This window comes from Gossypium hirsutum, chromosome A09 (assembly GCF_007990345.1).
Source record: "Gossypium hirsutum isolate 1008001.06 chromosome A09, Gossypium_hirsutum_v2.1, whole genome shotgun sequence".
NCBI lineage: Eukaryota > Viridiplantae > Streptophyta > Magnoliopsida > Malvales > Malvaceae > Gossypium > Gossypium hirsutum.
The window spans coordinates 35419861-35491949 of record NC_053432.1 but is presented as its reverse complement, the minus strand read 5'-3'; the positions used below and the strand labels follow the sequence as shown (position 1 = coordinate 35491949).

Below are 72089 nucleotides of genomic sequence, written 5' to 3'. Positions count from 1 at the left end.
TTTTTCTCTCAATTGTTTGACTTCTCGAGCCAAAATCTTAACCAGTTCCTCACTATAAGTCATATCCAGTCGAATTTCAACCTCTGTCAGTGGGATTACATGTGAAGGATCTAATCTATAATGGCGCAACATAGATATGAAACATATAGTGAATCTTTTCCAACCGTGATTGTAAAGCCAACTGATAAGCAACTGGCCCTATTCTCTCAGTGATCTCATACGGCTCTATAAAATGAGGACTCAACTTACCCTTCTTACCAAATCTCAAAACCATTTTCCATTGTGACACTTTCAAAAATACCTTATCACTGACTTGATACTCAATTTCTTTCCATTTCAAATCCGCATAGGGTTTTTATCTATCCGAAGCGGCTTTTAAACAATCACAAATCACCTTCACTTTCTCTTCAATTTCCTTAAGTAGATCAACTCCATGAATCTAATTTTCTCTTAGTTCGGTCTAGTATAAAGGTGTTCGGAACTTGTGTCCGTACAATACCTCATAAGGCACCATTTTTAAACTCGACTGATAACTGTTGTTATAGGCAAATTCTACTAGCGATAGGTACTTTTCCCAACTACCTTGGAATTCTAATACATAGCATCGGAGCATGTCCTCCAAGATCTGAATTACTCGTTTAGACTGACCATCAGTCTAATAATGAAAAGCAGTACTAATATTCAGCTTTGCACCTAAAACTTCTTGTAACTTTTTCCAAAATCGTGATGTGAACATCGGATTTGTATCCGATACAATCGACATAGGTACTCTATGAATTCTAACAATCTTGTTAATGTACAATTCAGCTAACTTATCAAGTGAATAATCGGTACGTACCAGGATAAAATGAGACGATTTAGTCAATCTGTCGACAATAACCCATATGGCATCTTTCTTTCTTGGAGTTAAAGGCAACCCTGTCACAAAATCCATAGAAATCTGGTCTCATTTCCACTCGGGAACCATGATGGGTTGAAGTAAACCTGAGGGTACTTGGTGTTTAGCCTTTACTTGCTGAGAAACTAGGCATTTCGATACAAACTTTGAGATGTCTCTTTTCATACCATTCCACCAATACATTTTCCTCAAGTCATTATACATTTTTGTGCTACCTAGATGAACTAACAAACAACCGTTGCATGCCTCATGTAAAATATTGTAAATCAACTCAGTGTCCTTCGGAACACAAATCTAACCACGAAATTTCAAACAACTATCGAAGTCACTCAGAAAATCTGATTCACTGTTGGACTCACACTAAATTCTCTTAGCTTGCAACTCTTTATCAACTTTCTGAACATCACAAATCTGTTGAAGAAAAGTATGTCTAGCTCTCAACTCAGCTAGAATTGAGCCATCATTGGACCAAGTCAGCCGTATATTCATAGCCCTTAAGGCAAACAATGACTTCCTACTCAATGCGTCTGCTACCACATTCGCTTTACCTGGATGGTAATCGATCACAATCTCATAATCTTTTAACAATTCCAACCATCTTTATTGCTGTAAATTCAAATCCTTTTGAGTCATCAAGTACTTAAGACTTTTGTGATCGATATAGACATGGAATTTCTCACCAAATAAATAATGTCGCCAAATCTTCAAAGCAAACACTATAGCAGCCAACTCTAAGTCATGTTCTTCTCATGAAGCTTCAATTGTCTCGAAATGTAAGCTACGACCTACCCTCTTGCATTAGTACACATCCTAAACCATTCAAGGAAGCATCACTATAAATCACAAATTCTTTACCTGACTCAGGTTGTACCAAAACCGGAGCCTCAGTCAACAGTGCCTTTAATTTCTCAAAAGTCTGTTGGCACTTTTCTATCCATTCGAACTTAACATCTTTTTGTAACAACTTCATCATTAGAGTAGCAATCATGGAGAATCCTTTAAAAAACCATTTGTAATAACCAGCTAAACCCAAAAAGCTTCTTACCTCAATTACATTCCTCGGTGGTTTCCATTCAACAATAGCCGAGATCTTACTCGAGTCTACTCTAATACCATCACCCGTAACAATGTGGCCCAAGAATCCAACTTCTCGAAGCCAAAACTCATTTTTACTAAACTTAGCATACAATTGTTTGTCTCTCAAAGTCTGTAAAATAGTCTTTAAGTGTTCAGCATGCTTTAATTTATCACGAGAATGAATTAATATGTCATCAATGAAATCAACAACAAATTTATCCAAATACGGTTAGAAAATACGATTCATCAAGTCCATAAATGCGGCAGGAGCATTTGTTAAACCAAAAGGCATGACAAGAAATTCATAATGACCATACCTCATCCGGAAAGCATTTTTTGGCACATCCGAGTCTTTCACTCTCAATTGGTAATAACCGGACCTCAAGTCTATCTTTGAAAACCATGTCGCTCCTTTCAGCTGGTCAAACAAGTCATTAAATCTTGGCAAATGATACTTATTCTTAATTATTACCTTATTGAGTTGTCGGTAATCTATGCATAACCTCATTGATCCATATTTCTTTTTCACAAACAATACCGGAGCACCACCTGACTCACAAAACCCTTGTCGGTCAATTCTTGCTACTGTGACTTCAGTTCTTTCAACTCCATCGAGGCCATTCTATATGGAGCAATCGAGATAGGTGTTGTAACAGGTACTAACTCAATACCAAACCTAACTTCTCTAATAGGAGGTAATCCAGGTAGTTCTTACGAAAAGACATCCAGATACTCACATACAACAGGCATTGATTCAATCTTTGATTTAGACTCTTTCGTATTCAACACATAAGCCAAATAAGCTTCACATCCCTTTTTCATACATTTTTGAGTAGACATAGAACAAATCACAATTGGCAACTTATTTGACTCATCTGATTCAACCTAGAGAATTTTACTGTTTTCACATTTCAATTCAATAACGTTTTGCCTACAATTCACTATGGCATCATGAAATGTCAACCAATCCATGTCCAATATAACATTAAATTCATCGAACGGAAATAACATCAAGTCAGCCGAAAAACAATGATCTCTAATCATCAAAGGACATTTCTTACATACCTTATCAACTAATACATGCTTGCCTAACGGGTTTGACACTTTAATCATAAGTTCCGTAGACTCAATAGGCATATTCATGCTAGATACCAATTTCATGCACACATATGAATGAGTAGAACCAGGGTCAATCAAGGCAATAATAGAAGTGTCATAGAGAGAAAAAGTACCCGTAATCATATTGGGAGAAGATGCATCTTCACGCGCGCGTATGGCATAAGCTCTCGTCGAAACTCTAGCTTCGGATCTCACTATCATATCTCTTGTTATATTTTTACTGCTATCCTCATTACTGGCGTTTCTTGAGGGTCTTCCCTTTGTAGTCATACTACCTGGCCTCGTACTCTGAAATTTTTCTTTCTCAACCATCTTAGGACAGTCCTTGATATAGTGGTCTTGAGAACCATATCAGAAACAAGATACATCACTCACCCTACACTTACCAAAATGACCTCTACCACATTGTTAGCACTTGGGTCTGGGAGCTCTATCATTACCCACACTAGCCATAGATGTAGCCGGAGATCTAAAACCCAAATTGATTTTTCAGCCTAAGACGATCCAAATAATGTTTATTAATTCATAATATAATTATTTTAATTTATATCAAATTTAATTCGGGTTAAACAAATTATTATTAATTAATTATAAAAAGTGGCCCAGTTGAGCTGTACCGAGAAAAACAAAACAGACTGAATATTGGGTAGCCCAAAACCGTCCCACATGCTAACCCAATTAGCTTACTTGGCTGATTAATTAGCTTGCAAAATTTCCCTTGAAGACTAGTTCAAATAACAAACAAACCCCTCCACTATTTGTGCCTTGCTATATTTGCCCCAGCCTTAATATAGCAAGTTTGAAAACTTCAAACTTGCCACATATGTGGTCAGCCATGGGAAGGCTCTTTGGCTACTGATTTTGGCTATTTTTATCAGCCTTCTCACCCTATAAAAACCCGCTTGGCTGCTCATTTCAACACACTTCAACCTTCTCATCTCATCTGTAACACCCCTAACCTGTATCCGTCGCCGGACTAGGGTTAAAGGCATTACCAAATGAATCGAAACATTTAACTTTCATTTCACAATCATCAAAGCATCAGAGATCAACATCAAAATAGAATCCCTTATATAGGTCATCGAGACCTTAAACATGCATCAGAAAAGAGTCAGGACTAAACCGAATACATACAAAATTTTTCCAAAGCATTTTTCAAATAAGTACAGGTCACACGCCCGTATAAATAGGCCTTGTGCCTTACACAGCATTAGACACGCCCATGTGTCTAGACCATGTCATAACAGGGCATACATACTGACTTCTCACACGGCCACAAGACACGCCCGTGTGCCTTAGCCGTGGTTGAGACTGACTTGGGCCACACGGCTAGCCACACGCCCGTGTGCCTTGGCCGTGCTCGAGCCTGACTTACAATTTTAGGGTACCCCAGGGGACACACGGTCGTACAACATAGCCGTGTGTTGCACACACACGCTCGTGTATCTACCCATGTCGACAAAAATAGGCCATTTGAATAGCCAACTTGCCACCCCAATTGGATCAAACCTACAAGCACCAAACCAAGCATATTTGTACAACATTTTATGACCAATTCACAATCAAAACATAAGCCATCCATGACTTATCATTGTTAACCAAATTTTTATCTCAATTTATCAAACAAATCATAACAAATCTAAAATAAAATCATACAAAACATATGTTTCAATTTCATGATCACAACTCATCAATTACCTTAGCTAACACATGTCAAAAGCTTACCAATCTTACCATTTCTTATAATCATACATAAACACACCAAATATATCCCTAAACACACCAAACACACCAACTTTCTCATTTCATCTGTAACACCCCTAACCTGTATCTGTCGCCGGACTAGGGTTAAAGGCATTACCAAGCGAATCGAAACATTTAACTTTCATTTCATAATCATCAAAGCATTAGAGATCAACATCAAAATAGAGTCCCTTATATAGGTCATCGAGACCTTAAACATGCATCAGAAGGAGTCAAGACTAAACTGAATACATATAAAATTTTTCAAAAACATTTTTCAAATAAGTACAGGTCACACACCCGTGTAAACAGGCCTTGTGCCTTACATAGAATTAGACACGCCCATGTGTCTAGGCTGTGTCAAAACAGGGTATACATACTGACTTGCTCACACGGCCACAAGACACGCCCATGTGCCTTGGCTATGGTTTAGACTGACTTGGGCCACACGGCTAGCCACACGCCCGTGTGCCTTGGCCGTGCTCGAGCCTGACTTACAATTGTAGGGTACCCAAAGGGACACACTATAACAGTCAGGTTTTGACCCTATTTGGAATAGTGGTTTTGGGACCACAAGTCTGAGTCTAAAAAATATTTTAATATTATTTTTTGTGTCTGTGATAAGTGACGTTACATCTATGAAATTTCTGTGATTTAATTTGTCTGTTTCTGTGCTTAATTACGAAAAGGGATTAAATCGCGTAAAGTGTAAAAATTAAGTGCTAAATGTTAAAGAACCTATTTGGCTTGGCCTTTAGAATAAAGGTCCTTGCATGTCAAATTAACCATTTATCTTAGTGGTGGACAAACATGGACATGAGTTGGTAAAAATTTAATGATAATTGCCATGGGAAAAATGGTAATCTTTGAAATAAATAGATTAAACTAAAGAATATGAAAAAGAAAGGCATGTAAAAACATTTGGTTCAGCCAAAAATTAAGAGAAAGGAGAAGCCCTTGAAGCTTCAAGGTATTCGGCCATTGCATGAGTGAATAGGTTAGTCCATTTTGATCGATTTTTGATAATTTCTACGTTTCTGTGATCTTTGCTTCGTGTTCTTCAAAACCCATGTCTAAAATTTTGTTTTTGTTGCAGATTATGAAATGTGCCATTGATGATTATATGAGTTTTGTGATGTTTTTATATAGATTATGAAAGATATGTATGAGATTATCAAGCTTTGTCTCATAATTTTGATGAAAAAGAACTAATTGAGCTAAATTGTGAAAATCAGGTTTTGAAGGACTAAATTGTAAATTAAACATGTTGTATGGACTTGTATGAGATTCATGAAAATTTGGCTAACCTTGTGTACAAGCAAATTTTATGTAATTGTGATTTTGTGGAAAATGGACTATATTGTCAAAGTGTGAAAATGTAAGGGCTAAAATGTAAAATGCCCTATATATGTGTATATGGATTAAATTGAATGGAATGAATGATTGAATGGTTGTATTTGTATTATATTAGATCAAGAACAAAGAAAATCAGACTTAGATCGGGGGAAGTCCATAATAGTTGAATAGTCAACTCGTTTTATCCGAAATCCGTCCGAGGTAAGTCAAATTACAATTACTTGTTAAACTGATTAAATTCTGCATATACAAACTTTAATTTGTATTGGATGGCCTTGAGAGCCTGATGAATACCTTTTGAATAAAATTCTGTTAAAATGTTGGTATCCGAAAAGGTCTGTATACTTCTAAAGGAACATTGACAACTATCTGAGATATTGTGTAAGACCGTGTCTGGGGCACCGACCTTGATTGAGATTTACATATAAGACCATGTCTGGGATATCGGTATCGTATCTGATTTCGTGTAAGACCCTGTCTGGGATAGAGCCATCGATATTGAATTACATGTAAGACCACGTCCGGGACGTTGGCATTGTACTTGTTTATGAGCATCTGTACCGTTTATGACCTGTCTGATGATACCATACAAAATCTGAGATTGAGTATATGAAATGTATAACCTATGCAGGTACGTTTGTATCCTCCTAAATTTCTGAATATGAAAAACTCTGTCTCTGTGAAATATATATATGGAATTGGAAATGAAGCATGACATTTATGCAAACAAAAGTGCATGGCTAAGTATGAATTATCCAATGAACTGGTTAAAAATCTTTATGGTTGAATTGTACTTATATGCTTTAGTAATTAAACAAATTGTATTTGGCTTACTAAGCTCTTTGTAGCTTACTCTGTGTGTTTACTGTGTGTTTTACAGTTGTCGCAGCTACCTAAGGCTCGGGGATAGTCGAGGATCGTCACCACACTATCAATCTCATTTTGGTACTTTTGAAAGTGTATATATATTAAAGTATAGCATGTATAGGCTAGAAGGTCTATGTATATAAGTTTTGATGTGTATATATTATGCCATGGGAGTTGGCTAGCAAATGAAATGTTGTTTATAGTTTTGGTATTTGGTTTATGGTTCCAAACGATGTATGGTTGTAGTGTTGTATGAGCTAATATGTTTTTGTTACAATGAAGCATGTTTTGAGCATGGAATTGGTTGGAAATTTTGTATGAATGTTGTATATTATTTCTTGTAGGATTGGACCCAAAAAGGGGTGGCAAATTTGGCTTAAACCAAGCCTGTTTGGTGCCACACGGTTAGGGGACATGGGCGTGCCTTGTGGCCGTGTAAGAAAAGAGTATTCTCCTAAGAACCACACAGTCTTGACACGCGGGTGGGTCATATGGCTGTGGGCTGAAGTCAGTAGCTAGCTAAGTATCACACGGCCATAGTACACGGGCGTGCCTATTGGTCGTGTGAAACAGACAGTATAGGACCTATTTTGGCACGGATGGTTCACATGGGCGTGTCTAGTACCCATGTATGACACATGGCCTAGTCGCAGAGGCGTGTGACTTTAATAGTTTGAAAGAATTGGTTAAGTTTTGAAAATTCTGAATAGGTTCGGTTTAGTTCCGACCTTTCGTTAAATATATGTTTTAGGTCTCGTAGACTATATTTAGAGATCATTGCTTATGAAATGATGTTAAATAATATCTGGGATTCTGAATTGGTCTGAAATGTTCTATCTGTCTAGTAATGCCTCGTAACCCTAATCCAATGTGGGTTACGAGTTAAGGGTGTTACATTTTATTGGTATCAGAACTATGGTTTAATCGGTTCTAGGACTACCATAGCATATGTGAGTCTAGCTATACATGCCATATATCTAAATCTGTGATAGTGTGATGACTCCTGACATTGAAATGTGCTTTTATATAGCAAATGGATCCAGATAGAGCTATAGCTGACGATGTTGAAAGTAATGTGCCTGCTCCCGCGCAAGAGACGGTGCAAGCTGATTCTAGACCGGCTACGAGTAGCCGTGATGGTGAGGCTAAGCAAACCTTCTATCAAATGATGAATGAATGGTTCACCCAATACATTAGAACCAATCCGACTGTACAACAACCTCCACCCCCGGTTAATCCTCCTCAAACTTCTGATATGCCACCAGTGAATCGGGTACAATTCAGTAGACCACCAGTTAATAAGATTAGAAAGTATAGAGCTGAAGAGTTCTGAGCTACGACAAATTATGATGCTGAAAGAGCTGAATTCTGGTTGGAAAATACAATAAGAGTGTTTAATGAGTTGTATTTAAGTCTTGAGGAATGTGTTAAATGTATCGTTTCACTTCTGAGAGATACGGCGTATCATTGGTAGAAAACTTTAATATCTGTTGTTCCGAGTGAACAAGTTACGTTGAATTTCTTTCAATTTGAATTCCAAAAGAAATATATCAGTCGGAGATTCATTGATCAGAAATGCAAAGAGTTTCTCGAGCTTAAACAAGGCTGTATGTCTGTCACTGAATACGAATGTGAATTTGTGAGATTGAGTCAGTATGCTCGAGAATGTGTATCGAATGAAACAATGATGTGCAAAAGGTTTGAAGACAGACTAAGCGAAGATATTCGTTTGTTAGTTGGGATTTTGGAGATTAAAGAAATGGTAGTGCTCGTTGAGCGAGCTTGTAAAGCTAAAGAATTAAGTAAAGAGAAAAGAAAAGCTGATTTTAAAGCTAGAGATGCTAGAAAGAGATTTTCGGGTAAAGCATTTCAATCTGAGTCAAAGAAATCCGAGATGATCAAAACTGTTCAAAGACTGATATAAGATACTCAAACCGAGATCGAGCTAGATTGTACTCGAATTCCAGAGCTCCTGTTACTTCTGCTGCAAGTGTTGGAAACGTCCAATCTGAAAAACCTGAATGTAAACACTATGGTGAAAGACATCTTGTAGATTGAATGACCGAGCCTATTTTCGATGTGGATCTCTGGATCATTTTGTAAGAGATTGCTCTAAACTTGTTGAGCAATAAAATGTACAGAATCCGAGATTGAGTAACACCTCAGCTAGAGGTAGACCTTCCAGAAATGCAAGAAATGAAAGTATTGGTCAAAGAGCTACTGGAGATACTATTGTTAGATCTGAGGCCACAGCACCTGCCAGAGCCTATGCTATCCGAGCTCGTGAGGAAGCCTCGTCTCCAGACATGATTACTGGTAATTTTACTCTCTATGATACTTCTGTGATTGCGTTGATAGATCCTGGATCAACGCATTATTTTATTTGTATGAATTTAGTGCACAGTAAGACTTTGCCTATAGAGTCGACTGAATTCGTAATTAGAGTATCAAACCCCTTAGGCAAAAGTGTCTTGGTTGATAAAGTTTGCAAGAATTTCCCGTTAATGATTCAAGATGTTTATTTTTCTGTTGATCTAATGCTTTTGCCTTTTGATGAATTTGATATAATTCTGGGAATGGATTGGTTAACCCTACACGATACTATTGTGAATTGCAAACGAAAAGTCATTAATTTAAGGTGTAAGAATGATGAAATAATCCGAATTGAGTCTAGTGATCTGAATGGACTATCAACTATGGTATCTGCAATGAAAATACGGAAATATGTGAAGAAAGGTTGTGAAGCCTACTTAGCTTAATTATTAGACTCGAAAATGGATGATAAGAAAGTTGAATCAATGCCTGTTGTCTATGAATACCCAGATGTGTTTCCTAAAGAACTACCTAGCTTGCCTTCAATTCGAGAAGTCGAGTTTGACATTGAATTAGTACCTGGTACTACTCCGATTTCAATAGCTCCGTATAGAATGGCTCCGACCGAGTTAAAAGAATTAAAATCTCAGTTGCAAGAATTGACTGATCGAGGGTTTGCTAGACTGAGTTTTTCACCATGGGGTGCTCCTGTTCTATTTGTGAAAAAGAAAGATGGCACAATGAGAATGTGTATTGATTACCGTCAACTTAATAAAGTGACTGTAAAGAATAAATACCCTCTGCCTAGAATTGATGACTTATTCGATTAGTTGAAAGGTGCTACTGTGTTTTCTAAGATAGATTTGAGATTAGGTTACTACCAGTTGCGAGTAAAGAATTCTGATATTCCAAAAACTACTTTCAGAATGAGGTACGAGCATTATGAATTTTAGTTATGCCTTTTGGTTTAACGAATACACTTGCTATATTTATGGATTTAATGAATAGAATTTTGAGACCGTATCTAGATCAATTTGTTGTCGTATTCATTGATAATATTTTGATTTATTCACGTGATGAATCTGAGCATGCTGAACATCTGAAAATAGTGCTACATACTTTGTGAGATAAACAGTTGTATGCAAATTTTAGTAAATGTTAACTCTGGTTGCGAGAAGTTGGTTTTCTTGGTCATATTGTATCAGCTTCCAGTATCCGAGTTGATCTGAGTAAGATTTCAGCTATTCTAGATTGGAAGCCTCCGAGGAATGTATCTGAAGTTCGCAGTTTTTTGGGACTTGCTGGTTACTACAGATGATTTGTAAAAGATTTCTCTGTGATAGCAACTCCGTTGAAAAAATTGCTTCAGAAAGATGTGAAGTTTGAATGGTCTAAGAAAAGTCAAAAAAGTTTTGAACAGTTAAAAGCTTTGTTAACTGAAGCTCCAGTACTGGTACAACCTGAGCCAGGTAAAGAATTCGTTGTTTATAGCGATGCTTTGTTGAATGGACTAGGCTGTGCTTTAATGCAAGAAGGAAAAGTTGTTGCTTATGCTTCGAGACAATTAAAGCCGCATGAGAAGAACTATCCGACACACGACCTTGAGTTAGCTGCCATTGTGTTTGTTCTAAAGATCTAGCGTCACTATCTATTTGGTGAGAAATGTCACCTGTTTTCTGATCATAAAAGTCTGAAATATTTAATGACGCAAAAAGATTTGAAGTTATGACAAAGAAGATGGTTAGAACTACTAAAAGACTATGAACTAGAAAAGCAAATGTGGTTACTGATGCTTTGAGTCGAAAATTGTTATTTGCAATGAATGCTCGTTTAGTTCTGTCTGATGATTGCTCAGTTTTAGCTGAATTAAAAGCAAGACCTTTTTTTCTACAACAGATTATTGAAGCTCAGAAGATTGATAGTGAGATTATGGCTAAACGAACTTAGTGTAATTCAGATTCTGATTCTAAATTTCAGATAGATGTTGATGACTATCTGAGGTTTAGAAATAGACTTTGTGTTCCAAGAAATCCAGATTTGATTCAAACGATTTTCAGTGAAGCCCACGGTAATAGATTTTTTGTACATCCGGGAAGTATGAAAATGAATAACGATTTGAAACAACTATATTGGTGGCTAGGAATGAAAAGAGATATTTCTGATTTTATTTGAAGATGTTTAATCTATCAGCAAGTTAAAGCTGAGCATCAGGTGCCATCTGGGTTATTACAACCAATTATGATTCCGAAGAGGAAATGGGATAGTGTGACCATGGATTTTGTTTCGGGTTTGCCTTTGTCTCCAAAAAAGAAAGACACAATTTGGGTTGTAGTTGATCGTTTGACGAAATCAGATCATTTTATTCCGATTCGGTTTGATTATTCACTTGATAAGCTAGCTGAGTTGTATATTTCTAATATTGTGAGATTTCTTGGTGTGCCATTATCAATAGTGTCTGATAGAGACCCGAGATTTATATTGCGATTCTGGAAGAAATTGCAAGATGCTATGGGTACTAAATTGCATTTTAGCACTGCTTTTCATCCGCAAACGGGTGGTCAATCTAAACGGATTATTTAGATACTTGAGGATATGTTGAGATGTTGCATTCTCGAGTTTGAAGCTGCGTGGGAACAGTATCTACCTTTGATTGAATCACTTATAATAATAGCTATCAATCGAGTATCAAAATGACATCGCACGAATCCTTATACTGTAGAAAGTGTAGAACTCCATTATACTGGTCTGAGCTCAGTGAGAATAAGATTCACGGGCTTGATTTTGTAATATCCTCATTTTGGGCCTAGTCGAAATAGTGGTTTTGTGACCATAAAATCCGAGATAAAAATAATTATTTTATGATTATTTTGAGGTCTATGATATGATTGCATGATTGTGTGAAAATTTCGTGAAGAAATTTTATGCATAAAGTGCTTAAATTGAAATTAGGGACTAAATTGAATAATTTGTAAAACTTGCATTCTAGAAGTTTCTAGTATGAAATTGTTTTGAAATATTAATTAGGAGGTCTTAAATAGCAATTTTACCAATTTCTAAGTCTATGGACAAAAATTGGACATGGATGGAATTTTTGAAAAGTTTAGTAGTAAGGGCATTTTGGTCATTTAGGGGTAAAATGAATTAAAATACAAAATTAAAAGCCAATTTTGCTCATCTTCAACCCCATGGCCGAATATAGCAAGGAGAAACCATGGCTAGGGTTTTTCAAGCTTCCAATCTCAATTGTAAGTCCGTTCTAGCCTCGTTTTTAATGATTTTACGTTTTTGGAGTCCCGGTAGCTCGATTAAGCTTATGCTAGCAATAATTCAACCTAGGGTTCATATTTGGAAAAATACCCATAGGTGAAATTTTTGTATTTTGGTGTTTTATGATAGAATATGAGGTTTTAAATTATGTTAGACAACTTGTGCTACTCGGTTTTAAGCGAAAACTAGCAAAAGGGCTTAATCGGTAAAAATACCTAATAGTCATAAGTACATGTTAGAGTGAGAATTTGATGTTGCCGTAGAAGGGAAAAATGATCAGCATGTCATAAAACATAAGAAAATAGGCTGAAGTTTAATTTATGAGCTTTGGGGAAAAAGTGTAAATATGCAAAAGTTTAGGGGCAAAACTGTAATTTTGCCAAAATATGATTTTGGGTCAATTTGAATAATGTGAGTCCTAATTAGACTATATTTTAAATGATAGATTAAGGAAAACTAAAATTCGGGCTAAAATGGGGAAAATACCAAGTTATGGACGAAATGGTAAAAGTAGCCATTTTCGCATACGAGGTAAGTTCATGTGTAAATGTAGTAACATAATTGTCATTTTAAGCAATTTAATGTTGTTTATATGATATGATGCTGATTATTATCATGAAATATTATGCTTTGTGGTTATTGTTGAATAATATGTAATTATGTGAATTACTTGATGAGTATGAACTATCACCGAAGTATCAATTTCGATATTCCGTGGAAGATGGCAAAGATGTGCGATCGAGGAAAACGCCCGTTTGAACCTTAGGAATAGATTAGGATACAAGTGACATGTCATTAGGATGTTTGGGGTGAGTCCGAGTTCACTTATGGATGCAAATATCTAAACTCATTGAGTTGAGTCCGAGTTCGAGAGATGTAAATAGGCATCCGAGCTCGTTGAGTTGAGTCCGAGTTCACTTATGGATGCGAACACCCGAGCTCGTTGAGTTGAGTCCGAGTTCACTTATGGGCGGGTTACATGGTAGCTTGGCTACATATGTAGCACTTATGTGCAAACTTTCCATGTATCCGAATTATATTCCGATGTGTTCAACGGGTAAAATTCTACTCAAATGGAGGAATACTCGAGATGAAAGGGACGTATTGGTAAGTGTTGTGAAATGAATACTTTGAACAGGTATGTACTTAACCCTCGGGTTGAAAACTCAATATAACAACAATATGGTAAGATGATAAATGAAAATGTGATATGAATGTCTCGGTGATGATTATGCAAATGATGTTTTATGTTTGCTTATATAGTTGTGTTACTTGCTATTTGCATGTGAACTTACTAAGCATTTATGCTTACTCCCTCCTTTTCATTCCTTGTAGTGTTTACAAGCCAGCTCAAAAATCGGAAACGGTCGGAGGCATGCTCACACTATCCGTATACCATCTTGGCATAATGGCTTTTATATTTTGAGTATGGCATGTATAGCATTATAATCATTTTGTGTATATGGTCTTATGATATGGTTATTGAGTGGTATGAAAATACTTGATAATGATTAGCCATTGGAATGGCTAATCATGATCATATTTGGTGTTATGTATGCTAAATTGCTAGCTAATCCATAGAAACCATGAAATAGGTAAAATTTACCATAAAATAGATTCAGACAGCAGCAGTGACGTGAGTTTGAAAAATCACTAAAAATATTAGAGATACAATTAGATGATGAATAATATATGGAATTGAAGAATTATGAGTCTATTTTCATATGGATGGAACAAAATAGGTATATGAGTTATATTTTATGAGATGTTTAAATTTTTGTTAAACAGGGCAGAACAATTTCTGGATCCCCTGTTCTGACTTTGTAAATTCACCATAAATTGTTCAAAGATAATTAGAAGTCATAATTTATATGTACAGATTCCTTATTGAGTCTAATTTTATTAGAAGCAAACGGTATAGTTATTGAAACTCTGTACAGGGAGATATTTGATTCGTAATACACAGAGGTCAGAGCAGTCAAACTCTGAAACAGGGGAGACTTTAACTAATAAACTGTACTAATTTGCTTGACCAAAAATTCTATAAAAAAATTATTAAATATATATATGAGTCTAGTTTCAGGGAAAATTTACGTAATTTGATTTCAAGTTCCGTAACTCGAGATATGAATTTTTAAGCGACTATGATGCAGATTGTTAGCTTGACTGAAAATTTTAAAAATAAATTGTTTGAGCTGTTTAAGTAATGAATTAAGTCTATTAACACCTCGTGTTCGACTCCGGCGATGGTGTCGGGTACGGGGCGTTACATTTGGTGGTGTCAGAGCAGGTTTAGTCAGTTCTCGGACTAACCTAGCGTGTGTAAAAGTTTAGCTATACATGCCACTGATCTGTGATAGTGTGATGTCTTCCGACGCGCATGAGTACCGTCTTATTTAGACAGGGTACTCTCCAACCGAGCTGCGCCAACCATGTTCAATGTTATGTGAAGGTATTTGAGTAAAATTATGATTATGATAAGTCTCGGTTCAGAAAAGTATGAATAAAAGTTTATGATACATATGTGATAAATATCCATATTTGCTTCATGCTCATATGATGTAGTGTATATGGCTTACTTGATAAGATGAACGGAATAAATAGAAAGTTGTAGAGGTGTGAATAAAAGTCATAATATTATGATACAAATTAAAATGTCCTTGTCTTGATTTGGACGTCGAATGTTGATGAATGCTAATGATATATATATAATTTTTATGAGATAAAGGATTATAACGAAATGAACTTATCTATGTTAAATTGTTGGACTGAATTATATGATTGTAATGATATGTACATGATGATGCACGAAATGAAAGTTGTGATTGTGATGCAAATATCTATGTTTGTTTGGTCTTATATGATGTCATGAGCATGACTTAATTTAATTAAATGAATGGATAAGTAAAGCTATCTAGAAAACATAGAATGTATGCATAAGTATATTCTCTAAATGGACAATAGGAAAATTTGTGTAAGCCAACATGAATGTTGCATTGCCTGAATGAATGACATGATTTTGATGATGTTGCTATGATGATGGGAGTTATGTCATATGTGTATGTATAAGAAAGTCGAGTCAGAGGTCCTACAACCCCTCCCCCTTACCGAAGTGGTACTTATAATGGAATTTCATGAGATTTGTATTGAATAAGTTTCCGGTTGAGAACCCATAGAGTTTAGTGATAGAATAATTATAAGTATGATCAGAGATTGAAAATGAGCTGATAAGTAAAGTCAGAGCCAGTAAAGTATCAGATTGACGTAAAGATTATTGGAGTTATGCACTATCCCAATTAGAGAAGGAATTCTCTTTGGTAAATCGAATTACTCAGGTGCAAGGTCGAGAAAAGTGTAAATCGAAATTTATTCAGAACTGGCCTTCTTTAGTGAATTGTTTAATATGAAATTTGTGACGGCAGAACTAGTTGGGGAAATGATATTTGAAATGTGAACTATCTGAGTGTGACAGTTATGACTGGACAGATTTAGCAGTCTTTTTTTGAGATGTTCTATGTGTTTACCCATTCTCAGAAATATTTCTATGGCTATTAATCTTCTGAAGAAATTCTTGTTATATGGGAATGTCTTCTAATTCTGGTGTTGGATGAAAGCATTGGTAGTCTGACTGGTTTATAATTTATATTGCTCTATTTCATCGGGTATTCTATTTCATTTCGTCTGATAAGAATTGATGAGAGAATACATATGATATTATGATTCTGTTTCTTCTACTTGATGCTTCATCTGATATATATGTATAGGAAGATATATTGTTCTTGTTATATTTGATTCCAGTGGGATTAAATGATGTTTTCTTTTGGACTTTCTTTCTTTTAAGAATTATCGGGGTATTCTGTATTTTCTCTATGAGTTTGGTTTTTGATTCTCTGGCATAGTATCATATCTTGGGTTTCTTTATCCTGGATCTCTTTATTCTGGATTTCTTTATGAGTTTTCTTGTTATCTTTGTTCCATAATTTGTCAATTATGACTCATGTTCGAAGTACGTTCTTCAGCTTGTGATAATCATGTCAAATATGACTATACTTCTAATTTGATCTTGGTAATGTGGTGATTTTAGTATTGGGATTTTTTTCTAATTTCTATATAAGGATTTGACATCAGTAAATGCATAGGTGATAAAAGCGCGAGTTTCAGTCGGTATGGTGAATTATTTATTTGAAAGATTTCATGTGACAATTATGTTAGGATTATTTTTTTCAAGTCTGATAATATAATTTCATTTTTGTACGAATAAAAGAGTAAATAGTCTGAACGAGAAGTGTATATTTATTAGAAAGAGTTGGATATTAGTTAAAATCACTACAAATGATAAGGTTTTCGTCTTGTGAAAGCTGAAAAGTTTATTACATGTTGACAAAGTTTGGATAGATGAGAATATTGGTAACCGAAGCGTCTGAACTAGACTAGTCTACATTGAGTAAAGACTTCCTGACTTTCAGTAATGTACTGTTGTATGAATTGTGATGTGTTTCAAGACAGTGAGGTAATGTGATAGTTTAGAGCATTCGATGTTACATAAAATCGGAGTTGTTAAAGGGGTTAAAGCCGAAGATTGGGATCTATCAAAATTATCCTTGTCAGTGTTAATATTGGGATGGAAATGAGAAGGATTATTCTTGAGGCCATATCAAAAATATTTCCATGGCGGAAAGAGGAAAATGTGATGTATCCTATCGTTAAATGTTTGGCGAGATCTATAAATCATATATGTATTGAATGAATTCCTACTCATCAGATTCATGGAATTTCAGGTCTATTTGATTGTTTGATTTCTTGGAATTCTGATCTCCATTAAATCAAGTTGAGATCTGGGTTTTATGTCATGATATCATGGGAAACTGAGAAGGGTTGAAAATTTAAGAACAGTTGAGAGTTGAGACTGTAAGCTTTTAGATCATATGAGAAATTAAAGAGATGTAAAGGAGGTACAACCTAAGTGAAAGTTCTTCGGCACCGAATATGAGATTAAAAGTGAAGACCACTTTTCTGGTAAGATTTTCGGGGACGAAAATCCTTAAAGAGGGGAGAGTTGTAATATCTTGATTTTGGGCCTAGTCGGAATAGTGGTTTTGTGACCACAAAATCCGAGATAGAAATAATTATTTTATGATTATTTTGAGGTCTATGATATGATTGCATGATTGTGTGAAAATTTCGTGAAGAAATTTTATGCATAAAGTGCTTAAATTGAAATTAGGGACTAAATCGAATAATTTGTAAAACTTGCATTCTATAAGTTTCTAGTATGAAATTGTTTTGAAATATTAATTAGGAGGTCTTAAATATAATTTTACCAATTTCTAAGTCTATGGACAAAAATTGGACATGGATGGAATTTTTGGAAAGTTTAGTAGTAAGGGCATTTTGGTCATTTAGGGGTAAAATGAATTAAAATACAAAATTAAAAGCCAATTTTGCTCATCTTCAACCCCATGGCCAAATATAGCAAGGAGAAACCATGGATAGGGTTTTCCAAGCTTCCAATCTCGATTGTAAGTCCATTCTAGCCTCGTTTTTAACGATTTTTACGTTTTTAGAGTCCGAGTAGCTCGATTAAGCTTATGCTAGCAATAATTCAACCTAGGGTTCATATTTGGAAAAATACCCATAGGTGAAATTTGTGTATTTTGGTGTTTTATGATAGAATATGAGGTTTTAAATTATGTTAGACAACTTGTGCTACTCGGTTTTAAGCGAAAACTAGCAAAAGGGCTTAATCGGTAAAAATACCTAATAGTCATAAGTACATGTTAGAGTGAGAATTTGATGTTTCCATAGAAGAGAAAAATGATCAGCATGTCATAAAACATAAGAAAATAGGCTAAAGTTTAATTTATGAGATTTGGGGCAAAAGTGTAAATATGCAAAAGTTTAGGGGCAAAACTGTAATTTTGCCAAAATATGATTTTTGGTCAATTTGAATAATGTGAGTCCTAATTAGACTATATTTTAAATGATAGAGCAAGGAAAACTAAAATTCAGGCTAAAATGGGGAAAGTACCAAGTTGTGGACGAAATGGTAAAAGTAGCCATTTTCGCATACGAGGTAAGTTCATGTGTAAATGTAGTAACATAATTGTCATTTTAAGCAATTTAATGTTGTTTATATGATATGATGCTGATTATTATCATGAAATATTATGCTTTGTGGTTATTGTTGAATAATATGTAATTATGTGAATTACTTGATGAGTATGAACTATCACCGAAGTATCAATTTCAATATTCCGTGGAAGATGGCAAAGATGTGCGATCGAGGAAAACGCCCGTTTGAACTTTAGGAATAGATTAGGATACAAGTGACATGTCATTAGGATGTTTGGGCATCCGAACTCGTTGAGTTGAGTCCGAGTTCTCTTATGGATGCAAATGTCTGAACTCGTTGAGTTGAGTCCGAGTTCGAGAGTTGTAACTAGGCATCCGAGCTCGTTGAGTTGAGTCCGAGTTCACTTATGGGCGGGTTACATGGTAGCTTGGCTACATATGTAGCACTTATGTGCAAACTTTCCATGTATCCGAATTATATTCCGATGTGTTCAACGGGTAAAATTCTACTCAAATGGAGGAATACTCGAGATGAAAGGGACGTATTAGTATGTGTTGTGAAATGAATACTTTGAACAGGTATGTACTTAACCCTCGAGTTGAAAACTCAATATAACAACAATATGGTAAGATGATAAATGAAAATGTGATATGAATGTCTCGGTGATGATTATGCAAATGATGTTTTATGTTTGCTTATATAGTTGTGTTACTTGCTATTTGCATGTGAACTTACTAAGCATTTATGCTTACTCCCTCCTTTTCATTCCTTGTAGTGTTGACAAGCCAGCTCAGAAATCGGAAACGGTCGGAGGCACGCTCACACTATCCGTAGACCATCTTGGCATAATGGTTTGTATATTTTGAGTCTAGCATGTATAGCATTATAATCATTTTGTGTATATGGTCTTATGATATGGTTATTGAGTGATATGGAAATGCTTGGTAATGATTAGCCATTGGAATGGCTAATCATGATCGTATTTGGTGTTATGTATGCTAAATTGCTAGCTAATCCATGGAAACCATGAAATAGGTAAAATTTACCATAAAATAGATTCAGACAGCAGCAGTGACGTGAGTTTGAAAAATCACTAAACATAGTAGAGATACAATTAGATGATGAATAATATATGGAATTTAAGAATTATGAGTCTATTTTCATATGTATGGAACAAAATAGGTATATTAGTTATATTTTATGAGATGTTTAAATTTTTGTGAAACAGGGCCAGAGCAATTTCTGGATCCCCTGTTCTGACTTTGGAAATTCACTATAAATTGTTCAAAGATAATTAGAAGTCATAATTTATATGGACAGATGCCTTATTGAGTCTAGTTTTATTAGAAGCAAACGGTATAGTCATTGAAACTCTGTACAGGGAGATATTTGATTCGTAATACACAGAGGTCAGAGCAGTCAAACTCTGAAACAGGGGAGATTTTAACTAATAAACTGTACTAATTTGCTCGACCAAAAATTCTATAAAAAAATTAGTAAATAGATATATGAGTCTAGTTTTAGGGAAAATTTATATAATTGGATTTCGAGTTTTGTAACTTGAGATATGAATTTTTAAGCGACTATGACGCAGATTGTTAGCTTGACTGAAAATTTTAAAAATAAATTATTTGAGCTGTTTAAGTAATGAATTAAGTCTATTAACACCTCGTGTTCGACTCCGGCGACGGTCTCGGGTACGGGGCGTTACAGATTTGATCAAAGAAACAAAACAGAAAGTGAACGTAATCCGAGAAAGTTTGAAAGCTGCCTCTGATCGTCAGAAATCTTATGCAGATTTAAAACGAAAAGATATTGAATTTGAGATCATTGATAAAGTGCTTCTGAAAGTATCTCCGTGGAAGAAACTGTTCCGATTTGGTAAAAAGGGGAAGTTGAGTCCGAGGTTCATTGGACAGTATAAAATCACCGAGCGAGTTGGGCCGGTTGCTTATAGATTGAGGCTACCATCTGAGTTAGAAAAGATACATAATGTATTTCACGTATCGATGCTTCGACGGTACAGATCTTACCCTTCGCATATAATTTCCCCGTCTGATATTGAAATCCATTCTGATATGACTTGTGAAGAAAAGCCGATTCGTATTCTGTCTCATGACATCAAAGAATTATGTAATAAGTGAATTCCATTAGTCAAAGTGCTGTGGCATAGACACGAAGTAGAAGAGGCTACATGGGAGCCTGAATATTCAATGAGACAACAATATCTGAATTTGTTCAACAGTAAAATTTTCGGGGATGAAAATCCCTAAGGGGGAGAATTGTAACAGTTCGATTTTGACCCTAGTCGGAATAGTGGTTTCAGGACCACAAGTCCGAGTCTGAAAAATATTTTAATATTATTTTCTGTGTTTGTGATAAGTGGAGTTACATCTGTGAAATTTCTGTGATTTAATTTGTCTGTTTCTGTGCTTAATTATGAAAAAGGATTAAATCACGTAAAGTGTAAAAATTAAGTGTTAAATGTTAAAGCACCTATTTCGCTTGGCCTTTAAAATAAAGGTCATTCCATGTCAAATTGACCATTTATCTTAGTGGTGGACAAACATAGACATGATTTGGTAAAAATTTAATGATAATTGCCATGGGCAAAATGGTAACCTTTGAAATAAATAGATTAAAGTAAAGAATATGAAAAAGAAAGGCATGCAAAAACATTTGGTTCAGCCAAAAATTAAGAGAAAAGAGAATCCATTGAAGCTTCAAAGTATTCAGCCATTGCATGAGTGAATAGGTAGTCCATTTTGCTCGGTTTTTGATAATTTCTACGTTTCTATGACCGTTGCTTCGTGTTCTTCAAAACCCATGTCTAAATTTTTGTTTTTTTTGAAGATTATGAAACGTTCCATTGATGATTATATGAGCTTTGTGATGTTTTTATATGGATTATGAAGATATGTGTGAGATTATCAAGCTTTGTCTTTGAATTTTGATGAAATAGAGCTAATTGAGCTAAATTGTGAAAATGAGGTTTTGAAGGACTAAATTGTGAATTAAACATGTTGTATGGACTTGTATGAGAGTCATGAAAATTAGGCTAAGCTTGTGTACAAGAAAATTTTATGTAATTGTGATTTTGTGGAAAATGGACTATATTGTCAAAGTGTGAAAATGTAAGGGCTAAAATGTAAAATGCCCTAAATATGTGTATATGGATTAAATTGAATGAAATGAATGATTGAATGGTTGAATTTGTATTGTATTAGATCAAGAACAAAGAAAATCGGATTGAATGGTTGAATTTGTATTTTATTAGATCAAGAACAAAGAAAATCGGACATAGATCAGGGGAAGTCCAAAATAGTTGAATAGTCGACTCGTTTTATCCGAAATCTGTCTGAGGTAAGTCAAATTACAATTACTTGTTAAACTGATTAAATTCTGTATATACAAACTTTAATTTGTATTGCATGGCCTTGAGAGCCTGATGAATACCTTTTGAATAAAATTTTGTTAAAATGTTGGTATCCGAAAGCTCTGTATACTTCTAAAGGAACATTGACAACTATCTGAGATATCGTGCAAGACCGTGTCTGGGGCACTGGCCTCGATTGAGATTTATGTATAAGACCATGTCTAGGACATCGGCATCATATCTGATTTCTTGTAAGACCCTGTCTAGGACAGAGGCATCGATATTGAATTACATGTAAGACCACGTCTGGGACGTTGGCATTATACTTGTTTATGAGCATCTGTATCATTTCTGACCCATTTGATGATGTCATACGAAATCTGAGATGGAGTATATGAAATGTATAACCTATGGAGGTACGTTTGTATCCAACTAAATTTCTGAATATGAAAAACTCTGTCTCTGTGAAATATATATATATGGAATTGGAAATGAAGCATGACATTTATACAAACAAAGGTGCATGGTTAAGTATGAATTATCCAATGAAATGGTTAAGAATCTTTATGGTTGAATTGTACTTATATGCTTTAGTAATTAAACAAATTTTATTTGGCTTACTAAGCTCTTTGTAGCTTACTCTATGTGTTTAATGTCTGTTTTACAGTTGTCGTAGCTACCTAAGGCTCGGGGATAGTTGAGGATCATCACCACACTATCAATCTCATTTTGGTACTTTTGAAAGTGTATATATATTAAAGTATGGCATGTATAGGCTAGAAGGTCTATGTATATAAGTTTTGATGTGTATATATTATGCCATGGGAGTTGGCTAGCAAATGAAATGTTGTTTATAGTTTTGGCATTTGGTTGATGGTGCCAAATGATGTATGGTTGTAGTGTTTTATGAGCTAATATGTTTTTGTTACAATGAAGCATGTTTTGAGCATGGAATTGGTTGGAAATTTTGATATGAATGTTGTATATTATTGCTTGTAGGATTGGACCCAAAAAGGGGTGGCAAATTTGGCTTAAACCAAGCCTGCTTGGTGCCACACGGTCAAGGGACACGGGCATGCCTTGTGGTCGTGTAAGAAAAGCAGTATTCTCCTAAGAACCACACGGTCTTGACACACGGTGTAACACCCCAAACCCAGCCCAGACGTTATGGTCGGATCCGACGTGTCATATTGAAGTTTTTAAGAAAATCCATGCCTCTATCAACGTCCTTCTTAGTGTTTTAAAAGATAGTCTTTGCTAAATTAATAAAGTGAATGGAAGCTGTGCACCAGGTAGGTATCCAAAATAGAGGAGGTGAGCCATGAAGGCTGCTTAATTACCAAGCTCTTGATTGGATCCAATCCTAGACATGGCCACAACCATTGCCACACTTTGGTGCGAGGTTACGTTTTGAGAAAAACGAGTTGGAATTCATTTAAGTAGATATTTTTGATAAACCAATTAATTGTATCGTTGCGTTATTTTGAAAACAATTATCATTTTGGAAACGCACCCTAAGTCTAACCCATTTTGGATTGTTATCAGTAAAATATAGGGTATAAAATAAAATAATCCCAGAAAAATAATTAAAATGGCCTTATTACAACCCAAAACCAAATAATAATATTAATTAAGATAAAACTTATAAAGAAATAAATCGGCTACTTATTGCAATTAAAAGAAACAGAAACAGTAGTGTGGCCATCTCCGAGTCCCTCGCAGCTCCAAACTATCTAAGCTTAGGGATTACCTGCATAGTTAGAAACGAGGTGAGTTTACGAAAATCAGTGTGTAATCCCCAACAACAAACAAACAGTGAATAACACAGTGTCAGTACAATCTAGGCTAAAGCCATATTCAGTAACAGTACAGTCTGGGCCTTAGCCCTTAAACAGTAGCAATATGGGCCTAAGCCCTAATTCAGTCTCAACATATACTGGGCCGAAGCCTTTTCATAAATCATATCACTGGCCGAACTGTAAGCGGTATGGCCCATAGGCCCATTTCAATATCACATGTAATATCAATGAATGTATGCAAGCCCATTTGGGGAGACTACTCAACCCACCATCTGCTACTTCCACCCGTACCAACCAACACACCATGTGGGGAATAACTCAACCCACCCAACCAAACTCTCCACTGGTAGCGTAGCTGCTTTATCATATAACTAGAGGCCTAGCCTCTTTTAATAACTGGGGCAAAGCCCTTTTTGATAAACTGGGGCAAAGCCCTTTTCGGTAAACTGGGGCATAGCCCTTTTAGCACATCCTCCATTTATAAAACCCAACCCATGCAACATGTCATGTATGCAGAATGTCATGCCCATATTTGAATTAAACAATCACAGCCAAGTCATTCATATCACCAACATATACTCACAATCAAATCCATCAACCACACAATCCAAGTCAGTCATTTGCCCACAAGGGCAAAACAATCATTTTTCATATTATAAGGGTAATTTCGTAATTTTACCAAATATCAGGGTTTTCCATGTTCATTAACAATTATCAATATTTCCGAGTGTTTAAACAATGATCTTTAACCCACTTTATCTAATTCGGGCTTTTGGGCCCAAAACCCCTAATGGGCCTTACGAATGCTGATTTAGCCCACTAAACCTGCTTAATCAAAATTTTACAACAGTACTAACCGTGTTAACATGCAACTTTTCCAGATTCCATTTTCTATCAGTTTTACCCAAATGGGCCCGAAAGCTCATTGGGCTCGATTCCAACCCATTGAGGCCCAACTTACCATCGTGCACAAAATTGTGCTCTTACCTGCTCCATCAATCCAAACATCGATCATATCGTATCTATCGCATCTTTAAGCAAAGGCAAAATCACAAGTTCCCAAAATGCTGAAATTTTAGCATTTCGGCTTTTCGGCGAATATTAATCTAAGCTACTGCCAGGGTTATTACACACCTGTTATGGGTTGAAGTTGAAACGTTTCCAAAATCAATCACCTACGATAACCACCACCTATCACTCAAACTTAACTAATCCAATATCAATATATGTAAATCCTAAGCACATCAGTCATACGGAACATAAGGGCATATTCGTCATTTTACCATATAGGGGTATTACGATCACTTTACCCTACAGGGGCTTTACGGTCTTTTTACCTATTAGGGGTATTTTAGTCATTTCATCGTACAAGGGCGTTTTGGTAAATCTACAAACTAATGGTATTTCAGTAATTTTGTAAACCAATGGTATTTCTATAATTTTTAGAAAGTCAAGGGTATTTCTGTAATTTTATAAATCAGGGGTATTTTGGTAATTTTACAAATTGAGGGTATTCCGGTAATTTCACAAACCAGTAGTATTTTGGTAATTTTACAAACTAGGGGTATTTTGGTAATTTTGTAAACCAAGGGTATTTTAGTAATTTTGTAAATCGAGGGTAAAACGGTAATTCTGTAAATTGAGGGTAAAACGGTAATTCTGTAAATTGAGGGTAAAATGGTAATTCTATAAATCGAGGGTAAAATGGTAATTTTGTAAATTGAGGGTAAAACGGTAATTCTGTAAATTGAGGGTACTTTGGTAATTTTACAAATTGAGGACATTTTAGTGATTTGGTAAACTAAAGTATTCTAAACAGGGATAACAATACGAATGGGCCTAAAGCCTATTCTCGGCCCAAATGGGCCCACACGCTCGTGTGGCGCTTCTAGCCCAAATCTAGCCACAGATATGAGATTCACCTAGCCTAGTCTAATATTTACTACGCAGTTAAACAACTTATCCAATTGGGCCCCCTTTCGGCCCATCGCAGCTCGAAGTAGCCATCCTACAGCTAGAGTAGTGAGAAATACACACCTGATAGGAGACTGGAGTTAATCCACGCTCCGAGCACTCTTAGCCAACGCCCAACCCAAACGAGCACGCCATAAAGCGAAAGGGATCAGCCAAGAAAGGTACATTTACTCTCCTCATGGTTCTCTCTATTTAAAGCCAGCTTCGCATCTACTCTTATGTTAGCTTCCCGATGTGGGATGCCTTAAACATCAGAGTTTAAATTCAACACCAACTCTTGCCGCCCCCTGTTAGCAAAATAAATGCTCCTTGCTTGCCATGGGATTCGAACCCATGCCTCCCCTCAGATGCTCCAGGCGCTACTTGCCACTAAGCCACAAGGCTTTTTGTGTCATATTTTATCCCCAATTAATTATAAGGTCTAAAGGCCAAAGTCCAGGTTTCCTTAAAAGACCAAAATAAATTGCAAGAGCCAAGGCTTGAACCCAGGCTCCCATACAACCTTAATGACGCCACAACCACTAGACTACAAGCTTCCTTGTGTCATTTATTTAACACAATAATTTAAAAGCCCTCATCCAAGCATCCATGTTTTCTTCTCTTAATATCAAAATTTTTGCTAAAGCCCAAGTTTGAACCCAAGATTTTTCTAACACTTCTCAGGGCCATTAACCACCAAAGCAGACATTTAATTGTGTCATTTCATTGCACAATTAAATACCTATATACAACCTCCTTACGGACCGCACTGAAGGCCCAATACTTCTAGGCCCAAATTCGGGGTGTTACACACGGGCGGGTCATATGGCTGTGGGCTAAAGTCAATAACTAGCTAAGTATCATACGGCCATAGTACACGGGCGTGCCTATTGGTCGTGTGAAAAAGTCAGTATAGGACCTATTTTTGGCACGGCTGGTTCACTTGGGCGTGTGTAGTACCCGTGTATGACACACGGCCTAGTCGCATCGGTGTGTGACTTTAACAGTTTGAAAGAATTGGTTAAGTTCTGAAATTTCTGAATAGGTTCAGTTTAGTTCCGACCTCTCCTTAAATGTATGTTTTAGGTCTCGTAGACTATATTTAGAGATGATTGCTTTTGAAAAGATGTTAAATAATATCTGTGATTTTGAATTGGTCTGAAATGTTTTGTCTGTCTGGTAATGCCTCGTAACCCTAATCCAATGTTGGTTATGGGTTAGGGGTGTTACACACACGGCCGTGTAACATAGCCGTGTGTCGCACACGACTAAGACAGACGCCCGTGTCTCTGCTTGTGTCGACAAAAATAGGCCATTTGAATAGCCAACTTGCCACCCCAATTGGGTCAAACCTACAAGCACCAAACCAAGCATATTTGCACAACATTTTATGGCCAATTCACAACCAAAACATAAGCCATCCATGACTTATCATTGTCAACCAAATTTTTATCTCAATTTATCAAACAAATCATAACAAATCTAAAATAAAATCATACAAAACATATGTTTCAATTTCATGATCAAAACTCATCAATTACCTTAGCTAATACATGTCAAAATCTTACCAATCTTACCATTTCTTATAATCAAACATAAACACACCAAATATATCCCTAAACACACCAAACACACCAACTTTCTCATCTCATCTGTAACACCCCTAACCTGTATCCGTCGCCGGACTAGGGTTAAAGGCATTACCAGGTGAATCAGAACATTTAACTTTCATTTCATAATCATCAAAACATCAGAGATCAACATCAAAACAGAGTCCCTTATATAGGTCATTGAGACCTTAAACATGCATCAGAAAGGAGTCGGGACTAAACCGAATACATACAAAATTTTTCCAAAACATTTTTCAAATAAGTACAGGTCACACACCGGTGTAAACAGGCCTTGTGCCTTACATGGCATTAGACACACCCATGTGTCTAGGCTGTGTCAAAATAGGGCATACATACTGACTTGCTCACATGGCCACAAGACACGCCCATGGGCCTTGGTCGTGGTTGAGACTGACTTGGGCCACACGGCTAGCCGCACGCCCGTGTGACTTGGTCGTGCTCGAGCCTGACTTACAATTGTAAGGTACCCCAGGGGACACACGGCCGTGCAACATAGTAGTGTGTTGAACACGGTTGCGACACACGCCCGTGTCGACAAAAATAGGCCATTTGAATTGTAACACCCCTTACCCATATCCGAGGCCGGGCTAAGGTATGAGGCGTTACCCAAAAAACATACAAACATTAAACTAAAATACGAGCCATAAAATTTTATTCATATTTCAAAGCGTTCATTCTCTTACACATAGTCCCTTATTTGAGTCTACGGAGCCCAAAACATACTTTAGAAAGAGTTCGGGACTAAATTGAGAACTTATGAAAATCTTGGAAATTTCTTGCTTTAGGCTCCACACGCCCGTGTCCCAAACTCGTGTTCCATACACAGCTGAGACACATGGTCGTGTCTCTGCCTGTGTGGAATATACCTAGGCTATTTTCCAAGCTTTGGTCAACCTTGATCTCTTACACACTTATACAAAATCAAAAGCATATAACATGGTATTTATTTAATGATTAAACATCCTCAATTAAACCACAAACATAACATTTGTATGTCATCATACATGTGTCTCTCATACTCATTTTACCTTGTTTATTATACTACCACTTATACATTTATAGCAAGATTATCATCTTACCAAATATCTTCAGCTTAATCATCAAGCATTCATATTTTAAGCTAGATCATATCTTTATAAAATACCACGATTCAGATGCGCAGAATAACATGTTTGCCTAAAACATTTCAATTCAATTCCATACCCAACAAGCATTACATTGAGACTAGTCATATATATATACATGTCATGATACATAACATTCTCTTTTTGTTTTCTTATAAACACATATCATTTATTTCATTATATCAATATTTCATATACCATAGTTTCCATGTATTCCACATATATTTATTTTCCTCCTCCTCCTCCTCCTCCTCTCCATTCCACATCCTTAATGTATATAGCATTCTTGTAAGTACGATTTCACAATTTACTAATAAATGTTCACATCAAACTATCCACACGAGTCATAGTCACTTAATTATTTATAATTCGAGCTACAGAGCTCCAAATTAAGATCCGTTAATTTCCCCTGAAACTAGACTCACATATCTTTCCACCATAAAATTTTCATAATTTTTGGTTATCCAATTAGTACAGTTTATTCATTAAAATTTCCCCTGTTTCACTTTCTGACAGTTCTGACCTCTCTTTACTAAAAAATAATTATCTCATAGTACAGAACTCGGGTAATGTTCTTGTTGATTTATCTTGAAAATAGACTCATTATGTATTTTAAAAAAATAATTTTGAGCCTCTAATTATTTTTTTCCAAATTTTTGTGATTTTCCAAAATCAGAATAGGGGATCACATAATCATTCTGAATCAGTCTCACAAAAACATAAATATCTCAAAATATAGAACTCCCTTTCTTTCTATTTTTCTTTTATATACAAATAGACTCATTAAGATTTAATTTGATATCTCATTCAGGCTCTGATTCAATTTCTACTATTTTTGGTGATTTTTCAAAATCACGTCACTGCTACTGTCCAAAATAGTTTTATTGCTAATTCACTCTTTCACACTTTCTTTGTATTAACCTCATTTTAACATACATATCACAAATCATTTTCACCACATTTCATACATCACAAGTATAGGACCATGATCACAAGGTCACCATAAAACAATCCTCATGTATAACTTACTTGTTTATAACCTTACCACATCCTGGTCACTTAATGAACACATCATTCACATAACCAAGTTCCTGCACTTATTCATCACAAAACTCACAAAGCAATACATAGAGAGTCTCCCGTTGAACACTTCGGATCAATCCTCGATACTTGGTGGTTTCAGCACATAGCTCCACCCATCATATAGTTCGGCTCTCTTGTACACATGGTGAACACTTAGTACCACCCATGTGACCTAGCCAGTTTATCTCGTAGCTCTCTTGTCTACATGGTGTCCTTCACTTGGAACCACGCATGCGACCTAGCTACATATATCCCGTAGCTCTCTTGTCTATATGGTGTACACATAGTATCACCCATGCGACCTAGCTACATCATAATGTCTTGTAGCTCTCTTGTACACATGGTGTGCACTCAGCACTATACATGTGACCTAGCTACATACCATCTGTATCATCCAATCTTTCTGAAGGTTCAATCTGGATTTCTCTCTCTTTTCCAATAATTTCACCAATCAAGTAATTATCCACAAACATATTTCCAATATTTTATAAAATATCATAATACAAGTAATAGTGATGTATTACTTACATATAAACTTACATCTCATTTAATATCAACGCAATAACATTAAATTACACATTGTCTTATTAAAAATCATATGAACTTACAATTTCCCATAATATCCATAATCATAGAAATCACATTTATGTATGATAATTCAATGCACTTCATGTACCATAGACATATTTTTAAATCAATTCATAAACTTGGCACCATAATCATTTAATTTAACATAATTCAATTAATTCACTAAATTTAACTTTCAAATATAAATTACAGCATTATTGTTGTATTATTATCATACCAACTTACATACTTTCAACACCTCAGAAATCTAGTAAATATATCAATTTTACATTGAAACATGCATAAATTAATGCTTATTATACATATGAACTTACCTTGATATTAGAACGGCCATTTTACCAACTTTCCTAATTTTCGATTTTTCTCTCATTCTAGGTTCAAATCTCGTTTTCTGAGATCTAAAACATCATATTTTACTTATTTAATTAATGTACTATTCAAAACAGTCCTTAACTCAAACTTTTGAAAAATTACAATTTTGCCCCTAAACTTTTGCATATTTACACTTTTGCCCCTAGGCTCGGGAATTAAACTTCATCCCTTATTCTTATGTTTTATGACATGATGATCACTTTTCCCTTTTATGGCAACATCAAATTCTCACTCTAACATATACTTATGACTATTAGGTATTTTTACCGATTAAGCCCTTTTGCTCGTTTTCACTTAAAACCGAGTAGCACAAGTTGTCTAACATAATTTAAAACCTCATATTGTATCATAAGACACCAGAATACACAAATTTTACCTATGGGTATTTTTCCAAATATGAACCCTAGGTTGAATTATTGCTAGCATAAGCTAAATCAAGTTACCGGGACTCCAAAAACGTAAAGAACTTAAAAAACGGGGTTAGAACGGACTTACAATTGAGCTTGGGAAGCTTGAAAACCCTAGCCATGGAGCCTCCCTTGGTACACACGTCCATTGTGAAGAATATGAGCAAAATTGGCTTTTAATTTTGTATTTTAATTCATTTTACCCCTAAATGACCAAAATACCCTTACTACTAAACTTTCCAAAAATTCCATCCATGTCCAATTTTTGTCCATAACTTATAAATTGGTCAAATTGCTATTTAAGACCTCCTAATTAATATTTCAAATCAATTTCATACTAGAAACTTCTAGAATGCAACTTTTGCAACTTATTCAATTTAGTCCCTAACTTCGAATTAAGCACCTTATGCATAGAATTTCTTCACGAAATTTTCACTCAATCATGCAATCATATCATAGACCTCAAAATAATCATAAAATAATTATTTATATCTCAGATTTTGTGGTCTCGAAACCTCTGTTCCAACTAGACCCAATTTTGGGCTATTACATGAATAGCCAACTTGGCACTCCAATTGGGTCAAACCTACAAGCACCAAACTTGCACAACATTTTATGACCAATTCACAACCAAAACATAAGCCATCCATGACTTATTATTGTCAACCAAATTTTTATCTCAATTTATCAAACAAATCATAACAAATCTAAAATAAAATCATACAAGACATGTTTCAATTTCATGATCAAAACTCATCAATTACCTTAGCTGACACATGTCAAAAGCTTACCAATCTTACCATTTCTTATAATCATACATAAACACACCAAATATATCATATTGCCTCATAATTCATATACCAAAACCATATCATAAACACATTCATACCAAGCCATATCACATGGCTAAATATATATACATCACAAAACTTAATTTAAACACTTCTAGCCTATACATGCCATACACATTTTCAAAAATACCAAAATAAGGTTCGATAGTGTGGTGACGATTCTCGAGCTCACAGTAGCTTCAATAACTATAAAACAATGCAGACACACACAAGTAAGCTTTCAAAAGCTTAGTAAGCCATATACAAATAAACATATCATTTAAAGCATATAAACATCATCGAATTACTTAGACTTTGGAGCCAAATACCAACACAAATCTCATATTCATATACTTGGATCATTGATCATTATTTGCACATATACTTACCTTTTATTTTCAAATATAGTAAACAATTCAAACGTACTTGAATCGGATATCTATTCACTTATTCATGCATTTTCTCAGAATGCCCGTTGAACCGTTCGAAAATGTAAAGATACATAGATAGCTCGGAAAAGATATACAATGCCAACGTCCTAGACGTGGTTTTACGTGTAATCAAACATCGTTGCAACTGTCCTAGACAGGGTCTTACACTAAATAAGATACGATGCTGATTTCACAGACATGGTCTTACACATAAAACAGAAGTCGATGCCAACGTCCCAGATGTGTTCTTACACGAAATCACATAACGAAATCCTATGTCATGACATATGTATCCTAACTATTCCTAGGGTTCGTACGGGGCTTTTCAGACGTCGGAACATTTTCGATATTTTCTCGAATAGCACATATTAAGCTTGAATATTCATTCCTCACAAATTCAATATCATATGAACAATAATAATTCAATTCAAACACGTTTACTATATATTGACTTACCTCGTACAGATTCAGATGGATGGAATCAATTACTCGACAACTTTCGACTTTCCCCAATCTAATTTTGTTTTCTTTAATTCTTGATCTATATAAATTCAAATGTAACTTATTCAATCGTAAATTCATTCAAAACAATCCATAAACACATATTTAGGGTAATTTGCAAACTAGCCCTCTCATTTTTACATTTTGACACTTTAGTCCCTAATTTACAAAATCACAAAATACACATAATTTCCATATACTCATGCTTGGCTGAATATTTATAGCACTCATACAAGTCCACACGTTTCATTTATTTCACATTTTAGCCCTTCAATTTACAAATTTCATAATTTAGCCCACTTTACTCAAAATAATCAAAAATCCAAAGACAAAACATATAAACCCAACATCAAACTTTCATATTTCATCAATTAACAACATAAAGCTCAAGAATTCATCCATGGCACATTTCAAAATCATCATCAAATAAGAAATTGAGGCATAGGCTTGATAGTATACAAAGTAACGATTACAAAAATGTAGAAATTATAAAAACCGAACAAAATCCATACCTTAATCAAGGAATTCAATGGCCGAGCCCTAGGAAGCTTTTTCTCTTTTATTTTCTTTATATTTTCTGCAAGATGAACATGAAATGGCCAAATTTTATGTTTTATTTACTTAATATTAACTTAAATAAACAAATTTCAATTTTGCCCTTAATGAAATAATAATAAAAACTTATAATGGTTGTCTATAAAAGTCCATTAACCATGTTAGTGGTACAATTGCAACATAAGGACCTTCCAATTATAAAGACATTTCAAATAAGCACTTTTAACAAACAGCAGACAACTTTTACGTTTTACGCGATTAGGTCCTTTTTTCAAAATTAAGGACACAAACATTCAAATTTTCATACGAGACTTTCACACGAGACTTTCACACATGCTCATTCACATATCATAAACGCGGAATATAATATTTAAATATTTTTCTGACGCGGATATGTGGTCTTGAAACCACTATTTTGACTAGGGTCTAAATCTGATTGTTACATCATCTCTTCTCTCTCAAATTTCTCTCTTTATTTTTCCATCTGTTTTCCTTTGTCCTCTTGAAAAAGAGTCATTCATCCATCATTTGGAGCAGCATTCAACTGTTCATCGAAGCCTTGGTTTGACAAGAACAAGTGAATAAGGAAAAGTGGAGCAACTCAGCCAAGCCACGGACAAACACCAGATTTGCTTCTTGTTCCCTATCTTTTTAAATTTTGTTGCTGTTATGATGAACATGTCTATGAATATTTATGTTGATATGATATGATTTATTTAATTAATATGGCTTAAATTTAATTCCTGTTAGGTTGATTGCATTTCGTCTTCTTAATTTATTAAAATTGTGTTTGTGTTGTTATAGGCCTCAGTAAGATGTTTGATTAAGTAAAACCATGAATAAGTTATTCTTGCATTACAATTGTAAGGTAACTAATGAATTAATTATTTAAACGGATTGAAATTGTAATTAATTGGCACGATACTTAATCAATGCATGTTTAATCATCTAAGGTAGCTGAGGGTTAAATTAGCAACAGTAGCGAGCGATATAATTGCCTTGCATAACTTGCAAGATTATTGTGATTAAACTGTTTAAAGGTAGAAATACATTGTTACCTCACGTAATCTTTTATGTGCTTATTTGATTAAATTAATTGTTTGAATTGGCATAGAGATATGTACAAGAGATTATTTTAATTTCATAAGTATGTATGTCCATTAACACATTTGCATATTAAAGTTTGTTTAATCAGTTGAATTGACATAGAGATATAGTCAAGAGATCAATGGATTTTTGTAGGTAAGTATGTTCATAAGTTAGCAAATTATCGAGTTTCCGTGAATTTATTCGTAACAATATAAACATGAGTTTAATAATTCTAAGTTAAGAAATGTAATTAATCTAACACAATTATGTCACCTTGATTAAAATCAGCTTTTGAAGTCGTGCATTAGAACTTTATTTTATTTTATTTATTTTACTTTGTTTTCTAGTTTTTAATAATTTCTCAAATCAAAGTATTTTTCTTCACCAAAATGTTTTAAATTGCATTCATAAATAATTCTTTTCACAATCCCTGTGGGTAGTATAACTCGACATTTACTTGTCACTTTATTACTTGTTACGATTGTGTACAGTTGCACATTTCCGTCGTTCCAAGTTTTTGGCACCGTTGCCGAGGACTATTTTAAAAGACATTATTTGTGAAATTGTTAATTTTGCATTTTGGTCTACTTTTTTTTTTAATTTTAATTCCATTTTTTTTATGTTTGTTTCTGGTGTTTATGAGTATTTATCAAATCATTGAATTACTCCCGGTAAACCCTGAAATTGAAAGGACTTTCAGACAAAGGAGAAGACAAGCGAACCAAAGAAGGACCAAAGATATGAATTTCAAAAATCCAAACCAAAATCCAGGAGGAACATTTGCTTATAGTACTCACAATCCGATCATTGTTGCTGATGATAGAAATTGTGCCATTCAACAATATGTCATTCCTCTATTCAAAGAGCTCAATCCGAGTATTAAGAGACCCAAAATCGAGGCACAACAATTCGAACTGAAGTCGGCCATGTTCCAAATGTTGCAAAATATGGGTCAATTTATTGGGATTCCTACTGAAGATCCACATCTTCATCTTCGGCTATTCATGGAAGTGAGTGACTCATTTAAAATAGTTAGGGTGACTGAGGATGCCTTGGGACTGAGATTATTTCCATACTCCTTAAGAGATGAGCACAAGCGTGGTAGAACTTCCTACCTCTGGTTCCATAACTACATGGCAAGAGTTGGTTGAATGTTTCTTAATGAAATATTTCCGTCCATCTTTAACCACTAAGGTTCCAAATGAAATCACTTCATTTCAGCAACTTGATGAAGAATCTTTATATGAGGCATGGGAGCGATTCAAGGAGTTATTACGAAAGTTCCCTTATCACTGCATTCCTTGTGGCGTTCAAATGGACACTTTGTATATTGGTCTCAATATTCATATTAGAATGATGGTGGATGCTTCAGCAAATGGATCCCTTCTTTCTAAGTCTTATAACGATGCTTACGAGATTATTGAAAGAATTGCCAGCAATAACTATCAGTGGCCAACCAACCGAGCAGCCTCAAAAAGACGAGAAGCAAGAGTACATAAAGTGGACACATTTGCTTCTTTGGCAGCCCATGTAACACCCCTAAAACATAATCCGTCGCCAGAATGGGGTTACAAGGCATTACTAAATGAATGTACAGTTCTAAATATTTTATAGCAATTCAAGCCGTAAGCACATATGTACTACTAGGGTAAATCATACGTTCAAAATCGTTCGAGATTTAAATTGCGTTAATGCTTATAACTTAATTTAAATACACATACAAAACATATATCATAACAACATTTTCATTCTTTGACTAATAACCCTATATTATATATATACTAGGTACTGTAAAAATACCAGTTATATAACAATTGAACTAGGTTTTATTACCACCTATTTAATTCATGTTGCGGTTTAATGCGTTAATCCATGTAAAATTCATACAATATATATATTAACTCAAAGAATAACAAGCATCCAATTATAAGTAACCCATTTGATTTAAGAGTCTACTTAACTAACTTAAACCATTTATTCATATCTAATAATTTACAAATATCAAATGGATTTATACGACCAAGCACGTGTATTGTACTTATCAAACAATACATAAGCTCATAGATTTGCACATATATAACATGCAAAAACTTAACTATCATAATGTATGAAGTATATGTACCATATACGCAAGTAAGCTATAAATAAAATTTAACTAAAACAAGGTGGCCGAACATCACATGTACACATGTTTTGGCATAAGTTTTGATAGCCATCAACTTACTGCAAACATAAGTCATAATTTTTTTACATGACAAACCCATAGCAACCCTAACATAAATAATATCAATTATAGACAAACAGTCGAACCACAAATACCTTACAAGCTATATAAATACTTAAATACACCTCCAAAATTTTACAAGGATCTTAAACTACCACGTCACAGGGCATATTTATCAAAAGATTCAAGCAATAATTCAGCTCAAAATCAAATTCAAGCCTAAAAATAAAGTCATCTCCATTACACAAAATACTTACCATGACCCGCACCATCATCAAGAATAATCGCACATATCATACCAAAAACAAGAAACATCATAACCAAGCACACACATAAAACTGAATCGAAACATATATATAACAAGCCATTTTCGCATGGCTTTTAATACATAACCAAAATCAACACTTCAAAACATATGTTCCAGTCTATAAATGCCATAATACGAGTTTGATTATTTAAATACCGAAGCTGTAGATAGTGTGTTTGACTTTGATGACGATCCCCGAGCTTGTAACTTGAATCCAAAATCTATAAAACAGAGTAACCAAACACAAGGTAAGCTATCTTAGCTTAGTAAGCAATAAGCAAATAAACAGTTCAATAGTACATTCAATTAATCTTATAAACCGAATTATATTATCATGACCAAAGCCTAATCTTAAACCCACATAAGATACAATGATACATTTCCAAACTCCATTACTTTATACCTTTACCGAATGCTTACATAGACAAATAAATTATCACCATTCAACATTTTGGGTCCAAAATGTTACCAAATAATCAAGCATGCTTACTATGTTAATAAACAACTTTTGAACCAAATGGACATAATAAACCTTACATACATTTACTCTCATCCACAAACTCAAGAAATCAATAATTATCAACACACATATATATAAGTATTACTTATATGACCGAATATACCAAATCATATATGCACATTCATGAGAAACATTTCAATGATACACAAGTTTATTCGTTCACAAGCTAAATATACACATCAAATACTCATATATTCTTCATTTGCAATGTGCATGGTTTACAACAAAAGTCCATAGTACTTACTTACCTTATCCCAAGTAAAAATCAAGTTAATTCATACCTAGCCATTTAACTCGTAATACATATCCGTACACAATTTACCTTTTTCTCGATGAACTGTTCGGAATTGGATAGGACACTCGGATAATCACATAAATCGTACAATGCCAACGTCTCACGTGTGGTCTTACATGTAGCCACATATCGATGCCACAGTCCCAAACAGGGTCTTACTCGAAACACATATTGGAATCACAAATCGATGCCATGGTCTTACTCGCACAAACATATCAGATTCCTATGTCATGACATATGTATCCTAGTTATTCCTAAGGTTCATAAGGGGCTTTCGGACGTCGTATCTCGGTCGAAACGAATACTCAAACATAGTTATCAAGCTTATACACATTCAGAAATGTATAAATTCATACAATACTTACCAGCATATATATTTAGCATTTAACTAGATTTAGGCATGTTTATTTGCTTATAAACTTACCTCGGACGTCGTAAAACGGTATAGGGCTTTTAGTCGACAACTTTCGTTTTTCCCCGATCCAAATCTGATTTCTTTGGTTCTTGATCTAAACATATTCAAATTAAGCTCATTCGAACATATTTTCATTCAATTTAATCCAAAAACACATAAATAGGTAAATTACTATTTTACCCCTAACATTTATAATTTTTACAATTTAGTCCCTGTTGCACAAAACACAAAATACACAAAATTTCTCCATACCCAAACTAGGTCGAATATTACCCATGTCAATACAAGCCCATATAATTCATCAATTTTACATTTTAGTCCCTCAAATTATTATTTTTGCAATTAAGTCCTAATTACTCAAAATCATCAAAAACTCCAATACAAAATATGTTAATCTAAAACATATCTTTCATTTTTCATCATCAAACAACAAAAATTACAAGTAATCAACAATGGCACAACTCAAAATATTCATCAAAATCAAAAATTAAAGCTTGGGTTTTGTAGTATTCGAAGCAACGATCCCAAAAACATAGAAATTATAAAAAATCGAGCTAAACTCATACCTTGATTGAGCTTCAAATTGACCGAACCCTAGCTTGGTTTTTCTTTTCTCTTTTCTTTGTTTATATTCGGCAATGGTGGACATAAAAGTATGAACACTTTGTTTTTATGATATATTTTGTATTATACTAAGTTATATTATTAGTTTACCTTTTTAACCTTATTTAAATTATAACAAATTCACATAATATATGCCTATAGCTGTCCATTCAATATGTCAATGGACTATTTACTACTTAAATCCTTCATTTTTAAAAGCCACTAACAACTTGACCCTTTATATATTAAACTACCAAATTTTCAATTTACGTGATTAAATCATTTTATTTAATCGGACACCTAAACGACGAAATTAAATCGCGAAAAATTCTCAAATATAAATCCACACAAAATAAACACTGAAAATAATTTTAAAATATTTTTGACTGCGATTCGTAATCCCCGAAACCACTGTTCCGATGAGGGTCTAATTTGGGCTGTTATAACTCTCCGCCCTTAGGGATTTTCGTCCCCGAAAATCTTACCGGTGAATAGGTTCGGATAACGTTCTCTCATAGTATCTTCTCGCTCCCATGTTGCTTCCTTAACTCCATGCTTATGCCACAATACTTTAACTAATGAAATCTTCTTATTTTGCAACTCTTTAACCTCTCAAGTCAAAATACGAATCGATTCTTCTTCGTAGGTCATATCAGGCTGAATTTCAATCTCGGATGGGCTAATCACATGCGAAGGATCAAATCGATACATTCGAAGCATCGAAACATGGAATACATTGTGGATCTTTTCTAACTCAGGTGGCAACAATAATCTGTAAGCAACTGGCCTGATACACTCTATAATTTCATACGGCCCAATAAACCTCAGACTCAATTTACCTTTACGACCAAATTTGAGTATTTTCTTCCACGGTGAGACTTTCAAGAAAAATTTGTCTCCGATCTGAAATTCTATATCTTTACGTTTTAAGTCTGCATAAGATTTCTAGCGATCCAATGTTGCTTTCAAACTTCCACGGATCATTTTCACCTTCTATTCAATTTCTTTGATCAAGTCAACCCCGTGTATTTTATTTTCACTGAGCTCAGTCTAGTACAATGGCGTACGGCATTTACGACCATACAAAGCCTCATAAGGTGCCATTTTGATACTCGATTGATAGCTATTATTATACGCGAATTCAATCAGAGGCAGATATCGTTTCCACGTACCTTCGAACTCGAGAATGCAACATCTTAACATATCCTCAAGTATCTAAATGATTCGCTCAGACTGACCATCTGTTTGCAGATGGAAAGCAGTACTGAAATGTAATTTTGTACCTAGTGTATCTTCCAATTTCTTCCAAAACCGCAATGTAAACCTCGGATCTCTATCCGAAACAATAGATATAGGCACACCATGTAATCTCACAATCTGAGAAACATACAATTCAGCCAGCTTATCCAATGAGTAGTCTGTACGTATCAAAACAAAATGAGCCGATTTAGTCAATCTATCAACAATAACCCTGATTGCATCTTTCTTACCTGGTGTCAACGGTAAACCAGATACAAAATCCATCGTGACTCTATCCCATTTCCATTCAGGTATCATGATAGGCTTAAGTGATCCTGAAGGCACATGGTGCTCAGTTTTTACTTGTTGACGACTAAACATCTTGCAACAAAGTCAGAAATGTCCCGTTTCATACCATGCCACTAGTAAAGCTATTCAGATCATTATACATCTTTGTATTACCTGAGTGAATAGATAACCGACTACCATGAGCTTCATTCAAAACCATTTGAATCAACTCTGAATTCCTCGGAATGCATATTCGGTCTCTGAATCTCAAACAGTCATCAGCATCAACTCTGAACTCCGAATCAGTATCACTGAGCTCGTTTTAAAATCAATTCATTATCAACCTTCTAGGCATCACATATTTGTTGAAAAAATAACGGTCTAGCTTTCAATTCAGCTACTATCAAACTATCATCAGACATAACTATATGCGCATTCATTGAACGCAAAGCAAACAATAATTTTCGGCTTAAAGCATCAGCAACAATGTTAGCCTTTCCCGGGTGATAATCAATCACAAGCTCGTAGTCTTTTAGCAGCTCTAACCATCGACGTTGTCTCAAATTCAGATCTTTCTGAATCATCAAATATTTCAGGCTTTTATGATCAGAATAAACATGACATTTCTCACCGAACAGATAATGACACCAAACTTTCAATGCGAACACAATGGCTGCCAATTCTAAATCGTGTGTCGAATAGTTCTTTTCATGTGGCTTTAACTGTCTCGAGGTATAAGCTATCACTCTGCCTTCATGCAACAGCACAACCCAAACCATTTAGTGATGCATCACTATAAATAACAAATTCTTTACCTGATTCTGAACTAGCACTGGAACTCCTGTCAAAAGGACTTTCAACTGATCAAAACTTTTCTGGCACTTCTTAGACCACTCAAACTTAACATCTTTCCGCAGTAGCTTTGTCATCAGAGCTACAATCATAGAGAAACCATTCACAAACTGTCTATAATAACCAGCAAGTCCCAGAAAGCTTTGGACTTCAGAAACATTCTTTGGAGGTTTCCAATCAAGTATGGTTGAAATTTTACTTGAATTGACCCGAAACTTGATGCTGATACCACATGGCCCAGAAAACTGACTTCATTTAACCAGAACTCACATTTACTGAATTTCGCATACAACTGTTTATCTCGCACTGTCTGCAACACAAGTCTCAAATGTTCAGCATGTTCAGCTTCATCACGAGAGTAGATCAAAATGTCATCTATAAACACAACCACAAACAGGTCTAGATACGGTCTGAAGATTAGATTCATCAAATCCATGAAAATAGCAGGTGCATTAGTAAGTCCGAAAGGCATAACCAAAAATTCATAATGTCCGTACCTCGTTCAAAAAGTAGTCTTTGGCACATCGAAGTATTTAACTCGCAACTGATAATAGCCCGATCTCAAATCTATCTTCAAAAATACTGTTGCTCCTTTTAATTGGTCAAACAGATCGTCAATCTATGGCAACAGATATTTATTCTTTATAGTCACCTTATTGAGCTGTCTATAATCGATGCACATTCTCATAGTTCCATTTTTCTTTTTCACAAACAACACAGGTGCACCCCACGGAGAGAAACTCGGTCACACGAAACCTCTACCTGTCAATTCTTGCAACTGAGCTTTCAATTCTTTTAATTCTATAGGTGCCATTCTCTATGGAGCTATAAATATCGGAGTTGCCCCAAGCATTAACTCAATACCAAACTCTACTTTCCGAATAGGTGGCAAACCCGGTAATTCTTCTGGAAACACATCCGGATACTCACATACAACAGGTACTGATTCAATATCTCTTTCAGTTGCTTTACTGTCGAGCACATAGGAAAAATGAGCTTCACACCCTTTTCTCACATATTTCTGAGCTACCATCGAAGAAATCACTACTAGTAAACCATACAAATCTCTAGATTCAATCTAAATAACTTCATTATTTTGGCTTTGTAGATCAATGGTCTTTCTTTTGCAGTTCACAATAGCATCATGTAAAGTCAGCCAGTCTATACCCAGAATTATGTCAAACTCATCAAATGGTAGCAACATTAAATCAGCTGGAAAGCATAGATCTCGAACCATCAAGGGACAATTCTTACACACTTTATCAACCATAACACACCGGCCCAAGGGGTTTGGCACTCTAATCACAAACTCAATAGACTCCACTGGCAAAGTCTTGCTGAATACTAATGTCTCACATATATAAGAATGAGTAGAACCAGGATCAATCAATGCAATTACATTAGTATCATAAAGAGTAAATGTACCAGTAATAACATTTGGGGATGAAGCCTCCTTTCTTGCACGTATAGCTAGGCTCTGGCCGGTGCACGAGCCTCAGATCTGATTGCCGTATCTTTAGTCCCTCTCTAACTGCCACTCTTATTACCAACATTTTTGGTTGGTCTACCTCGAGCTGCAATGTTACATGGTCTCGTATTCTGCACTGGATTTTCCTCAGCTAACATCGGGAAATCTCAAATATAATGATCCATCGATCCACATTTAAAACAGGCCCGATCATGCAACCTGCAACTGTCGGGATGTCGTTTACCATAGTGCTTACACTAGGGTTGATTTGATCTGACATTACCTATACTGGCTACTGAGGTAGCTCGCGAGCTCACTGGTGGTCTATTCTGATCCCGTCTGGAGTAATCTGAAATGGCTTTAGAACGGCTAAAATCATCTCAGAACTTCTTTGATGCCGACTGGAATGACTTACCAGATGTTCTTTTGTGTGCAGCCAGCTTTTCTTTTCTCTTTCCCGAGCTCTTTAGCTTTGCAAGCTCACTCAACAAGTACCATAAACTCTTTTATCTTGATTATGCCAACTAACAGTTTGATATCTTCATTCAGCCCATCTTCAAATCTTTTACACATTATGGCTTCATTAGAAACACACTCTCGGGCATACCAGCTGAGTCTTACGAATTTTTGCTCATACTCCGTCACCATCATCTGACCCTGTTTTAGCTCTAGAAATTCTTTACGATTTTGATCGATAAATCTTTGGCTGATATATTTCTTACGAAACTTAGTCTGAACGAATTCCCAAGTCACCCGCTCTCTCAGAACTACTGATACTAGGGTATTCCACCAGTGGTATGCTGTGTATCGAAGTAAAGATATGGCACATTTCAAACACTCATCTGGGGTACAGGACAACTCATCAAACACACGGGTGGTATTATCAAGCCAGAACTTAGCCCGCTCAGCGTCATCATCATTAGTGGCTTTAAACTCTTCAGCTTCATGTTTTCTGGTTTTATCAATAGGTGGTCTGTTTAATCGCAACGGATCACTTACTTAAAGTACAACAGGCATGGAAAATGGATTAATCAAGGGAGGAGGTTGTTGTGCAGCCAGGTTAGTCCAGATATATTGAGTGAACCAGTCATTCATCATTTGATAGAAGGCTTGTTTAGCCTCACTTTCCGGATTACTCGAAGTCGGTTGAGAATCAGCCTGCACTGTCTCTTGCTCAGTAGCAGGTGCTACACTCTCGACATCATCAGCTACAGCTCTATCGGGATCCATTTACTGTATGAAAACACATTTCAAATGTCAGAAGTCATCACATTATCATAGTATATAATTATGGCAAATATAGCTAAACTCACACACGCTACGTAGTCCTAGAATCGACTAAATCGTAGCTCTAATACCAATAAAATGTAACACCCCTAACACGTAATTTGTCGCCGAAATGGGGTTGCGAGGTATTACTAAACGAATGTATAGTTCTGAATATTTCATAGCAATTCAAGTCGTAAGCACATATGTACTACTAGGGTAAATCATAGTTCATTACCGTTCGAGATTTAAATCGCTTTAATGCTTATAGCTTAATTTAAATACACAAACAAAACATATATCATAACAACATTTTCATTCTTTGACTAATAACCCTATATTATATATATACTAGGTACTGTAAAAATACCAGTTATATAACAATTGAACTAGGTTTTATTACCACCTATTTAATTCATGATGCGGTTTAATGCGTTGTCCATGTAAAATTCATACATATATATATTAACTCAAAGAATAACAAACATCCAATTATAAGTAAACCATTTCATTTCAGAGTCTACTTAACAAACTTAAACCATTTATTCATATCTAATAATTTACAAATATCAAATGGATTTATACAACCAAGCACGTGTACTGTACTTATCAAACAATACATAAGCTCATATATTTGCACATATATAACATGCAAAAACTTAACTATCATAATGTCTGAAGTATATGTACCTTATACACAAGTAAGTTATAAATAAAATTTAACTAAAACAAGGTGGCCTAACATCACATGTACACACGTTTTGGCATAAGTTTTGATAGCCATCAACTTACTGCAAACATATGTCATAATTTTTTTACATGACAAACCCATAGCAACCCTAACATAAATAATATCAATTATAGACAAACGGTCGAACTACAAATATCTTACAAGCTATATAAATACTTAAATACACCTCTAAATTTTACAAGGATCTTAAACTACCATGTCACAGGGCATATTTATCAAAAGATTCAAGCAATAATTCGGCTCAAAACTGAATTCAAGCCTAAAAATAAAGTCATCTCCATTACACAAAATACTTACCACGACACACACCATCATCAAGAATAATCGCACATATCATACCAAAAACAAGAAACATCATAACCAAGCACACACATAAAACCCAATCTAAACATATATATAACAAGCCATTTTCGCATGGCTTCTAATACATAACCAAAATCAACAGTTCAAAACATATGTTCCAGCCTATACATGCCATAATACGAGTTTGATTATTTAAATATTGAAGCTGTAGATAGTGTGTTTGACTTTGCTGATGATCCCTGAGCTTGTAACTTGAATCCAAAATCTATAAAACAGAGTAACCAGACACAAGGTAAGCTATCTTAGCTTAGTAAGCAATAAGCAAATAAACAGTTCAATAGTGCATTCAATTAATCTTATAAACCGAATTATATTATCACGACCAAAACCTAATCTTAAACCCACATAAGATACAATGATACATTTCCAAACTCCATTACTTTATACCTTTACCGAATGCTTACATAGACAAATAAATTATCACCATTTAACATTTTGGGTACAAAACAAAATAATCAAGCATGCTTACTATGTTAATAAACAACTTCCGAACCAAATGGACATAATAAACCTTACATACATTTACTCTCATCCACAAACTCAAGAAATCAATAATAATCAGCACACAGATATATAAGTATTTCTTATATGATCGAATATACCAAATCATACATGCACATACATGAGAAACATTTCAATGATACACAAGTTTATCCGTTCACAAGCTGAATATACACATCAAATACTCATATATTCTTCATTTGCAATGTGCATGGTTTACAACAAAAGTCCATAGTACTTACTTACCTTACCCCAAGTAAAAATCAAGTTAATTCATACCTGGCCATTTAACTCGTAATACATATCCATACACAGTTTACCTTTTTCCCGATGAACCATTCGAAATTGGATAGGACACTCAGATAATCACATAAATCGTACAATGCCAACGTCCCAGACGTGTCTTACATGTAGCCACATATGGATGCCACTATCCCAGATAGGGTCTTACTCGAAACACATATCGGAATCACAAATCGATGCCATGGTCTTACTCGCACACACATATCAGATTCCTATGTCATGACATATGTATCCTAGCTATCTCTAAGGTTTATAAGGGGCTTTCAAACGTCGTATCTCGATCGAAACGAATGCTCGAACATAGTTATCAAGCTTATACACATTCATCATTTACATGTATAAATTCATACAATACTTACCAGCATATATATTTAGCATTTAACTACATTTAGACATGTCTATTTTCTCATAAACTTACCTCGAACGTCGTAAAATGGGACAGGACTGCTAGTCGACAACTTTCGTTTTTCCCGGGTCCAAATCTGATTTCTTTAGTTCTTGATCTAAACATATTCAAATTAAGCTCATTCAAAACATATTTTCATTCAATTTAATCCAAAAACACATAATTAGGCAAATTACCATTTTACCCCTAACATTTATAATTTTTATAATTTAGTCCCTATTGCACAACACAAAATACACCAAATTTCTCCATACCCAAGCTAGGCCAAATATTAACCATGTCAATACAAGCCCATATAATTCATCAATTTCACATTTTAGTCCCTCAAATTATTATTTTTTAATTAAGTCCTAATTACTCAAAATCATCAAAAACTCCAATACAAAATATGTTAATCTAAAACATATCTTTCATTTTTCATCATCAAACAACAAAAATTACAAGTTATCAACAATGGCACAACTCAAAATATTCATCAAAATCAAAAATTAAAGCTTGGGTTTTGTAGTATTCAAAGCAACGATCCCAAAAACGTAGAAATTATCAAAAACCGAGCTAAACTCATTCCTTGATTGAGCTTCAAATTGACCGAACCCTAGCTTGGTTTTTCTTTTCTCTTTTCTTTGTTTATATTCGGCAATGGTGAACATAAAAGTATGAACACTTTGTTTATATGATATATTTTATATTATACTAAGTTATATTATTAGTTTTCTTTTTTAACCTTATTTAAATTATAACAAATTCACATAATATATGCCCATAGCCGTCTATTCAATATGTCAATGGACTATTTACTACTTAAATCCTTTATTTTTAAAAGCCACTAACAACTTGACCCTTTATATATTAAACTACCAAATTTTCAATTTACGCTATTAAATCCTTTTATTTAATCGGACACCTAAACGATGAAATTAAATCGCGAAAATTTCACAAATATAAATTCACACAAAATAAACACAAAAAATAATTTTAAAATATTTTTCTGACTCGGACTCGTGGTCCCAAAACTGCCATTCCGATTAGGGTCTAATTTGGGCTGTTATAGCCCAGGAATCCTCTATGTCTTCTATGCTTAAGAACTTAATTGTTAATGGTTTCAATGGTAATCTGATAGGTCAGTAATTGAAGCAGTTCAAGGATATTTCTTGTGAATACTATGGAGATGGCCATTTCTTTGAAAATTGCCCATCGAATCAAGAATCAAAATATTACATGAGAAATCAAAATTAGAATATTCCACAGTCAAATTATTACAACTTTTCATGGAAATCATCCAATTTCTCCATAGAGTAATCAATGGGAGGACCATAGAGACTCTTCTATCTCATTTCAACCAAATTATCTGCCAGAATATTCTCAACAAGTGTAACAACCCACACCAACTGAATCTTCAAGTAATCTTGAGAATTTCCTGAAGGCGTACATCGTGAAGAATGATAAACTAATCCAAAGCCAAGCAGCAACATTGAAGAATTTAGGAAACCAAGTGGGACAGCTAGCCAATGAGCTCAAAAGCAGACCTCAAGGTATTTGGCTGAGTGATACAGAAAATCTATAACACCTTTCGCATGTATCTGACGCCAGGACAGGGTTCGAGGTGTTACCTGACTTAAACTCAACTAATCACACAAAAACTGGGCTGTAAAATTTCAATCAATTTAAAACTTTTCATTTTACAGGCATATTGTCTCGTATATGGGCTTACGAGGCCCAAAACATGCATTAGAGACGGTTCGAGACTAAACCAAAAACTTAAGAAAAACTTGAAAAATTTCATGCTTTAAGGCTCCACACGTCCATGTGGATATAGATCGTGTAGTCATACATGCCCATGTGGCTTGGGACACACCCGTGCCCTTAGCCCGTATGCAACACTGACTTTAAAACACGACCATGGCACACGCCCATAGGAGCAGACCGTGTGTCACACACGGTCTAGACACACGCCCGTGTGTCTACCCGTGTAGACAATTACAAGGCTATTTTCCAAGGCATTTGCCACCCTCACAACATATGCACACATACTTATTCAATAACATACAACATGGCATAAATGAGTTCTTAAACATCCACAAACATGTTATGCTCAAGACAATTTCTTATGCAATAAATATCATAGAATTTACTCACATCATTACCACATACTTGTCATAAGTATCATTACGTCACAAACCTCATGTCCATCACTAGGCATGTATAATCATATCCACAAACCATTTATGCGGCATTATTAACTATTTACCAATCACTTAATCTTGCATCAGTTACTAACTCATCAATGAATCTCAATTTAATCTCTAGGCGTACAAGCTGTAAGCCATATCACAAGAGATAATAACATACATGCATAAGAATAATCATATAGGCCCATAATGTCATTAGCCAACATAGGCCAATTTACATGACTACATACTACGTTAATAACAAGCAAATGCCTTTGGCTAAATCATAATATCACATACTAAACATTAAAACCCTATACATGCCATAGACTTAAAACACTAGGATTTACTTACGCCGATAGCGTTAACTCGACACTGTGATAATATCTTTGACGGCCTCCAACCCGAGCTAACCTAGCAACCCTAGGGAACATGGGAAAGAAAAGGGGGTAAGCTTTACACCTAGTAAGTTCATATGAAAACAATAAGCAATTCATTAACATGTTTTATCAATATTTACAACATATTCTCAAATTCACAACAAGCTATCTTCCTAAGCAATGGTCAGAAAATTATTTATATCTGGACCTACGAAACTCCAAATTAAGTTCCGTTAATTTTTCTTGAAACTAGACTCATGTACCTTTCTACCATAAAATTTCTAGAATTTTTTGTTCATCCAATTAGTACAGTTTATTCCTCAAAGTTACCCCTAATTCATTGTCTCATAGTTCATAGTTCAGACCTTTCTGCACTAAAGTTCAATTATCTCATAGCACAAGACTCGAATAATGTTATGATCTATTTCTCTTGAAACTAGAATCATTAAGGATTCCAAGAATATAAATCATAACTCATAACCATTTTTTTACAATTTATAATGATTTTCTCAAATCAGAACAGGGGATTTCGAAGTCATTCTAACTCTGCCCCACGTAACTTCAAATATCTCATTATAGGAAATTCTTTTGCTTACATGGTTTCTTTTATAAGAAACTAGACTCAATAATATTTATTTTCATATTTTATTCAGCTTCTAACTCATTTTTAAATATTTTTAATGTATTTTCAAAGTTACACTACTGCAATAACTCAAATCTGTCAAGGCTAAGTTACTCATTCATGATCATTGTTCACAAATTTAATACAACATCATTTCATCCATCATGGTAAGAGCACATAGTTATGCATCATAGATCATCACATACCAAGGCATTCTCATAGGCTTAGTATACATACCTGCATAACTCGTAACATAACTCAAGTGCATACTCACCAATGACTTACCTCATTGGGACCATCACCAACTCTTTCCTCGAATTACCCGTTGAACGCTTCGAATACTAATTGGATACTCAGAAAAACCTTTGCACATAAGTGCCTCAACTGTAGCTAAAGCTACCTCATATCTCATGACATTTAAATGCTCACTCTTGAGCTAGTCATCTAGACTCATAATTCCTAGTGACATGTCACTCTTATCCTATTTTATTCCTAAGGTTCAAACGAGATTTTTCCTCGCTTATCAAGGCTTTGTCTCATCATATTTATATTAATCACATACACATTAATATTTGTACAATTCATGTGATGATAACATTTAAATACATGTATAGCATGGTATTATTTACATACGAACTTACCTCGATACCACAAAGGTGAAAAAGATATAATCGTCCATAAATTGATTTTCCCCGTTCTAGGCCCAAATCGTATTTTTCAACATCTAAAACATCACATTTAACTAATTAAAACAATGTACTAATCAAATTAGTCCATTGACACACTTGGGCAATTTTTACAATTTTGCCCCTATATTTTGCCAAAATTACCAAATTACCCCTAAGCTCAAAAAATGATTTTTATTCAATTTCTTTACTCTTTAAGACTAGATGAACCATTTTCATAACTATAGCAACACACACTATCAACTATTTCATATATTTACACTTATTATACTACTTTGCAAAATATCCCCTTTTTAGGATATTTCATGAAATCTTCTTTCACAAAAATTGTTTATAACACTACCAAGACTCATTTTCTTCCATAAAAACTCAGAAAACAAAACATATGCTTTCATGGAAAAACCCTAGACTCTTAATCATTTTACAAAATAGTCCCCCTTATGAAAGCTCATGCTTTAGGGGTTCCAAAAATGTAAAAATCTTCAAAAAAATCATTAAAATCACTTACTTTCAAGGGAGTTTCTTTGCTGAAAGTTCAAAGCTTCAAAACCCTTTTCTTTTCTGGTGTTTTCGGTCAAATAAGAAGGAAGAAAATGAAAAAGTTGAAGCTAAGTCCTTAGGGTACCATTTTATCACCTAATATGACATCACCTTACCAAATACATTGACCATTTGAAATTTCTTGTCCTATGGCCATCCAAGCCATATTTAGGGGTGTAATTTCACTTTAAAGGCCCCCAATTTTAATCCTCTAGCTATTAGACACATTTGGGTACTAAAATACAACTTTTACCTTTTACGCGATTTAGTCCTTTTTCGAAATTGGACTGGAAATTGCTAAAATTAATATACCAAAATTTTCATGCACCTTTATAAACATGTTATATCACATAAAATAATATCAAAATAATTTTCTCTGGCCTCAAAATAGTGGTTCCGAAACCACTGTTCCGACTAGGCCCAAAATCGGGCTGTTACAAAATCTGAGAAGCACGGGCAAAGAACACTGCAAAACTGTCACTTTACAAAGTGGGAAGACATGGGAACCCAAAGCTATCGAGGTTGAAGATAAGCCTATTGTAGCTCAAGGTAAAGAGGAAGTTCAACTGAGTGTTGAAACTCCTGTTCCACAAAAGTCAGATACAGTGATTCTTGATGAGGTGAACTTTAAACCAATTAGTTCTGATTACCTAACACCCCTGTCGGATACAGAAAAATTTCCACAGAAGAGTTGTTCGGTTAAAGCTAAGATTCGACCACTGCCATATCCTCAATGTTTCCAGAAGCAGCAAAATGATATTCAGTTGAAAGAAATCTTTGATGATGAGGTGACTTTTAATGACTTCGATCCCAAGATATAGTTGAAGACTACTCTGCTATTTCGAAGATGGAACCGCTGGCTTCTACAGAATTAGAGCTCAATTCTTTAGATGATCCGTTAGAGCATATTCTACTAGAGGATTCACTAAGTGATGATGAAGATGAGGAATGTTTAACATGGTTAGAAGCTAATTCGAAGGAATTCACTCAAGAAGTTCCATTCGAATCATTAGAGTTATCGTCTCAGGAGTATACGCAACCAAATTTGTTGATTGAAGAGCCAGCTAAATTGGAACTGAAGATTTTGTCTCCTCTGTCTTCAAATTTTCCTGTCATTATTTCAGTTGAGTTCACTAAAGATCAAGAAGAAGAGGCACTTGTGATTTTGGAAAGGCACAAGAAGGGTACTGGATGGATTATTTCACATATTCGAGTCACGGGTTGGTGCGTTTGTAGGAATTACAGGAAGTTAAACAAGGCCACTAGGAAAGGTCATTATGGATTTTCTTTCCCTAATAAGATGTTGGACAGATTTGATGGGAAAGAATATGATTACTTCCTAGAAGATTATGGTTGGTATGACAAATGGCCATTTGACACCACCATGGTCAATGACGATCCCAAATAAAATGAAGGGAGTTCTTTTCACTTTCTCTATCATTATTTTAGATTTTTAGATTTTTTTTCTCATTTGAAGAAAATGGTAGACTTAGATAAAATTTTCTTTAGTTCATTACATTAATTAAAACTCTGTCTAGGAGATTGGGACTTAAGTGGGACCATCTGTGACCCCTCCAGTCTTTCTTGGGAGTTTAATTAAATATAATTTTTGAAAAAAGAAAATTTCTAAGTAGCACAAAGAATCAAGTATTTGTTTTGATAAATAAAGGGTCAAGTTTTAACACAGGCACTAATTTCTTTGATTTTTTTTTAGTTTATTTTCAGCTGCTTAAGACACTACTAAGAAGGGGAAATATTCAACCCTTTTCCACACAAACCTATAGCAGTTACGTTGCTCCACCACCACTCCCAAGTAGCCCAATAGTGCATCTGACTTAACCCCTTAATGTTGCAGCCCTTAACTCCCTGAATCACCACCCCAAACACCTTCATTCGAAGTCACCAACTACTGCACCTAAACTATCCTTAAAATCGCCACCCTCTTCAACTCTAAACCTTACCCTCAGATACTCACCCACCTGCCCAAAATTGAAACAACCCTTAACAAATTTCCTAAGTTTGACGCTGAGAGTCCCTTTATCTAGCACCATTCCACGAAGTGAACAGTTTGGTATAATGGCTATGCTACAACACATGTAGTTGTAGTAACAAGATTACTAGAGATACTCAAAAATATGAGATGACTCAATCAGAGATGCATTTAATATATATATTTCATAACCCGTTTATTTTTGTGCATGAATTTCCAGACTTTATACTTGAACCATGGACTCCAATGTCGAGGAAGGAAAAAGATGAGTCAGATTCTGAGGGATCTGCAAATAAATAAAAAGGGGGGATCTTTACTTTATTTCATTTTCTTTCCTAGGTTATTTAATGTATTAGGATTAGGTTCTATTATGATTTTTATTTTTCACATAATAAAACAAAAGGTGGAAATCATAAATAAAAATGAACAAGTTGCAAACTACAAAGTGTGGAAATAGATACATGTCTAGGATTGGATCTAGAGAGAGCTTGGTACTTAAGCAGTAAAATTGACTCGCCACCTCTTTTCTAGAATCCTACCTGGTGTATAGTATCTATTCACTTTTAACAATGAGGACATTGTTCATCTTAAGGAGGGGGACCGAAAAATTGAAATTATTTCCACTCAGAATAAATTTTTCTTTCAGTTGATTAGGATATATTTTGTTCAATAATTTGAAATTTTGTTAAGTATGCTAAACTTCAGTATAAATAAAGTTCGATTATTTCAGTAATTGTTATGTTAGCTTAATAATGACATAAGTGTATTTTTAATAAAGCATGCAAATCATACCATAAAATTTTTAGTTCCTTAGGAAAGTTAGGCATGCATGAAAGCTTAAGTCTCTAGAATTGACTTAATAGTTTCTTGAGGCGAAATCCTAGGAAGCATGGAACATCGAAAATGATTTAGGAAACTTTTTTTTGGACCATTTGAGCCTTTCAAGTCAACCTTGATGAAATTTAATCATTTGAAACCCAACTTTGAGACTATTTGGCCTAATTTTATTTAAACCCTTGCAATATTTAGCCATCATTTCTCTCTTAATTATCTTTAAATTATCTCAAACACTAGACTCAATACTATTCAGAACATTCTTTGAAAATAAGTTTGGGGGAGTTGAAAAGAAGTATCGAATGCAAAAAAATTGTGGTACATACAACAAAATGCTCGTAAAAAAAAAGAGAGCATGTGTACTTGAAAGAAAATGTACAAAAGAGCATGTGAAAGCAAAGTAAGTTGGTGTATTAAAGGTAAATCTTTCAAAGGTCTGATTGAAGCTGAGTCTAGGGTTTTTAGCCTAAAATTTATCTTTTACCTACCCCTAGCCTAGCCACGTTACAAACTTTTTAAAGATCTATTGATTCAAGTTTCTATGCTACCTACATTAGTGGAGAAAATTTGCTAAGTTCAACATATGACGGCTTAAGTTAAACTTAATGATTGCAGCTTAATCTTAAATAAGGGAATAAAATCAAACTGGTAGAGATTTAACATGTTTTATTAGGAAGCATTTAGTCTATTTGTAACATCCCGATTTTAGGCCTAGTCGGAACAGTGGTTTTGGGACCACAAACTCGATGAGGAAAATTTTATCTTTATTATATTTTTATGGTCTAAAATTTCACGGAATGATTTTTTGAAAATGTCGTTTGAAAATTTTGACATTTGGACACTCAATTTAGTCAAAAGGACTAAATTGTAAAAAGTGCAAAAGTTGAGTTCTACATGCTAGAGGTGTCCAATTGTTATGAAATTTTAAATTGGAAGTCCTTATATGGTAATTAGACCATTGGTTAAGTTGCTGGACGAAAATGGACATGGTTAGGCATGTTTCCAAAGTTTTTCATTAAGGGCATTTTGGTCATTTAGTTATTAAAATGAATTAAAAACAAAATTAAAAGCCAATTTTTGTCCATCTTCAACCTCTTGGCCGGAACTTTCATGGAGAAACCATGGCTAGGGTTTTTCAAGCTTCCAAGCTCGATTGTAAGTCTGTTCTAGCCCTGTTTTTAATGATTTTTACGTTTTTCCAATCCCCATAACAAGATCTATCTAATTCTATCATTGATTTGAGCTAGGGTTCATGTTTAAAAATTGAACCATATGTGGCATGCATGCATTTTGATGTATAATGGTACAAAATGAGTGTTGGGTGTTAAATAAACGACTTTTACTAAGCGATTTTCGATGAAAACGTTTGAAAGGACCATTTTGTAAAAGTTGTAAAAGTGGTATAAAAGGGTGTTTTGATGAGAATTGTAGTTTTCTATAGTTATGAAAATGGTTTCTCTAGGCCTATAGAGTGAGAAAATTGAATAAAAATCACTCTACGAGCCTAAGGGAAAAAGTGTAATTTCGACAAAATTTAGGGGCAAAAACATAATTTTACCAAAATGTGATTTTTGGATACATGAAATAATGTGACTAATAATTGGACTAAATGTGATATTATAGATCAAGAAAACGAGGATTGGACCTAGATCAGATGAAAAATGAAAATTTGACAGTTAGGTTCCTTTTTGCTATTTTGGTCCCGAGGTAAGTTCTATGGTAATAATAATGCAATATCATGCTTGAATTTTAATTATCTATTATTATGGCTTGAAATGTATGATTTAATAAATTAGAAGAATTTATGGATGATGAATATGATGTGGAAAATGTGATGAATGTTAGATTACTATTACATGAGTTGTGTGAATTGCCACAAGGTTATACCCAACGAGATTTCAGCAAGTAAGTTCATGTGATTAAATAAGCATGATATTCATGTTATTGTTGTTGCACTTGAAATCTATTTTGCTATGGTTGTATTGATTTATATGTTAATGATATTGTGTTTGGGAACGTGATGTACCCATGAAGTAATCGATAGCTCAAATGTCGATAACATGTGATTGGAGGATTGAATATAATGGAAATTTGATGAAACATGATATTTCTTTGAAACGAGTAAGTTTGTATGTAAATAATATATCGATTCTTTTTTTTATATTATTATCTTTTGTTATTATATGAGATGTAGCTGCCTATAGAATGATCATTTGATGTAAATTACGAATCGAAATTGACTAAGAATGAATTAGTAAAATGTTGAAAAGTGAAGAATTTCCCGTTCGGACATTAGTAATAGAAACGATACGAATGATCCATTGTGAGAACACATGTGTAGTACTATGTGTTTAAGACGGTTTTAGGTCACGTGTGTAGTACTAAGTGCAGGCTACTATGTGTACCAGATTGTTAGGTCGCATTTGTAGTACTAAGTGCAGGATACTATGCGTACCAGAGAGCTTCGGTTACAAGGGTGCTAATATGTACAGGCCACCGGGTATTTGTTGTTATTCCGATGAGTTCAATAGGAAATTTACTAAGTGAAAATACATATGAACATGACTATGTAATGAATAAGTGAAGGTTCGTGTGTGTAAACTTATGAGCAACATGCTCAATATGTGATAGAACTTTGGTAAGATTGATATGGAGTAAGTGTTATAATGGAAGTTACTACAAAGAAAACATGAAAGAGTGAAATTTAGTAATAAAACAATTTTGGACAGAAGCAGTTGTGCGACTTTGAAAAATCACTAAAAATGGTGGAAATTGAATTATAAGTTGAATAAGATATGACATAAAATCTTATTGAGTTTATTTTCATATAAAGGAAACGGTGTAAGCAAAAAATTTTATGTTATGTGATAATTTTTGTGAGACAAAGTCAGAATGATTTCAAAATCCCCTATTCTGATTTGGGAAAATCATTAAAAATTGTAAAAAATAATTATTGGTTATAATTTATATTCTTAAAATAATTAATGAGTCTATTTTCGAAAGAAAGAAACAGAAACATTATCTAAATCTTGTACGAAGAGATAATTAATTTTTAGTGCAGAAGGCTCGGAACTATCAGACAACAAAACATGGGTGACTTTAAAGAATAAACTGTACTTATTGGCTAAACTAAAAATTCTGAAAATTTTATAGTAATAAGATATGTGAGTCTAGTTTCTGGGAAAATTATCGGATCTTAATTTGAAGCTCTGTAGATTCAGAGATAAATAATTTAGTGACCATGAGTCGAGAAAATAGCTTAACTGGACTTTGAATAAATAGAGAGGAATTGAAAAATAGTATGTTAATACATTGCTTATTATTTTTCATGCGAGCTTACTAAACGTAAAGCTTACTCCTTCCTTTCCATTTCCTTAGTGTTCTCAGGTCGGCTCGGGGCTGGAGATCGTTGGAGGCAGCATCACACTATCAAGCCAATACCTTTGGAATATTGTTACAAATGTTACAATTATCAAGTGAGTGGCATGTATAGGGACCTAGTTTTATAACATGTGTTATTATAATTTGGCCAAATGTATTGGCCTATATTGAGCTATTGGTTTTGGCTAGTAAATCTAGCTATTCAGGTTATGTCTAATAATTGTGATGTAAATATGTGCCATGCATGGTTGGTAATATGTCATGTGTGTTGAATGTATGTTTTATGACCAAACGAGGTGGTCATGACTATGAATTGAATGTGTCTTAGTACAGGGTGTTTAATCACTACAATGTTGCTATGAATTGTGATTATGATTTGTATAAAGTTGTAAGGGGTTATGGGTAACATAAAGGCTTGGAAAATAGCCTGAGAGTCAACTACAGAGGGTGAGACACCATTGTGTGTCTTAACCACGTGAGGGACACGGTCTGGTGACATGGCGTGTGACCCTGTTTCATGAGAAAAAATTTTTAAGTTTTCCCAAAACTTTCCAAAGTTCTTGGTTTAGTCCCGAACCATCCTGATATATGTTTTAGGCCTCGAAGGCCCGTATAAAAGACGATATACATGTGTTTGAAAAGTTTTAATTTGGACGAAAATTTGTATATGTTCGGTAATGCCTCGTATCCTATCTCGGTCTCGGGTACGAGTAAGGGGTGTTACACTATTTTTGCTTTCATAAGAATGATTGAGATTAATTTGAATGATATGTATACATAAGTAGCATAAATATCAAACTTCTTGTTTTTGAGCATAAGTATACCAAATTCACAATTTTGTGAAGAATGTTGTTCTAAATGAATTTTTCAAAGGTTTTTCCGAGAAATTCTATTCAATTTGTACATTTGTGACAGCCCTAATTTGACCCTAGTCAGAAAGTGGTTTCGGGACAATAAAACTGAGTCACGAAAATAATTAGATGTTATATTCTGTGCTTATTATATGTGAAAGTGCATGTGTGAAAAATTTCATGCTTTGATTTTGTCATTTGTATGTGAAATTATTAAATAGGACTTATGTGAAAATTTTTGAAAATGTGATAGGTTAATTTGAAGTGGCCAAATAATTTATGGTGTGAAATAGGTGGATTTGCATGTCAAATTTTCCACTTTAATTTGTAGTGGCCGGCCATAATGATGATGAGAAGCAATATATGCATTATATATTAATATTATAATAGTTAATGGCTTAAATTATGAAATAAAAATTAATTAAAATAAGAAAAGATGATAAAAAGAAAAACAAAATATTTTGGTTTATCTTCTTCCTTAGCTTAGCCGAATCTTAAAGAAGAAAAGGGGAGATAGCCATTCGGTCACCTTTGAGTTGGAATTAAGGTAAGTAATTCATGTTAGTTTTTGAGATTTTCGCATAATTTAAGCTAGTTACTAAGTTCCTTACTTAACCCATGTCAAAATTTTGAATTGTGTGGTGATATGAGTAATCGACTATGGAAGAATTTGAAGGGAATGGTTGTTGTCTTCATGTTTTAATGAGTAATTATGGATGAGTGAAGTTTGAGCTAGCTAAATGTTCATATAGGTGCATTAGATAAGAAGGTGAAATCGGCTTGTGTGTATGTGTAGTTGCCGAATGTGAATTTACATAACATTGAGTAATGTTGCGTTTTAAAATGATGAAATGGAGATTTAAGCTTGATAGAATTTTGTTAAGAATGAATGAAAGAATATGTGTATTCGGCTATGGATGTTTGGATAATAAATTAGTGTGGATGCCTTGATGAGTTATGCTCAAATTATAAGTTGAATTTAAAGCTTGTTAAATTTGCTCTTAATATTTCCGAACAAGTTACTTAGTTAAGCTTGTTAAATTTGCCAAACAAGTTACTTAGTTAAGCTTGTTGAATTTGCTCTTAATATTTCCTGACAAGTTACTTAGTTAAGCTTGTTAAATTTTGCCCTTATTATTTCCGGATAAGTTACTTAGTTAAAGAAAATTTTAAAGTACTTAGTTAATTGATACTAGGTTAATGGTGTGTGTATAAATTAATATAAACTTTGTATAGGTACTAAAGGTTGTAGATGAATTCGGCCTTGGGAGAAATTTTAGTATAAAATCCTTCAATGTTAACAGGTTACTGCTTTAATGACCAAATGTGTCAATGGCTAATGCATGGGCTAGTTGATCAATATATGTTAAAAGGGAAACGTAAATAAATACCTATTTGATGAGCTATATATATATATTCGGCGAAATGGTAAAGATATATATATGAAAATATGATAAGCCTTATGAGTTTTGTGTTTGTGTATGTGAAATAAGTATACAATGAATATTCGGCTATAAGCTAGCTTGATGGGACTTTAATAAATTAAATTTTGTTTGAATTAGCTCAAGAGATTAGAGAACCAAGGTTGGACAGGGGAAAAGAGAAAGTAGTTGAATAGCCAAATCGAGACTGTTCGAAAATATATTCGAGGTAAGTTTTAAGTAGTTAAATATATATAATATTCGATAATGACATGACAGGTTATGAGAATTAAGTATTACTTGTCATATATGTATATGGCCGAATGGCAATTGTAATGGAAGTAAAATGTGATATGCTTTCATGATCAAATGATAGTGTTAGATGAATTTGAGTAAGATGTTACATGTAAACTATCAAATGTTGAATGTGAGTGATGAAATGAGATAAAAGTGAATAAAATGTAGGTTGATATATTAGAATAATGCTTGTACCCAATTTTGGTGTGATTATGTTATATGAAACTTGTTGATTTGAATATCGCACAGCATTATTCGGCCTTTGAGCCTAGCAGGCTATAATGCCGGTGAGATACTTTTCGGGCCTTTGAGCCTAGCAGGCTACAATGCCAGTGAGATACTATTAGGGCCTTTGAGCCTAGCAAGCTATAATGCTGGTGAGATACTATTCGGGCTTTTGAGCCTAGCAGGCTATTATGACGGTGAAATGATATCGGGCTTTGAGCCTAGCAGGCGAAATGTTGGTGAATGAATTCAGGTTTTTAAACCTAGCAGGTTGAATGCCAGTGATTTGATAAAAGTCTAAAACTAAGATACCTCGTGTTAGAACGACAAATGAATACATTCAATACGTTAAGTTGGCCAGGTACGTATTATGTATTTATATGTGAGTATGATTTGAATTGAATCAAAAGTGTATAATGTGATACATATGTAAATAAATGTTATATCTATATCTATGATCATGATACATTCGGTCAAGGCGTGAAAGTATGTGAAAATATTCGATTTATTTATGCCATATGAATTCAGATTAAGTGAAATTAGAATGCTAATTGTGCATTATGTGCTTGTGTATATTCAGCCAAGTGGTAATATATCTAGAAAATGACCTCTTGAGAAATTGAATAATTGATGTATAATTGAGTTTATTTGTTGCATTGCTTAAAACTTACTAAGCTTATGAAAGCTTACTCCGTTTGTTACGTTTCTCTGTTTTATAGATTGTTGACTCCAGTCACCTGCTCGGAAAGAGATCGTCAGCAACTCGTCACACTATCTATCATTTTGGTATTACTATGTTTTGAAGCTAGTATGGCATGTATAGAATAGACTTAAGTGAATGGTATTTTTGAGATGTTGTTGTATATGGGCCATGCGAATATGACATCTTTTGAATGTTTGTATAAAGTTTTTGAATGCATATAAAAGTTAATGTTCTTATATCAATTTGATTGTACAAATGTGATATTTTAGGTTGGTAACACTTCATAACCCATTCCGGCGACGGATACGGGTTATAGGGGTGTTACATTTTATTGGTATCAAAGCTACGGTTTAGTCCATTCTAGGACTAACGTAGCGTGTGTGAGTCTAGCTATACATGCCATAAAGTGTTAATATGATAGTCTGATGATTTGTAATAGTTGAAATGTGATTTTCGTATAGTAATGAATTCCGATCCCGATCGAGCAGTAGCTGATGATGTAGAGAGCGTAGTGCCTGCTCCTGCGCTAGGGACAGCGCCGTTGGACTCTCAACCGAATGCTAGTAATCAAAATGATGAGGCTAAATAAGCCTTCTATGCTAAGATGAACGATTGGTTTACTCAGTATATTGGGACTAATCCGGCTATTTCACATCCTCCACCTCTGACTAATACAACCCCTGCACTTGTGGTACATCCTGTAGTTGACCCGTTGAGGTTGAACAAGCCCCCGGTTGATAGAATTTGAAAGCACGAGGCTACTGAATTCAAGGCTACTGACAGTGATGATGCTGAGCAGGCTGAGTTTTGGCTCGGTAATACCATTTGTGTGTTTGATGAATTTTCGTACACACCCGACGAGTGCTTAAAATGTGCTATATCTCTGTTACGTGATTCTGCCTACTATTGGTGGAATACTTTGGTTTCAGTGGTGCCGAGAGAGCGGGTTACTTGGGAATTCTTTCAAACCGAGTTCCGTAAGAAATATATAAGTCAAAGATTCATCGATCAGAAATAGAAGGACTTTCTCGAGCTCAAACAAGGTTCTATGACAGCTACCGATTACGAGTGAAAGTTTGTCAGACTTAGTAGATATGCTCTGGAATGTGTTTCATCTGAGGCTATCATGTGTAAATGCTTGGAGGATGGGTTGAATGAAGACATCAAACAGTTGGTGGGTATTCTGGAAATCAAAGAGTTTGTAGTGCTTGTCGAGCGAGCTTGTAAAGCCGAATAGCTCGGTAAAGAGAAAAGAAAAGCTGATGATAGAGCTAGAGAGTTCCGTAAAAGATCTTCGGGAAAATCCTTTCATCAATCATTGAAGAAATTTAGAGATGACTTAGGCGGATTTAAGAATACTTCGGGTTTTTCCATACGAGACCGTGATCGACCCCCTGTGAGTACGCGAGCCACCTCTGTTGCTAGTGTCGGCAATGATCGTCAGGACAGATCTGAGTGCAAGCATTGTGGTAAATGGTATTCAAGAAGCTGTAGATTTCATGATTGCTCTTGTTTCAAGTGTGGATCAGCTGATCACTTTATCCGAGATTGTCCAAAATTAGCTGAACAGAATACTGATCCAAGTGGGAGACCTAGTAACACTGCAACACGAGGTAGACCACCTAGACATACGGGTAATGCTAGTCTACTGTACGTTCTGAGGCTTGTGCTCCTTCCAGAGCATATGTTATACGCGCGCGCGAGGATGCTTCTTCGCCAGATGTTATTACCGGTACTTTCACTCTTTTTGATACTGATATTATTGCTTTGATTGATCCCAGTTCTACTTATTCATATGTGTGTGAAACTTTGGCATCCAGTAAGACTCTACCTGTTGAGTCTACTGAGTTTGTGATTCGGGTGTCGAATCCTTTGGGCCGTTATGTGCTAGTTGACAAAGTATGTAAGAAATGTCCCCTAATGATCTGAGATTCTTGCTTTCCAGCTAATTTAATGTTATTACCGTTTGACGAGTTTGATGTCATTCTCGGTATGGATTGGTTAACTGTGCATGACGCAATAGTGAATTGCAAGCGAAAGACAATTGATTTGAGATGTTCAAATAATGAGATAATTTGAGTTGAGTCTACCGATTTGAATGGATTATCGGCAGTGATATCCTCGATGTTGGCTCAGAAATATGTGAAAAAGGGGTGTGAAGCATATTTTGCGTACGTACTAGATAATAAAGAATCAGAAAAGAAACTTGAGACTGTGCCTGTAGTTTGTGAATATCCGGATGTTTTCCCCAAGGAATTACCTGGATTACCACCTGTACGGGAGGTAGATTTTGGTATTGAACAAGTACCAGGGACTACACCTATTTCGATAGCTCCGTATCGTATGGCACCAACCGAATTAAAAGAATTGAAATCTCAGTTGCAAGAGTTGACAGAGAAAGGTTTTGCTCGACCGAGTTTTTCTCCCTGGGGTGCACCAATGCTATTTGTGAAAAAGAAAGACGAAACCATGAGAATGTGCATTGATTATCGTTAGCTTAATAGGGTAACGGTAAAAAATAAATATCCGTTGTCGCAAATTGACGATTTGTTTGATCAACTAAAAGGAGCCTCAGTATTTTCGAAGATAGACTTGAGATCGGGTTATTATCAGTTGCGAGTTAGAGACTCTAACATGCCTAAAACTGCTTTCAGAACGGGATACGGACATTATGAATTCTTAGTAATGCCGTTTGGGCTCACTAATGCCCCTGCTGTGTTCATGGATTTAATGAATCAGATTTTTAGACAGTATTTGGATCAGTTTTTAGTCGTGTTTATAGATGACATTTTGATCTATTCACGCGATGAAGCTGAACATGTCGAGCACTTGAAGTTAGTATTACAGATTTTGCGAGAGAAGCAATTATATGCGAAGTTCAGTAAATGTGAATTCTAGTTGAGAGAAGTCAGCTTTTTGGGGCATATTGTATCTACATCAGGCATCTGAGTTGATCTGAGTAAAATTTCAGCTATACTCGATTGGAAGCCTCCGAGAAATGTTTCAGAAGTTCGAAGTTTTCTGGGACTTGTCGGGTACTACAGACAGTTTGTGAAAGTTTTATCGATGATAGCAACATCGATGACAAAGTTGCTTCAGAAAAATATCAAATTTGAGTGGTCAGAAAAGTGCCAGAAAAGTTTTGATCAATTGAAAACTCTTTTGACCGAAGCTCCAGTGTTAGTTCAGCCAGAATCTGGTAAAGAATTTGTGATCTACAGTGATGCGTCTCTGAATGGTTTGGGTTGTGTATTGATGCAAGAGGGTAGAGTAGTAGCGTACGCTTCGAGACAGTTGAAGCCTCACGAGAAAAACTATCCGACTCATGATCTCGAGTTAGTTGCTATCGTTTTCTCTTTAAAAATTTGGCGCCACTACTTGTTTGGGGAAAAATTCCATTTGTATTCCAATCACAAAAGTCTCGAGTACTTGATGACTCAGAGATATTTGAATTTGAGACAAAGACGTTGGCTAGAATTATTGAAAGATTACGAGCTGGTCATTAATTACCATCCGGGAAAGGCTAACGTGGTTGTTGATGCTTTAAGCTGTAAATCACTGTTTGTTTTGTGAGCAATGAATGTGCACCTGTCTGTGTCCGCTGATGATGTGTTAGTAGCGGAGTTAAAAGAAAAACCGTTATTGATGCAACAAATCCGTGAAGCTCAAAAAGTTGATAATGAATTAGTTACAAAACGAGTACTATGTGTTTCGATAGAGGATTCAGAATTTTTAATTGATAGTAATGATTGTTTGAGGTTCAGAAATCAATTATGTGTTTCGAGAAATTCAGAGCTTATTCCGATGATTTTGAGCGAGGCTCATAGTAGCCGAATGTCAGTTCACCCGGGTAGTACGAAAATGTACAAGGATCTGAAACATCAGTATTGGTGGCATGGTATGAAACGAGACATTTCTGACTTTGTTTCGAAGTGTTTGATATGTCAACAAGTGATAGCGGAACATCAAGTGTCTTTGGGATTACTTCAGCCGATCATGATACCAGAGTGGAAGTGGGATTGAATCACGATGGATTTTGTATCTGGGTTGTCATTGTCTCCGAGCAAGAAAGATGTGATCTGGGTTGTGGTTGATAGATTGACAAAGTCAGCTCATTTTATTCCCATACGTACGGATTATTCACTTGATAAGTTAGCCGAATTGTATGTTTCTCAGATTGTAAGGTTACACGGGGTACCTACTTCTATTGTGTCGGATAGAGATACGAGATTCACATCGCGGTTTTGGAAGAAATTGTAAGAAGCATTCGGTACTAAGTTGCATTTTAGCACCACTTTTCATCTTCAGACCGATGGTCAATCCGAGCAAATTATTCAGATACTCGAGGATATGTTGAGATGTTGCATCCTTGAGTTTAGTGCCTCGTGGGGACGATACATGCCTTTGGTTCAATTCGCATATAATAATAGTTTTCAATCGAGCATCAAGATGGCACATTACGAGGCTTTGTACGGTCGTAAATGCTGTACACCTTTGTTTTGGACCGAACTCAGTGAGAATAAGATTTACAGAGTTGATTTGATTAAAGAGGCTGAACAGAAAGTAAGAGTGTCCGTGAAAGTCTGAAAGCAGCATCAGATCATCAGAAATCGTATGCAGACTTGAAACGAAAAGATATAGAGTATCAAGTCGGAGACAAAGTGTTTCTTAAAGTTTCACCTTGGAAAAAGGTACTCAGATTTGGCCGTAAAGGCAAATTGAGCCCAAGATTTTTTGGACCATATGAAATTTCAGAATGGATTGGGCCGGTTACTTATAGACTACTTTTTCCACCTAAACTTGAAAAGATTCACGACGTTTTTCATGTTTCGATGCTCCGTCGGTACAGATCCGATCCTTGTCATGTGATTAATCTATCAGAGATTGAAATTCAGTCTGATTGGAGTTATGAAGAGGAACTGGTTCGTATTTTGGCTCGGGAAATAAAAGAACTACGAAATAAGAAAATCTCATTAGTGAAAGTACTGTGGCTCAAACACGGGGTTGAAGAAGCAACTTGGGAGCCAGAGGACTCAATGAAAGAACGTTATCCTAACCTTTTCACTGGAAAGATTTTCGGGGACGAAAATTTCCTAAGGGGGGAGAGTTGTGACAGCCCTAATTTGACCCTAGTCGGAAAGTGGTTTCGGGACTATAAAACCGAGTCACGAAAATAATTAGATGTTATATTCTGTGCTTATTATATGTGAAAGTGCATGTGTGAAAAATTTCATACTTTGATTTTGTCATTTGTATGTGAAATTATTAAATAGGACTTATGTGAAAATTTTTGAAAATGTGATAAGTTAATTTGAAGTGGCCAAATAATTTATGGTGTAAAATAGGTGGATTTGCATGTTAAATCTTCCACTTTAATTTGTAGTGGCCGGCCATAATGATGATGAGAAGCAATATATGCATTATATATTAATATTATAATAGTTAATGGCTTAAATTATGAAATAAAAATTAATTAAAATAAGAAAAGATGATAAAAAGAAAAACAAAATGTTTTGGTTCATCTTCTTCTTTAGCTTAGCCGAATCTTAAAGAAGAAAAGGGGAGATAGCCATTCGGTCACCTTTGAGTTGGAATTAAGGTAAGTAATCCATGTTAGTTTTTGAGATTTTAGCATAATTTAAGCTAGTTACTAAGTTCCTTACTTAGCCCATGTCAAAATTTTGAATTGTGTGGTGATATGAGTAATCGGCTATGGAAGAATTTGAAGGGAATGGTTGTTGTCTACATGTTTTAATGAGTAATTGTGGATGAGTGAAGTTTGAGCTAGCTAAATGTTCATGTAGGTGCATTAGATAAGAAGGTGAAATCGGCTTGTGTGTATGTGTAGTTGCCGAATGTGAATTTAGATAGCATTGAGTAATTTGCGTTTTAAAATGATGAAATGGAGATTTAAGCTTGATAGAATTTTGTTAAGAATGAATGAAAGAATATGTGTATTCGGCTATGGATGTTTGGATAATAAATTAGTATGGATGCCCTGATGAGTTATGTTCAAATTATAAGTTGAATTTAAAGCTTGTTAAATTTGCTCTTAATATTTCCGGACAAGTTACTTAGTTAAGCTTGTTAAATTTGCTTTTAATATTTCCTGACAAGTTACTTAGTTGAGCTTGTTAAATTTTGCCCTTATTATTTCCGGATAAGTTACTTAGTTAAAGAAAATTTTAAAGTACTTAGTTAATTGATACTAGCTTAATGGTGTGTGTATAAATTAATATAAACTTTGTATAGGTACTAAAGGTTGTGGATGAATTCAGCCTTGGGAGAAATTTTGGTATAAAATGCTTGAATGTTAACAGGTTATTGCTTTAATGACCGAATGTGTCAATGGCTAATGCATGGACTAGTTGATCAATATATGTTAAAAGGGAAACGCAAATAAATACCTATTTGATGAGCTATATATATATATTCGGCTATATGGTAAAGATATATATATGAAAATATGATAAGCCTTATGAGTTTTGTGTTTGTGTATGTGAACTAAGTATACAATGAATATTCGGCTATAAGCTAGCTTGATGGGACTTTAATAAATTAAATTTTGTTTGAATTAGCTTAAGAGCTTAGAGAACCAAGGTTGGACAGGGGAAAAGAGAAAATAGTTGAATAGTCAAACCGAGACTGTTCGAAAATATATTTGAGGTAAGTTTTAAGTAGTTAAATATTTATAACATTCGATAATGACATGACAGATTATGAGAATTTAGTATTACTTGTCATATATGTATATGGCCGAATGGCAATTGTAATGGAAGTAAAATGTGATATGCTTTCATGATCAGATGATAGTGTTAGATGAATTTGAGCAAGATGTTACGTGTAAACTATGAAATGTTGAATGTGAGTGATGAAATGAGATAAAAGTGAATAAAATTTAGGGTAATATATTTGAATAATGCTTGTACCCAATTTGGTGTGATTGTGTTATATGAAACTTGTTGATTTGAATATCGCACAGCATTATTCAGGCCTTTGAGCCTAGTAGGCTATAATACCGGTGAGATACTATTCGGGCCTTTGAGCCTAGCAGGCTATAATGCCAGTGAGATACTATTAGGGCCTTTGAGCCTAGCAGACTATAATGCCGGTGAGATACTATTTAGGGCTTTGAGCCTTGCAGGCTATAATATCGGTGAGATACTATTCGGGCTTTCGAGCCTAGCAGGCTATAATGCCGGTGAAATGATATCAGGCTTCGAGCCTAGCAGGCGAAATGCCGGTGAATGAATTCAGGTTTTTAAACCTAGCAGGCTGAATACCGGTGATTTGATAAAAGTCTAAAACTAAGATACCTCGTGTTAGAACAACAAATGAATACATTCAATACGTTAAGTTGGCCAGGTACGTATTATGTATTTATATGTGAGTATGATTTGAATTGAATCATAAGTGTATAATGTGATACATATGTAAATAAATGTTATATCTATGTCTATGATCATAATACATTCGGTCAAGGTGTGAAAGTATGCGAAAATATTCGATTTATTTATGCCATATGAATTCAGATTAAGTGAAATTAGAATGCTAATTGTGCATTATGTGCTTGTGTATATTCGGCGAAATGGTAATATATCTAGAAAGTGACCTCTTGAGAAATTGAATAATTGATGTATAATTGAGTTTATTTGTTGCATTGCTTAAAACTTACTAAGCTTATGAAAGCGTACTCCGTTTGTTACGTTTCTCTATTTTATAGATTGTTGACTCCAGCACCTGCTCAGAAAGGGATCGTCAGTAACTCGTCACACTATCTATCATTTTGGTATTACTATGTTTTGAAGCTAGTATGGCATGTATAGAATAGACTTAAGTAAATGATATTTTTGAGATGTTGTTGTATATGGGCCATGCGAATATGGCATCTTTTAAATGTTTGTATAAAGTTTTTGAATGCATATAAAAGTCAATGTTCTTATATCAATGTGATTGTACAAATGTGATATTTTGGGTTGGTAACACTTCATAACCCATTCCGGCGACGGATACGGGTTATAGGGGTGTTACAACATTACTCGGTACAAGCAATGAATTAAGTTTAGGGGTGTGGAAACACGAAAATATACACACTTTTTCATGGCCTTTTTAAATCAAATTCATGCAGTTTTGGTAAAATTATTGTTGAAAAATGTATACTTATTATAAAATAATTATTCTGGACTTAAATTATAAAGATAATTAATTTTAATTAATTTTATAATAATTTTTTATTATTTTTTATTATTTTCAACTGATTTGCACAAAGGGCAAAAAATGACTCGGCAGACACTGCTAGAAGCGCAAAATCGAGACACAATTTTGAAGCACCAAGGAGAATTAATTTTTCAGCCTAAGATTGTCCAAATTATGTGTATTAATTCATAATATAATTAATTTTAATTTATATCCAATATAATTTAGGTTCAATTAATAAATTATTAATTAATTATGAAAAGTGGCCCAGTTGAGCTGAACCGAGGAAAACCGAACCAACTGAGTACTAGACAGCCCAAAACCATCCCTCGGGCTGACCCAATCAGCTTACTTGGTTGATTAATTATCTTGAAAAATGGCCCTTGAATACTTGTTCAAATTGCAAACAAACCCCTCCACTATTTGTGCCTTTCTAGATTTGCCCTAGCCTTAATATAGTAAGTTTAAAAACTTTAGACTTGCGACATGTGTGGCCGGCCATGGGAGGGCTCTTTGGCTGCTGATTTTGGCTATTTTTAGCAGCCCTCTCACCCTATAAAACCCCCTTGGCTGATCATTTCAACACACCTCAACTTTCTCATCTCTTCTCTTCTCTCTCAACTTTATCTCTTTATTTTTCCATCTGTTTTCCTTTGTCCTCTTGCTGATTTCACCTCTTGAAAAAGAGTCATTCATCCATCATTTGGAGCAGCATTCAAGTGTTCATAGAAGCCTTGGTTCGACAAAAACAACTGAATAAGGAAGAGTGGAGCAACTCAGCCAAGCCATGGGAAACACCAGATTTGCTTCTTGATCCATATCTTTTTAAATTATGTTGTTTTTATGATGAACATGTCTATGAATATTTATGTTGATATGATTTATTTAATTAATATGGCTTAAATTTAATTCGTGTTAGGTTGATTGCATTTCGTCTTCTTAATTTATTAAAATTGTGTTTGTGTTGTTATAAGCCTCAATAAGATGTTTGATTAAGTAAAACCATGACTAAGTTATTCTTGCATTACAATTGTAAGGTAACTAATGAATTAATTATTTAAACGGATTGAAATTGTAATTAATTGACACGATACTTAATCAATGCATGTTTAATCATCTAAGGTAGCTGAGAGTTAAATTAGCAATGGTATCGAGCGATACAATTGTCTTACATAACTTGTAAGATTATTGTGATTAAACTGTTTCAAGTTAAAAATACATTGTTACCTCACGTAATCTTTTATGTGCTTATGTGATTAAATTAATTGTTTGAATTGGCATAGAGATATGTACAAGAGATTATTTAATTTCATAAGTACGTATGTGCATTAACACATTTGCCTATTAAAGTTTATTTAATCGATTGAATTGACATAGAGATATAGTCAAGAGATGAATGGATTTTTGTAGGTAAGTATGTTCATAAGTTAGCAAATTACCGAGTTGCTGTGAATTTATTCTTAACAATATAAACACGAGTTTAATAATTCTAAGTTAAGAAAAGTAATTAATCTAACACAATTATGTCACCTTGATTAAAATCAGCTTTTGGGGTCGTGCATTAGAACTTTATTTTATTTTATTTATTTTACTTTGTTTTCTAGTTTTTAATCATTTCTCAAATCAAAATATTTTTCTTCACCAAAATGTTTTAAATTGCATTCATAAATAAATCTTTTCATAGTCCCTGTAGGTATGATAACTCGACATTTACTTGTTACTTTATTACTTGTTGCGATTGTGTACACTTGCACATTTTCGTCGTTCCAGTTGGACAGGCAACATTGAGGCTCGCACTATCCAACTTCTATTTTGGTAGTTTGTTGATTAATTATTTTGGTTTTGTCTCATGTATATAGGATATTTGGAGTTGATGAGTTTTAAATTCTTGTTTTAATTGTAATGTGTTTAAAGTTGTTATATAATGTGAAGTTTCATGTTTTCATGGTAGGTCTATATAATGAATGTGGTGAAGTTATTTGGAAATGTTATGTTAACTTTGTTTTGTGAAATGGTTGACATTGAGATATAATGTTTGGTTATATGCTTAGTTAAGTTTTAATGAATGGTTGTATTGTGGATCTTATATGTGCCAATGGTTGGAAATGTTGTTGTATAATTAGTATAATGGTAGAAAGTCATTATGGTATTAGTTGAACGTGATTTCAGTTGTAATATAATTTGGTATAAATTGATGATTTTGGCATATATTATTTGAGTCATAGTTGATGATTGAATAAGATTAACATGTTAGTTATGTTTTGAGTTGAATGTTTAATATTAATGTTTGAATTGAAGTGCTAATGAGGACATATTGGTTAGGCACTTAGGTTGATTGTGAATTGATATATTTTGGTATGTTTTGGCACATTTTGATTAGGTTTGGATGTTGGTTAATGTATGGCTTGGAACCTAAGAAAGGGTGTGTGAAATGGCTTGTGTTTGAAGGTGTTTTGGAGTACACACAGCCTGTGACACGGTCTGTCACACAATCGTGTGTCCTACATGCTTGTATGACATGACCATGTGCTCTGTTTAATTTTGGTGATTAAGGTTTACACGGTCTCAGAGACTAACATGGCCTGGCGACACAGCCGTGTGACCTAGAGTTACATGGGCATAGCTTAGAACACAGTTTGGCCGCATGGCCATGTCTCTACTCCACACGGGCTGAGCCTTGTCACATGTCCTCGCGACACGGCCGTGTGACCCCTTTTTTTAGTTTTTATACTATTTTTATATTTTGATTCAATTTAATCCTTGGTTATTTCACAATCACTTTTAATACTGTGTAGGCTCAATTTAAGTCCCGTTTTATTTTGAATGACATATTGATTGAATGAAATTATTAATGTTTGTTTTAAAAATAAATTCTTTAATTGGAAATTATCTATGTTCATTTTGTTAATGCTTGTAACTTCCTGTAGCCCTAGCCCGGCGACAGAGACGGGTGAGGGGTGTTACAACAAGTATCACATTAGAAAAAAAATTATCAAACTTAAATACCAAATTATGGATTAAGCCTAAAAATTAACATGTGTCTCTATTTTTTTTAATATTTTGCTATACCCCTATAAGACACTTATCAACCCTTAACCCTGCTTGTGGAGTCTAAAAACTCCGCTCACAGTGTACCAAATATTTTCCTTATATTAAATATGAGTGAGTATTTGGTACACCGACAGTATTTTTTTTTATTCCACGAACATTCTTATAAAATTGACATGTGTCTTTTTAAAAAAATAATTTTTTAATATTTTACTATACATTTATAAGACATTTATCAATTTTTTAACTCTAGTTATGAATTTTTTAAATTTTTATCATTACATATATGTTTTGATTATCTTTAACAAATGTGTTTGAATATTATATATATATATTTACATTTGCTTCATTTATAGTCTAATTTGTTTTGTTCATATCTGTATTCTGATTTATGCATACGTAACGGATTATTCAGTATTTTTCTTATATTGCAAAGTTTTCTCTTGTACTATCAGTACTATCATTTCTAAGAAATAAAGTCAACTATGTACTAG

At 34.6% G+C, this 72089-nt stretch overlaps 1 non-coding gene across 1 annotated transcript; it reads right to left on the bottom strand.

The window, feature by feature from the left end:
• Positions 1-35643: 35643 nt before the first annotated feature.
• On the bottom strand, positions 35644-35750 carry LOC121207353 (small nucleolar RNA R71). The gene has a single exon (XR_005902443.1). It is a non-coding gene; the product is annotated as a small nucleolar RNA R71 (small nucleolar RNA).
• Positions 35751-72089: the final 36339 nt, after the last annotated feature.